At 42.0% G+C, this 55745-nt stretch overlaps 1 protein-coding gene across 3 annotated transcripts; it reads left to right on the top strand.

Annotated features, from left to right (window-relative positions):
- Nucleotides 1–13739: 13739 nt before the first annotated feature.
- CYP3A43 (cytochrome P450 family 3 subfamily A member 43) lies at nucleotides 13740–53746 on the top strand. 3 transcript variants are annotated; one of them, XM_008018609.3, is made up of 13 exons: nucleotides 13740–13913; nucleotides 23040–23133; nucleotides 25378–25430; nucleotides 30531–30630; nucleotides 34221–34334; nucleotides 34905–34993; nucleotides 36285–36433; nucleotides 42706–42833; nucleotides 43975–44041; nucleotides 46966–47126; nucleotides 49062–49288; nucleotides 50989–51151; nucleotides 53352–53746. In XM_008018609.3, exons 1-13 carry the CDS (start codon nucleotides 13843–13845, stop codon nucleotides 53445–53447), a joined length of 1512 nt encoding a protein of 503 aa, XP_008016800.3. In that variant the 5' UTR covers nucleotides 13740–13842; the 3' UTR covers nucleotides 53448–53746. The 3 variants fall into 3 exon arrangements, with proteins under 3 accessions (XP_008016800.3, XP_072868728.1, XP_072868727.1); XM_073012627.1 differs by lacking the exon at nucleotides 50989–51151; XM_073012626.1 differs by lacking the exons at nucleotides 23040–23133; nucleotides 25378–25430 and having other exon boundaries at nucleotides 13843–13913.
- The last annotated feature ends 1999 nt before the right edge of the window (nucleotides 53747–55745 follow it).

Below are 55745 nucleotides of genomic sequence, written 5' to 3'. Positions count from 1 at the left end.
TATTGCTCAGAGATCTTATAGTTACACAGTTGAGACTAAAAAGCAACTAGGTGACAACTGCTATTAAGTTAGGAACAAAACCTCACTTTTCAACATTAACATTTAATGTAAATAGATTAAGTGTTCCACTTAAAATACATAGATTGGTGGAATGGATTAAAACATGATCCAACCATATTCTGCTGGGATGCCTAAACAGAGTGGGCCATTTAAATCAGGTGAGATGTGTCTCCCCTCTCAGCCAGAGTCCCACTCCACACAGGCACAGAGATACCAGGTGGGCCCACAAGTTTGTGGTAAACACATTCACCTGTCCAAACCCAAAGAATGGACTTGGAGACATGAAGAACAGTGGAAGCGAGACTTTTTTTTTTCTTTTTTTTCTTTTTTGAGGCAAAATCTGGCTCTGTTGCTCAGGCTGGAATGTAATGGCGTGATCTCAGCTCACTGTAACCTCTGCCTCCCGGGTTCTCCTGCCTCAGCCTTCCAAGTAGCTGGGACTACAGGTGTGTGCCACCATGCCTGGATAATTTTTGTATTTTTAGTAGAAGCAGGGTTTCTACTATGTTGGCCAGACTGGTCTCGAACTCCTGGCCTCAGCCTCCCAAAGTGCTGGAATTACAGGCATGAGCTACCACACCCAGCTGGAAGTGAGATTTTTAATGGTGGTCTTGCAAGATCAGGTGTCTGGTAGGCAGGTACGCCTGGAGCAGTTACAGCAGGTAATTTATCTCCTAGCACAGAATTCCTTACCCCAGTTCCCCCTGGTCAAGTACTATAGGGTTACTATTTTCCCAGACATCATCTAAGTTTCATTATCCCCCTTATAAGGTTATACCCCGGTTCTCTTCCCTGCTTAAGTTTTGATTTCCCAATAATAAAACTTTCTTCCCTTTTATGGACTGACCCCTCCTCTACATTCTGTTCACTTATTGTGACCTTCTAGGTGCATGAGCCGTGCAGTTTGTTACACCCACAGGCTGGCTGCCAGTGCTTAGATTCACCATGCCTTGAAAATGGATCATTTAAAATGTTTCCTCACACCCACCAAAAATAAAAATTTTAAATTTTAATAAATAAAAATGTAAAAGAGAATTTCCAGAAGATTTCTGAGAACAGTCGTTCTCAACCACTAGCTGTACATTGTGACCACCTGGGAGTTTTAAATATTCACGATGCTTGTGTCATCTCAGAGATTCTAAACTACTTTCCCCACGGTATTGCTCTGAACATCCCCTCCATTGCTTCTCATGTGAAACCAACTTTGAGAATCACTAATTCAAGACATTTCTTCCAGAGTGGAAAATCTCCCACAGGTCAGGGTCATCCCAACTGTTAGAATTCACCTTCCAGGACCCTTCCTGCTGACAAGCCAAGCTAGTTCTCAACCGAGCAATAATTCTATGAATGTTCTTTCCTCTCTCTTCCACATCCTCTTCCCATCCTTCATGTCCTGGTTCAATCCCCAAGCTCCTCCGAAGAGCCTTCCCCATCTAGTCCAGGGCCCATTCAGTCGTCTGCTTTGTTATTCATTACTGCAGCCTGTTATCATCACCTAATTTCATATTTGTCATTAAATCATTCATGTTCATTTACTAAGTTCTCTCTATATCGAAGAATGTCTGCCCTCACTCCCTTAAAAATATCACTTCATTTTATTTCTTTTTTTTTAATTAATTTATTATTATTAAACTTTAAGTTGTAGGGTACATGTGCACAACGTGCAGGTTTGCTACATATGTATACTTGTGCCATGTTGGTGTGCTGCACCCATCAACTCGTCATTTACATCAGGTATAACTCCCAATGCAATCCCTCCCTCCTCCCCCCTCCCCATGATAGGCCCCGGTGTGTGATGTTCCCCTTCCCGAGTCCAAGTGATCTCATTGTTCAGTTATTTCTTTCATAAAATTCAAATAGTACCTTGCCAGGGACATTGTCCATGGTAAGCATTCAGTAAGTGTTCAAGGAGTGATTTGCAGTTAAATTGGGGTTCTTGGCCACCAATTTTAAGGTATTTAATTTTAAATTTTAATCTGGCATTTATGTATGTGTGGGTGTTTGTGGGTGTGTTTGTCTATCTGTCTCTTAGAAAAATATATTCATGTCACTTTAAAATTAAAAATAATGTGGTGTTACCTTTATAGAAAAGTTGGGATCTTTTCCCGGATGAACTCAAAGAACAGCTGTCATTGATTGATGTTAAACAAGACCTTCTAAGTCTTATTTCTAGGACTCATGCATTCAATATGCAACTCCTTCTCTGAAGTACGATTTCTGCATGGGAATGGAGGAGGGTAGAGATGGTTTTCATCCTATCTGTGACTTAACAGAAGCTTTGTAACCATTCTGTACATATGTACAAACAGGGGGCTCAGTGCGGGAGAAAGCAGGCTGGCGGCACATTTGGGAAGGGGAAGATAGTCCCTAGCCCAGCTCCCAGGCATCTACAGGCTGACGTTTCTCAGTCTCTACAGCAATTTGCTTGCCCTCCAGTCAAGTGAGATTGGAAGTTACAGTGTTGCTGACTTGATAGGAGTGAGGCTAAAACTACGGTCAAAATGCTGTGGGACTCGAGAAGCTCCCCATTTGCACTGCTCTTTGTAGCCAAGATGAGATATTAAAAGCAAAAGCATAGGCCAGGCACGGTGGCTCACGCTTATAATCACAGTACTTTGGGAGGCCAAGGCAGGCTGATCACTGAGGTCAGGAGTTCAAGACCAGCCTGGCCAACACGGTGAAACCCTGTCTCTACTAAAAATACAAAACTTAGCTGGACTCGGGGGCACGCACCTGTAATCCCAGCTACCGGGGAGGCTGAGGCAGGAGAATTGCTTCAACTCAGGAGGCGGAGGTTGCGGTGAGCCAAGATCACACCACTGCACTCCAGCTCAGGAGCCACAGAACAAGACTCTAAATAAATAAATAAATAAACAAGCAAACAAACAAATAAATAAATAAATAATGCTTCCTGAAGGCCTCTTCCCATCATTTCACAGGCTGGGTTCAATTAGGAGGGGTTACTGGACTTTTCAGAAGTCAATGGCTGCTTATATAATTAAAATGTATAGTATCTACTCAAGATTACTTTGCAAGTTTTAACATACATTAATTTAATTGCATATGGCTTTTCAAAGATAGTTTACCATACTGCTTGAGAATCTGGATTTAATATTTAAAAGTCATCCTTTTTACTAAGAATTTCTATCAACGTCAGGCTCGGTGATTCATGCCTGTAGTCCCAGTAATTTGGGAGGCTGAGAGAGAAGGATTGCTTGAGCCCAGGACTTTGAGACCAGCCTAGGCATTATAGCAAGACCCCATATCTACAAAATTAAATATGAAGTCTGGACGTGTTGATGCATGCCTGTAGTTCCAGCTACTTGGGAGTCTGGGGCTGGAGGATCACCTGAGCCCAGGAGTTTAGGGCTGTATTTCTGTTGACTTTTAAGAATATTGAGGTTTTACTTGTCACATAATTCATGATTCCTCAGGGCAAAGAGGCACAGAACGTGGGTCAGTGATGATAATGAGCCAATGCCATTTCCCAAGGCTCAGACTTAGAATCTCTTCCAGCAAGCAGGCATAGAGGGGCTCTCAGATGACAGCACTGCTGTTGCAGGTCTCATCCTTAACAGCTCCTGGGGTAAATATTTCACCCTTCAGAAAGCAGAATTTGTCTGTTCTGACCCCTACTACCCCAAAGAAGAAGCTCAAATCATCTTATTGGAGTCCTTGATGTTGTATGTGCTGCTTGTAGTGACATCAGCCACATCCCTGGTGGCTAAGGTGGTTGGAGTCCACCTGGCAATCCAGGCAGTTGTTCTCCTCCTCCTCTCTCTCCTTTCACACCCATTGTTCCCAGACATGCATTATTTCCAGAAAGAGGGGCATTCTTTGGTCAGGAGCTTCTCTAGCTTTCCACCTTCTGCAGAACCATTTGAGGGAGTGCACAGGAAGCAGCACAATATGCTGCTTCTCACTGAAGCCGTCATCTTCATCTTCTCTTTCCCTGTGTCTCCATCACAGGCCCTCTTGACAACAGAATCATGGTGGATCATTCTGAATGTACAGGAATGGCAGCCAAGGCCCAGCCAAAAGCTCTTGCTGCATTCAGGAAAGTGGCTTGGTCTCCAGAGTCCTAGGGAAAGAGTCCCAGGAAAAGTTTTGCAATATGCAGCAATCTAACTGAACGAAACTCAACAAACCTTTCTGGATGCCCACTCTGTGTAAAGGACTCAGCTAGGGCCTACAGACACAGTGGTAAGTAATACCCAAACTGTCCTTAAGAAGGTCATGCTCTGGTAAGGGATCACCACCACTCATGTGTGGAAACCAGCACGGTGCTGGAGAGGAGGAAAGACAATAATAGAACCATGGCGGGGGAAAGAAGTTGCCCAGAGGAGGAAGCAGTCATGTCTGATTCCTAAATCAGAAAAAGCCTCTAATAGAAGAAGTCTGGGCTTGGTGCAGTGGCTCGCCCCTGTAATCCCAGCACTTTGGGAGTCCAAAGCCAGAGGATCACTTCAAGCCAGGAATTTGAGACCAGCCTTGGAAACATAGTGAGACACACAGTCTCTACAGAAAAAAAAAAAGAAAAGAAAAAAAGAAAATTAGCTAGGTGTGCTGAGGCATACCTGTATCCTCAGCTACTCCAGAGACTAAGGCAGGAGGATCACTTGAGCCTGGGAGTTTGAGGTTACAGTGAGTTATGATTGTGCCACTGCACTCTAGCCTGGGCAACAGAGTGAGACTCTGTCTCAAAAAAAAATAATAATAAATTATTATATGGGTGTTGATTTGGTTTGGATTTGTGTCCCCACCTACATCTCATGTCGAATTTTAACCCTCAATGTTGGAAGAGGGGTCTGGTGGGAGGTGATTGGGTGTCATGGGGTCAGACTTATCCCTTGCTGTTCTCATGATAGTGAGTGAGTTCTCATGAGATCTGGTTGTTTAAAAGTGTGTAGCACCTCCCTCTTCTCTCTCTCCCTCCTCCTTCTCTGGTCAATATAAGACGTGCCTTCTTCCTTTTCACCTTGCACCGTGATTGTAAGTTTCCTGAGGCCTCCCCAGTCTTACTTCCTGTGTAGCCTGCAGAATTGTGAGCCAATTAAACCTGTTTTCTTTATAAACTACCCAGACTCAGGTACTTCTTTATAGAAATGCATGAACAGGCTAATATAGATATATTGTGTCAAAGAAAAGAAACATAAATGAATAAAATCTTAAAAAGAAATCTATCTGATCTGGGTTTGAAAGGATGAGTAGGAGTCTTCTAGGGAATATAGAGAAATTATAGGCAGTGGAAATTTCCTGAGTAAAGATGTGTATGTGTGGATTATTTTGATGGGTTTAAAGTATTTTGGGATGAAGGCAGCCATGAAGATAAGGGCCGGTTAGAGATTGAATGCCAATGACGTCACATGAGTTTCTCATAAGAATCTATAATTCTTGGGGCTTGTCAAATACCAATTAGTTTACTGATATCGCACAATATAAAGTCAAAGGAGGTCAAAATAAGGGTGGTCATAATTCTTCTTCAACTGTGAATGTGAGAAGGGCATCCCAATCCCTCCACATGAGGAGGAGCATAGGTGGCTTTTCTACTGGCTGCAGCTGTGGACCCACCTCATTCCCCAGCACATAAATATTCCTGTTAACCTTAATTAAATCACCTCTGGGTAGAGAAAGAAAGCTATACATGCACAGCCCAGCAAAAAGCAGCACACAGCTGAAAGAAAAACTCAGAAGACAGATTTGGAAAAGAACACTGGCAATGGATCTTATTCCAAACTTTGCCATGGAAATGTGGGTTCTCCCAGCTACCAGCCTGGTGCTCCTCTACCTGTGAATAACTGTCCAGGCCATCTGCTCTGTAACTTTAGACTTTTAGTGCTAATCAGGCCTATTTTTCTTATTTGTTTTGAAGATGAAAGACAATAATGGAGGGGAAGTTGCTTAAGCATTGAATGCCACAAACATAAATTATCATTATTGATCTGTTGGGGCTCTTAACAAAACACTTGAAAACAGGGCACTGTGGCAAGCTGAGTACTTTGAACTAAAGGACACTGGAGGATCTCAGAAATGGCCTCAGAACTAAGGTCTCTCTGACCTTCTCCTGCCTCCCCTACTTTCCCTCCAAAAGTACAGAGAGGGGCTTTCTCTGAAGTTCCTTTATCTGACTAAGTAAAGACCAGCCAGAAAGAATCCAGTTGTCTTTAGCACCTCCAAATAATATCATCAAACAGAATATTAACTTACAGGAAAGAAGTAGAAAGCTGATAATACTTATTCTTCGGAGCACTGCTATCTGACACACTTTATCTCCATAATAAAAATAACCTTTTTTCATCTTGCATTTTCTCCCCTTATCCTTCCATAGCTTGTGTCACCAATTCCCCACCAGAAGCCCTTAAATGTTTAGTAAGTCACAATGCTATTTAAGCTTCAACCACCTGGTCCTTATTTTAGTCTATATACTGTGAGTCTCCAGTGTGTATGCATTTCATAAATGTTGTATGCACTTTTTTTTTGAGACAAGAGTCTGGCTCTGTAACCCAGGCTGGAGTGCAGTGATGCAGTCATAGCTCACTGCAGCCTAGAACACCTGGGCTTAAATCATCCTCCCACCTCAGCCTCCCAAGTAACTGAGAGGACAGTTGCTGTTAATCAATCCATTGTCAGGTTCTCAGACTCAAATATTAAGCCTCTAGAGGGGGAACTGAAGTTTTCTCTCCCCACCTCCTACAGTTTTGGTGAGACAACTAGGAAATAAAGTCACTCTGCCCCTTCTGAAGCTACCATTGAGAGACCCTGAGACCTGATGAAGCTGGAGAAAGGTAGGAATTCTTACCCAGTCTGTCTCCTGTATCTCTGCCTGTGGAACCAGGATGAACAAGTGGTAATATCACTACTTGTCTCATGTGTCTTTCCAAACTAGATTAGCAATAGAAAACCTTTTTGTAAACTTGTTCTTGTTATACAACGTCCAGTGTTTTTATTTTTGCTATGAGTGTTCTGCATTTCTGGTCCCTGCCCCTTCAGAGATGGTCTTTGTTCTCCTTTGTCTTTTTGTCATTTGTCAGAAAGAGGAGAATTGTAGGGCAGAACACAGGCGTAAGGTCTTCTTATAAGCCTGTCATTGAAGCCTACCCAACAGACTGGTGACTTCATAATTCTCAGCAGACCAGCATCTGTTTAGACCAACTTTGCAGTGTATCTCTCAGACAAAAATCAAATGAGATCTTTCTTGTGTCTATTTGCATGTCCTGAGAAATCGGCTTTGCTGCCAAGTGAGAACATCTGTCTCTGGTTTCTGTTACCTGGGGGCCTGATTGATGGTTCACATCTGGCAGCTAGTCAAAAAGGCTGGGGCTTAAGACGTAAAGTAGCAAGCAGCATTCTCTGCTTTGTCTGACCATGCCGGCTCACAGGGGAGTTAGTCTTAAGAGGTTCGAGTCCATAAGGGCTTTTGTCATCTCAACCTTCACCAAAATGAGTGACTGAGGCATAACTCTCAGTCACCGAGGATTATTGAGCCAGCTTGAGTGCATGCCCAAGAAAAATGTAAGTTACACATGCATCTGTGGCCGGTTTTCTTTCCAAAGAGGTTCTCAGAGATTTAATATTGATACATTTTCCTTTAAAAATGGGGAGGGGCTGCTAGGAGATGAGTGATTACATACTTGCGAGACTTCAGTTAGTGCCCTGTCATATGATAAGGTGAACATTTAAAGAAAAAGTAATGGAAGAAATAGATCTCTCAGGGAATGGTGAGGGAAGGGTTAATCTCGTCTTATCTTTACTCTGTACCTGGGAGGATAAGCTCATAACTGACAATATTGGTGTGGAATCTTTTGAAGGGGCTGCTTTCTCTTTCGCCTTTAGGAAAGAAAGTCTAATGACAATAAGCAAAGAAGGGAGTATAATGAGGCATGCTGGACCTCCCTTTTCACCATGCCCTGGAATTCAGTTTTTCAGGTTCCTCTGGTGTCCACTTAGCCAACAGGGAGTCTGTTTAGTTGGTTGAGGGGGCTTGGGATTTTTTTTTTTTTTTTTTTTGGTTTACATTCTCCTTTATTTGGGCCAAGATTTTCCAGAGCCAACATCAATGGCAAACTTTTATTTGGTCTCATCATTGCTGTGATGGTGTGGCTGTCTGCCCCAAGTCCACCCTGTCCCTCCACGGCGTCTTATGGCCAAAGGACTTAAAACCAAAAGACTAATCACTGATTTATATGTTCTAGGCCAGACAGGAATAGAGGTGGGAAGGCATTCATCAATCCTTAAAATCTTTTTTAAGTAATAAAAGAGCCAAAAAACAAAAGTCGAAAGACTTGTCATGAAAGGCAAGGTTACAAAATTGACTTATCTGTCAGTTGTATGCATTGAACTACTGTAATCTAGGTTTTAGTTACAGACTTGTAGCAATTAACTGTATAAAACTTGAGCATTTTGTTAAAACCATTTAAGCTAAGAAATTTAGAAACTCTGGTTGTCCTGCAAAGTTTTTTGTGGTCTCTCTAATATTTGTCCTAAAGTGGTCAGTACATTTATTTTTATAGATCTATTTGCATAAATTCTATTACTGAGAACAAGTGTGCAAAGATTATTGATGGCAGTGGCTGCTCCAGACAGCCTGCCACTGCCATCATGCCAGCTGCAACAGGGAGGCAGGCGGGGCTGCACACTCCATGGAGCCCTGCCCCTTCCAAGTTGGGGCAGGAGCTCCCTGGGTGCTGCTGCAGCCACCCAAACCACAGCTGCAGACCAGGCCTCCAGCTCCATGGAGCAGGCAGAAGTCCTCCCCCACCCACCCCTACCACCCACCCCCAACTTTCCTCACCCTCCATCTCCCCTACCCTGAACAGCTGCAGCCACCCACCAGCTGCAGACTCAGGCATCCCTGCACTCTTGGGGGCCGAGGAAGGCCCCCTACCCTCACAGGATCCAAAGTGCCTGCTCCTGCTCCCTGGCTTCTCCCTGCTGTCAGCACCCTCTCAAATCTCAGAGCAAAGTCAGGCTGAGCCCTGGTGCCACAAATGGAAGCAGTAGGCAGACAGATTCCTGGGTAGAAGGAGGTGTGTCCCTGGTGAGGCCCCACCTTCAGGTCAGGGAGAGCCTGAAGGCTGGGGGCTGGGCTGCCAGTCCCACTGACCAGAGTGGGAACTTGTGATTCTTTTTCCAGCCCTCCCATGGCTTCCCAAGGACCAATCAGTGCACACTTCCTCCCCTCTGGGGCCCATAAAAGCCCCAGGCTCAGCTAGAGCTGAACAGACATCAGGAAGAGCAGCTACAGAGATGAACTACTCTCTCTACTGATAGCAGAAGACATTTAGACAACCAGCAGCAGAGAGGGGCTACCCACTCTAGGGCCTCCTCTCTGCTGAGAGCCTCAGAGACCTGCAGAGGCATGCAGACTGGCAGCTACAGAGAGGAGCAATCCACTCCAAAACCTCCTCTCTGCTGAGAGCTGCAGAGATGACAGGATGACCTACCTGCAGAGAGGAACCTTCCAATCCAGGGTCTCTTCTCTGTCAGGAGCTGAACACTCATCGGGACACCCTGACTGTGGAAAGCAGCTACCCTCTGTTGGTCTCCTGTGAGCTGTTCTATTGCTCAATAATGCTCCTCTTCACCTTGCTTACCCTGCACCTGTCTGCATACCTCATTCTTCCTGGTCGAAGGACAAGAACTCAGGACCCACTGAATGGCAGAGGTAAAAGAGCTATAACACAAACAGAGCTGAAACATGCCCCTTGTTCACCATGTTGCAGGCAAAGAGAAGGAGAAAAGAGCTGCAGTCCCTCGGGAGCCCAGACCTGGGAGCTCCCCAAAACAGGGTTGTGACTCTTTGGTATCCTGCAGTGCCTGGTGTCTCCAAGCTTGCAGGCACCACTGCATCCCCCAGTTCCAGCTGGGGAAACTACTTGCTGTGCACCTGGTCCAGCCACAGCCTCACAGAGAGCCAGTGCCCATGCCAGCACCTGCAGTTGCCTGCCACTGCAGCAGCTGTAGTGTCTGCCTGTGCAGTGGCCTGACCCCACATTCGCTCACACACCCCTCTTGGCTCCATTCCTGACTCACCCTTGGCAGGCATGGGATCCAGGCTGGTAGCAAGGGCTGAATGCAGCCTGCCAATCCCAGTAGGTACAACAAGCCCAGTAAGTCCAAGAAAACTTGGGCAGAGGTGCCACTGGCCAGAGGTTTTAGGCCATAAAAGCAACACCCCAAGGATCCGGTAATATTATTGTGATGTCTTCTCCATAATTTTCTTACCTTTTTATGGAAATTTCTTGATTCGATTACTGAATTAAGGATGGAGCTCTCAGATAGGGTGATGATGTGTTTTTTTTTTTTTTTCTTTTTTGAAACAGTCTATTTCTGTCTCCCAGGCTGGAGTGCAGTGGTGTGATATCGGCTCACTGCAACCTCTGCCTCTCAGGCTCAAGTGATCCTCTTGATCACCTCAGCCACCCCAGTAGCTGGGATTACAGGCATGCACCACCACACCCAGCTAATGTTTGTATTTTTAATAGTCATGGGGTTTCATCATGTTGGCCAGGCTGATATTGAACTCCTGGCCTTAAGTTATTCACCTGCTTCAGCCTCCCAAAGTGCTGGGATTACAGGCGTGAGCCTCCTCACCTAGCCAAAGAAAGCATTTTAGTATTTGGCTGTACTATTAATAGTTCTGAAAAAGAAGTCAGTCTATTTTACCTGAGGACCTATCCTTTACAAACACTTTATCTAGGCTTTGATTTTTTTAAAAACTGAAGGTACCCTTTTGAGTGACACCAAAACCAGTAAATCCAGGCCTGTTGATATGTGACACTGGGTAGGTTCTCCTGGGATTGGACTTTCCCAGGACTAACCAAGCCACAAGGGTTAGGAAAGCAAAATACTCATAGGGATGGGGCTTCTTAAGAGAAACTCTCCCGAGAACTGGACATGTGTAGAACAACAGGTGTGCTCTTCAGAAGCACCAGCTGCTCAGTCTGCAGAGCCAGCTCCAACAGGTGGGTTTATAGGGGTTTCAGGCCCATGTTCTACACTCCTGTAGCCCTTTTTATGACAGAACAACACAGAAATACAGGAACAAAGGAAAAGACTATTTCTAGAGGGAAAAGGGATCAAACAATATGAGTATTCATAAGAGAAAGTGCTAGACAGTACCCTAGAGTTGCTGCACCCAGTACTAGTCACACAAATCCTTTTCTTCTGTTTATTAAGATTTTGCAGAGGAGACAAAGAGCAATTCGTAACATCTGCCCAAGTGGATCTCCCAGAATGAAAGGCCAGGAGCCTGACTGGAAAGAAATTCTTCCTTTTCTCAGCCAGACATGGTGACATGTGCCAGCTACTTGGGAGGCTGAGATAGAAGGATCACTTGAGCCCAGGAGGTGGAGATTGCAGTGAGCTGAGATCATACCACTACACTCCAGCCTGGGTAATAAAGTGAGACTCTGTCAAAAAAAAAAAAAAGGAAAAAGAAATTCTTACTTTTCTGCTGACTTACCAGTGCTTGGGCTCCCTTCACTGAGGCTTCTGAAAAAGCAGAATGGCTTTGGTATCCTGTGCACAGGGACAGAACTGCAGAGACCAAGAAAAATGTTTGTCCTTTCTCCTCTGAAGGTTTGCTTTAAAAAATCACCCACAAAGGAGATTAATGGGAGAAATAGCATACATACTCATTCATATGTTCATGGAGGAGAAATACAGAGTGATTCCCCCTTCTTGAGAAACAGTAAGTCTCAAAGAAAGAGACTTTCTTTCACTCCCTTTTATCCAGGAGTGAGAACAACTAGTTGAACAAAACTGACAGCTGTCAATCAAGTGGAAAGTCCAAAACTCATGAGAGACCCATCCAGTTTTCAGTCATCATGGAGGAGTGAGAGGGACTCCATGGCCCCTGCTAGTACCAAGTTGCCAGGTCCCTGCAATGTTCCAGACAAAGACAGTGGTTGTAAAAAGAGAAAAGTGGAGGTAGAACGCAAATGGGGCAGCAGGAAGATATAGGACTCTCCGTTTTAGGGTCTTCGAGTTTTTCAGATTTTCTGAGACATGGGTTAAGTCTTCAGGTTAGTCTCCTATTAAAACATAGCTAAAGTCCCAATTGTGTTTGAAACTTTCAAAAATGCAGATTGAAAGAAAGCCTTTTATTGTCTTTGAGACATCCAGACTCCTCTTGTCCTCATTGCATGCTTCAGAGTTCAATTTAGATGTATCTCTCACATCCATTTCTATTGAGCCTTTATCTTTAAATTTTAAACTTGAAAAACTTCCAGAGTACCTGACAGTGATTGGTCAGAGACAGAGCCACCGGATTACCTGATGGCAGCCCTTAGAGACCATGGCCTTAGAACCTAGTTTATGCATAGCCCTCACCTTAGGAAGGAGTCCCTTCAAGGGCAAATAAGGTGTGATAGTCCTTGCAACACTGAAGCATGGAGTATCCTGTGAAGCATGAGCTTGCTTGATGCAGCATGAATGCACCCTAGGAAACATGAGCATGCCCCTCCAAGTGCAAGTGTACCCCAAAAGTGGGTAGCCATAGAGCCAGAAGGGCAGGTTCCCTGAAAAAAATAAAGACCTCAAGACCTTAGCCTAAATGGGAGATCTTGGATGCGAGAGGATTTACTGATTTTTCCATGAAACAGCCAGGCCAGGAAGATAACTGAGCTTAGAGCACTCTTGCTGGTGCCAATGCATTGATTAGTCCAGATGGCACAAGGGAGAAGATCTTGGGAGCCAATTTTGATCCCTTCCTCATCACCAAGAAATACTAGCAAAGACAGAAGGAGGGCTTCATTTTCTACAAAACACAGTCTGCAGATTGAGGAGATGCAGCCTTGGAGGTGGAGAGCTATAAAGTTAAAAATCACAGGGCAGGGAAGAGGAGTTAAGAACAGAGTCTTGATTGGACAGCCTTTAAGCCCCAAGTCACATGTCTCTTAATTGGCTATTCCAAAGTGGTCAGTTAGTTCTTACCACATGATCTGTTGGTGAGCAGTTGGAAAATTCCCAGGTACAGATTTTTTCAGAAAATGTTATTTGACTTGGCTACAGAAAAATAGGTTTTGCAACACTTACTAAGAACACAGAGAACATGACCATCACCTAAACCTGCCATGGCCTCTTGGGTTTGTTTTTGCTTTTGAGGCACAGGGAGTCCTTCTTGTCTGTTAACCTGGAGGCATAATTTGACAACCTAGATAACAAATAGAGATGGGTTTTCCAAAAATAATTATTTTTATTTGGGAATAAAGCATTGCAATGGGAATATGTGTGCCAGGGTAGACTCTGTGCATATTCAGGTAGGTAAAGTAAGACAAAGTTTAAAAAAGTAATGAGGAGAATTACATCTTTGTTTTGGAACGATTATCCTTGGCTATAAAGATCAATAACAAAGCTGACATCAGTTTGAGGTTCGACAGGCCGTTGCTGGGCAGATGTTCTTGCAGAAGTATTTTTCTTTAGGTTTCTGAGAATCTATAAACTTTGGGCTTACCAATAGCAGCGATTGATTTGTTTACTGATTGATTGTTCACAGAATAGGAAATCAAAGGAGGCCAAAATAAGGACAGCCATAATTATTTGCCAATTATCAGTTTGAAAAGGGTACCCAAATCCCTCCACACGAGGAGTAACATAAGTGGCTTTCCTACTGGCTGCAGCTGTAGACCCACCTCCTTCCCCAGCACATAAATATCCCTGTTAACATTAACTGAATCACCTCTGGGTAGAGAAAGCAAACTGTGTATGCACAGCCCAGCAAAGAGCAGCACACAGCTGAAAGAAAAACTCAGATGACAGAGTTGAAAAAGAAAACTGGTGATGGATCTCATTCCAAACTTTGCCATGGAAACATGGGTTCTCGTGGCTACCAGCTTGGTACTCCTCTATATGTGAGTAACTATGCAGGCATGTCTGCTCTTAACTCTAAGACCTGAAGTGCTAATTGGGCCCATCTTTTTCTTACTTGTTTTGAAAATAAAAGAGATAATGGAGGGGAGGTTACCTAAGTGCCAAATGCTATGAACACATAAAATATTATTAATCTGTTAGAGCTCTTAATACAACATTTGAAAATATAAAACTTAGGCTGGGCGTCATGGCTCACGCCTGAAATGTCAGCACTTGGGAGGCGAAGGCAGGCCAATCATGAGGTCAGGAGTTCAAGACCAGCCTGACCAACATGGTGAAACCCCGTCTCTACTAAAAATACAAAATTTAGCTGAGGTTTCAGTGAGCCGAGATCACACCACTGCACTCCAGCCTGGGCAACAGAGCAAGACTCCTTCTCAAAAAAAAAAAAAAAAAAAAAGAAACTTTGTCATGCTGAGTACTTTGGACTCAAGAAGACTGAAAGATTTCACAAATTCCTGCAGAACTTCTGACTTTCTTCTGTCTACCCATCCCCCATTCTTTCCCTCCTGAAAGTGCAGGGTTGGGCTTGCTCTGAAGTTCTCTTATCTGACTAAGGGAAGATGTTCCAAAAAGAATGCAATTGTCTTGGGCCTCTCCAAATAATCTCATCAATCAGAAGACTAACTCACAGGAAAGGAGAAAAAGTTTGATAATACTTATTCCTTGGCGCACTGCTACCTGAGAGACTTTATCTCCATAATAAAATAAAATGTGTTCATCATGCGTTTTCTCCCCTCACCCTCCCATAACTTGTGTCAGCAACTCCCTATCAGAAGCTGCTCCCCCGTTTTTAGTTCACAATGCTATTTAAGCTTTAATCATTCAGTCCTTATTTTAGTCTCATATATTGTGGGCCCCCAGTGCATATGCATGTAAAATTGTGTGTGGATTTTAATTGTAACCACCCAAGGGTTTCACCTTGCCCCCTGCCTAGACAGAGCCCATTCATCAAGTCAGGGGAATTGCAATAGAGAAAGAGTAATTCATGCTGCCAACAAAAAGAGCCAAACTCTGTACAATACTTGAAGAGATTTATTCTGGGCCAAATATGAGTGGCCATGACCCATGACACAGACTTCAGGAGGTCTTGAGAACGGGTACCCAAGGTGGTCAGGGTGCAGCTTGGTTTTATACTTTTAGGGAGGCTTGAGATATCAAATACATTTAAGAAATACATTGGTTTGGTCCAAAAAGGCAGGAAGGGTTGTGATTTTTGCAGAATTCTTTGTGATAGAGCAGACTCCAGAGAAATTGCCACAACTTAAAGTCTTTCAGATCTGGCCCCAAGGAGCTATAGGAGAGAAAAATCTGTCAGATCAACATTGCCTGCCTCTACTCCAACTGGAGCTGTTTCAAAACCAATATCTAGAAATTGTTTTATCTGGCTGCCCTGTGAACTCAGAAACTAGTCTGCTAAATGATTAACTTTTTGTCCTCTTTTGCTTTGGTAGAACAACCTCTGATTAAGTACCTGTTTAACTGCACCATATACAGACCTAACTTTCATGACAGCACAGCTGCAACACCACCTCCTGAAATGAGGCACAGCTGTTTAACTGGATTGACATTGCTAGGAACGTGAGACTGGTTCAGACTGGTTTAATGTGATCCCTTGCGACTCAGCTACCAATTCAATTGTCATCTCCACTAGCACCAACCCAGCTTTAGTATGTACATTTATGACAGGGGTATATTGGGGCTCCAAAAATGAAACCCCAAAATATGACACTTTGACATGTTGAGGACTTTGAACCAAAGGAGATTGAAAGGTCTCAGAAAGGCTTCAGAAGGTAACTCTTATGTTCTCCTGTCTCCCAACCCTGCTATTTCTCCTAAAATACAGGGAGGGGCTTTCTCTGAAGTTCTCATACCTAAAGGAAGGACCTCCTAAAAAAAAAGCCATGGTCTTGAGCCCCCTCCCTATAATCTCATCAAAAAGAATATTAGCAAGGCCAGGCATGGTGGCTCACACCTGTAATCCCAGCACTTTGGGAGGCTGAGGTGGGTGGGTCACCTGAGGTCAGAAGTTCAAGACCAGCCTGGTCAACATGGTGAAACCCTGTCTCTACTAAATATACAAAAATTAGCTGGGTGTGGTGGTGGGTGCCTGTAATCCCAGCAACTCGGGAGGCTGAGGCAGGAGAATCGCCTGAACCCAGGATGCAGAGGTTGCAATGAGCTGAGATTGTGCCATTGCACTCTAGCCTGGGCAACTTCGTCTCAAACAAACAAAAAAAAAGAATATTAGCTCACAGGAAGGGAGACTAAAGGTTGAGAATACTTGTTCTTTGGAGCACTGATGCCTGACAGACATTATAATAAGATGACTTTTGTTTATCATGCTTTTTCTCCCTTCACTGTCTCATATCTTGTGTTACCCACTTCCCATCAGAAGATGCTACATTTTTGTATTTCAGAATGCTATTTAAGCTTCAATCATCGGACCATTCTTAGAATATCATATCTTTCAAGGCTTCCATGCATATGCATGAGATAGATTTATAAGGATTATCTCCTCTTAAATGATCCACTGTTAGTTCATTTCTCAGACTCAAATACCAAACCTCCATAGAGGAATGTTCTCTTGACCCTACAGATATTACACAGATCCACTGAAGGAGTTATCCACCCCCTCTTCATTATCCACCCCCTCTTCATTCAACTTCCAATTTCTGTTACTGAGAGTGTTTGCTGACATCATTCAATCCTGGGGATGCTTTCTGATTGACTATGATATTTGATCTACCTGGACTAATCAACCAGAATTTACCATGGGCAGATAATGGATTATAAACAACTGGAAATCATGTTCAGTGGGAACCTCACCTACTTCTTTAGCTCCAGGCATTTTGGGGGCAGAAGGGAGACTCTAGGAGGTCTTATCTCGTTACCTTCACCTCTGTATTCTGTGTCTATGGCAAGAGATATGTAGAAAGATTGCCCATTTATGATAGGCATAAATGGTTTCTTCCCCACTCCCACTCACCCCCAGGGCATCATTTACTTAAGGCACCACAGGACACCCCAGATTTCATGGGAGGCTTAAACTCAGCTCTTCTCTCCTTTCTGTTCCCCTGGCCTGGAAATGCCCTCTGTCCTGAAACTCAATTCCTCCACCCTGTAACATGCACAACAATTTACTTCTTCTTTTTTTTTTTTTTTTTTTTCTTTTTGAGATGAAATCTCACTCTGTTGTCCAGGTTAGAGTGCAGCCCCACGATCTCAGCTCACTGCAACCTCTACCTCCTGAGTTCAAGCAATTCTTCTGCCATAGCCTCCTGAGTAGCTGGAATTACAGGCATGCACCACCACACCTGGCTAATTATTGTATTTTTAGTAGAGACGGGGGTTTCATCTTGTTGCCCAGACTGGTCTCAAACTCCTGACCTCAGGTGATCCACCCATCTCAGCCTCCCTAAGTGCTGGAATTACAGGCATGAGCTACCACACCTGGCCACAATTTACTTCTATATGGTGAAATTTTAGAGCAGAGGAGATCTAGAGGAAATCTCAACACTCTCTTCTTTTCTGTCACATTGTCCTTCCAGTCTCTGGGAGCTTAGCGTCAGCATAGAGATTTCTTTCTCCCCTCATATGAAATGTGCTAGCAGCCTGAAAAGGCAGGAGACTTTAAAGCCAATTTGGATTTTAAATATTTGCTGCCCTTTAAGTTCAAGTACCAGAGGATACATCCTTCATTGGTGATGAGATTCCTGGCCTCATGGAGCAGGTAGAGCGGTGTCCTTATTTTTCTTTTTTCTTTGAGACAGAGTCTCACTCTATCACCCAGTCTGGAGTGCAGTGGTGCAATCTCAGCTCACTGCAACCTCTGCCACCCAGGTTCAAGTGATTCTCCTGCCTCAGCCTGCTGATTAGCTGGGACTACAGGCGCGTGCCACCATGCCTGGCTAATTTTTGTATTTTTAGTTGAGATGGGTTTCACCATCTTGGCCAGGCTGGTCTTGAACTCCTGACCTTGTGATCCACCTGTCTTGGCCTGGGATTACAGGTGTGAGCCACAGCGCCAACCCAAGGGGCTATTTTTGATGTGTGAGTAGGAAAAGATCCCCACAGAGGGAATCAAGCTAACAGCTGGGCCTGGCCAAGGTGCCACTGTGGGGTCCTTCAAATACATTCTCTTCATGCAGTTTTTCAGCTTTATCACATTTTATAAGATTTATTTATTTGTACCGAATAGGATCTAAGAAAAGCTAACCTATAAAGAAGAGAAATCAAGTTTCTAATTCAACTGTCTGGAATATTTTATGGTTACTTATGCTATGTAGCACAGTGAATCTTTTCTATCAACAGAAATGTTTCTGAATTTTGGAAGGCCTCTCTTTCAGCTGAAAGCACATATGGGACATTTAAAACTATTTATGCACGCCATAGTTTTCAGCCACACTTTCCTAATTTAACTTTATAGGGTCTACTTTGTGGCACCAGCAGCTGCATGGTTAAATTGGTGGGATGCAGCCTCTCTTTTTCCTCCGTTCTTCCATCCCTCAGTAACACCAGAGTGGGAAGTTCTGCAAGGATCCAGAACCTGAAATTGATGGAGTTCACACATAACCCATCAAAGATGAGTTGCAGGCAGGCCTGCCATAAGGAGCACCAGACTTAATGAGTTTTCCTGCAGAGGTAGTTGATGTACAGAAGCAGTAAACTGACTGCTGTGTGACTGATCATTTTGAGAAAAAAAAAAAGTGAGCACGACTGGCATTGTGTTTATCAAGTAAGGATCACCAGTTGGAGGGCCAGATTGCACAAGAGGAGGAACAGCCTTGAAATTTATTCTTTAGTCATTGGTTCCTCTGCATAGTGCCATTCAGAGAACAGACAGGTCAATCACACTTGCTGTAGTTTATACAAATCAAATCATCTGACCACAGAGATTTGCATGTAGCTGGAAGGTGCTCACATTTCTATGAAACCAATGGAAGCCTTGAACATGGTTGCCATTCTGTAGAAATAAGAACACTATGATTCTTCCAAAGCTTCTCTGTGGAGGAACATTTAAGAATGGCCAGATCCTAAAACAAGGTCAGAGTTTAGAGGGAAGAAAAAGCATAAACAGCTCTGAGAAAACAAGAAAGACAGTGTCACCAAAGGGTCTCAGTGACCCTCTGTAATTCAATGGATGTAGTGATGCACAAATGCATTATCAGTTCAAAAGATGGGGGAAAAAAAAAAAAATCTCACCTTTTTTGCCTAGTGATATGGTTCGGCTCTGTGTCCCCAGTCAAATCTCATCTTGAATTGTAATCCCCATGTGTCAAGGAAGGGACCTGATGGGAGGGATTGGATCGTGGGGGTGGTTTCGCCCATGCTGTTCTCATGATAGTGAATGAGTTCTCACAAGATCTGATGGTTTTAAAAGTGTGGCACCTCCTCTCTCTCTCTCTCTCTCTCTCTCTGTCTTTCTCTCTCTCCTGCCTCCATGTAATACATGCCTTGCTTCCCCTTCACCTTCCACCATGTTTGTAAGTTTCCGGAGGCCTCCCCAGCCATGGAGAACTGTGAGTCAATTAAACCTCTTTTCTTTATAAATTACCCAGTATCAGGTAGTTCTTTATAGCAGTGTGAAAATGGACTAATACACCTAGAAAGAGAATTTCCAAATCAGGAAAGAATCAATTAACTAAATAGATATGCATGAATGAAATGCCCTGGAAGAATTCCAGCCTGAACCTTTTAAGAACACTCAAATTTGGGAACATTTATTAAGCATTCACTCTAGCACTGGGATCATGCAGACTTTAGCTGCTTTTAGTTAATCATTGTGACTTTTTGGGGTCTCACAGAGGAGGCAGCAAAAAAGATGAAGATTGAAATGTAATGGGATTTTAAGGAATCAGAGAGATCGATGGGGTTCAGGAGGATATTTATTAATTATTTAGGTGCACCAGCCCAGTCGGATTAAACTCCAGAGGACTGAGCCCTGAACAAAGAATTAAGTTACCTTTTAAGCATTTCGTGGGAGAGAGGAGATCTGTGCAGAGGGAAGCATGCTATAGAAGCGAGAAACAAACACAGTTATTCAACTGAGACATGCATTACATCATTTCTTACTTTTCAAGGAATCACATGTTTTGCAACTTGAGTTTATCTGTCTAGTGACCTTTCAGTTGCACAGCTAGGGAAACAGCGTCTTCACAATGCCTGGGAAGGGAGGAGAGATAAGGCTCACTAGACTCAGAAAAAGAGGCAGTTAGTTTTTAAAAGACTCCAGCTCTTTCTGTTTTTCAGGGGAAGTTGGGTTTTTTACATACAACTGAGTTTCTTCTTACACGCTCTTTAATTTCTTTTAATTCCTGTTCCATTCCCCCCTTTGGTGCTTTTTATAACAGAGGTGTTAATAGAAAGCACCACTATTTACCACCTCATCACGGAGCTGAGCTTTTTCTTCTACCGGCAGCAGCTGATATCTGGTTAAGCCACAACTGCGCGGTAGTGTGTTGGGCTACTATTGCCTCTATAGTTGACTGAATACTCCTAATAAACAGGGGTAAAAGGCAAGAGAGGACGAGGCAAATGCCAAAAATAAGTAAGAACCCACTAATGAGTGTTCTGAATTCTCCAAAGACTGACAACCATCCTCCAAATAAGGAATCTGGGGGCCACCCTGACCAAGTCTGAACTGGAGCACGTGCCATCTCACGCATTCTAGCTGTGATTTTCATGACAGCTTGACCATTATCATCAACTTCTAAGCAACATTTGGTTAAATTAAATTTTTCACATACTCTTCCTTCTGAGGCTAAAAGGTCATCTAAAGCCAGCCCATTTTGATATATAGCATTTCTCATTTGTGTTGCTTGTATTGCCAATAAATCTAGTGCCCTTGATGTTTTATTGGTTATGATTTCAAGGACTGCCTGCAACCGTATGATACAGTTGAGCATATAGATGGGGTACGGTACCCTCATGACTTGTCTTGCACCTAGGTAGCTGGCCTGTAGTATTTAATGATGCTTTCAGGAGACCATTTATTATCTTTCCAGTCTCCTATGTCCACATCTTTTTTGATATTTGTGTTTATTTTTGTGATTATGCCTTTTCTAGTTCTTCTTTCATTTTCATCATAAACGGGATATCCTAAGAGTTCCCCTTGCTTTAGAGGAATTAGAAAGAAGGATGGCTTGATTGTTTCTAACACACAAGCCTCTGTCCATTTAGCCAGCAGTTGCCGATACGCCCATGCTCCACAGGTCCAATATAGGCCAGAGGGTGCTTTCTAAGCATTTGGAGCCTCTAGCTGATGCCAAGTGTGGCTTAGAGTAGAGAATCAAGAGAAAGGGTTTCAATCTGGTAAGTAGGAGTCGTTCTGGGCATTTCTTCAATAGAGTTTTGTTTTTAGTCTCATCATAATACTGTTGCCCTAGGCAGGTCATTTCTCCTATTGCCTCTGTGAAAGCCTTTCCTCATTGGGTAATAAAGTACTTTCCAATTATGGAGGTTTTTAACAACCAAACACTGGCTGAGGCTGTTGGTTCACTGGTAGGGTAAGTGAAGTGAAGTTATCTTGTGGCATTAATTCCTTTGCCTCCCATGGCCACTGGTCCCCCATATTAGTTCCTCCACATACACAGCATGAGGAAATACCTAAGCTGCCAACCATGTTTTCAGCTAGTCGAGCAAATAAGTTTTTGGTTGATGGGTGAAGCTCAGGCACTAGCTGATCAAAATGCTTATAGAATGACTTATGGACCCGGAATTGCAGGGTTGGACACATTTGAGTTCTTCTAGTCTTTTTGACAATCAGTAGTGGAACTTTAAGGCCTGCTCCTTGTCTATCAACTCATAATAGTGCTGTCTGTCCTGTAGACCAAAAAGGTAGCTCTGGCTTTAAGATAGTAAAATTTAAAGGATTGCTTGTCCTTGTCTCACAATCTGGTTTGGCTGACATACTACTTAGCAGAGCAGTCTTTCCTGAATATAGGTGTTGGAGCTGTGTTAGTGTAGACCACTGAATGTTACAGTCTGGGCATCCAATTTGTGGTTCTCCATATAGATGTTTAGGACTGCTGTTGCTAAGCCTCTCTTGTGTCAAACCATTGCAGACTACTTCTGGTTTTTTAGGATTATGAGCATACGTGGCGTGGTAGGCATCAAAATACAGGGAAATAGGTCTTTTATACAAGGGAAGGTCTTCTTTAGTTTGAGTTATAAGCTCTCCTTCTTTTTCTCAATCTGATTTAATATGTATCTCAAACCAGAATTCATAGGGTAAGAGCGTAGGGTCAGAACATACCTATAGCTGATTACTTCCTGGGTCACAGACTGAATAGGTGGTCTGGTCGTATGTGCAGGTTCCTAACTTGGTTCCTGAACATTCATAGTAGGTATGGTACAGTAGAGTTTTAACTATGGTATTCCTTACCCAGGTAGTGTGTACACAGTGTGAGCATCCTTCTAGAGATTTCTCCCTTTTAGCATAGGCAGAAATGGTAACAACATTAGTGTATGTAATAGAAACGTGCTTACTCTACACATGAGCATGGCAAACCTTCCTCTGGGCATAGACATTTGCAGCATTTGCAGTAATACCATAACAACAGAACAATCAGTATTGACAGAATGATAACCAGGCTTATAAATTGTATCCACATTTACTTACCCGGAGATGGTCCTCTTAGTTTCGGCTGTGCATAGACTAGTCAGCTTCTGGGATGTGACTAGAGTAGAGCTTGCAGGAATCCCTGAAGCCTCAGCCAAAATCAGTTTTTCAGGCCCCACCTGAGGAATGTCCATCCCTGTATGTGCCAGTCTACCCGTCTTTGGCCAAAATAAGGCAGGAGGCAGAGTCAGGAGCACCTGGAGACTCGGGCTTGGAAGAAAGTAAGGCTCAGTCCTTTGGATGTTAATCCGACTGGGCCGGTGTACCTAAATAATTAATAAACATCCTCCTGAACCCCATCGATCTCTCTGATTCCTTAAAATCCTGCTACAAAATGTAATTGTTGCTGTTAGAGTTTCTGTTATTTATCGCCTCCATGTTACCCCCCTCCCTTGAACATTCCAGTTCCCGAGGTAATGTCTGGCCAGCCCCATATCTATAAAGTTACAGTTTCTGTAACCTGGCTTTCTCTTTTATTTTATAGTTATGGGACTCATTCACATACACTTTTTAAGAAGCTGGGAATTCCTGGGCCAACCCCTCTGCCTTTCCTGGGAACTATTTTGTTCTACCTTAGGGTAAGTGTTATTTGAGCTCCCTCTTTTGCTTCATATCAATGCAAACCCAAGCTTAGTCCTATCAGTAAAAATGTTCCTCCTCAGGAGGAAGTGCCAGTGTTTTACACTTTCAGAAATGGTGTGTAGGCCCTACCCAGAGCATGGCCAGGTGTACACCAGGACTTCCATGTTAATGGTCAGGGGGCTTGGATTTGCCTCAGTTGAACGGCACAGATATCTGGGAGATCAGCACTCGAATTTCAGGACTTGATGTTCAGACTTTGCGAACCGTAAAGAGGACTTTCCTTTTGCCCTGTGCAGATTTCTGAGAAGGTACAGTTGTCCTTAGTATTAAGAGAAAAACAGAAATGGGGAAATGGGAGCCCCAGTATCAGCTTGTTAGTGTCATGTACCAGACTCAAACTTTCCTGTTTGTAGCAAGAGCTCTGGTAGCCTTTTGTTTCCTTCCTCCTGGACAGCTTTGAAAATTCAGTTCATTAGGCAGCTATTCACCACTGGATAATTTGCACATACTTGAATTCTGTCAAGAACTGTTAAATTCCTTGCAGGTAGTTCCATAGTTGTGCTCCAGCTTCTTCTCCCCATGATGTATTTTACAGATGTGAGAGGAAGAACAAGAAGGTTCTGCTTTCCTGCTGCTTTTCTTCAAAGGCAGCACCCTGTGAGTGAGCCTGAGCAGGGAGTGCTTATACTGAAGACAATATGGTGGTTGTCCATCAACTTCAGATATTTAACCACAAAATGAGCTCTGTTTTTTTTTTTTTTTTTTTAAAGAAAGGCAAAATTACTTAACAAAATAACTAGAAAGGGAATAATTTGACAAACGTATTTAAAATTTAATTATCTAAACAGGAGGTAATACATGTCTCATGGGCTATGAATTTTGACTAAGCCTTGTGGTTACCTTGGTCTGTTGCTCCACCAAGGGCCTGGGGCCAAAATGGAAAGTCACAAGTGTATGTCCACAAGGCCAGTAAGAAAGCCTATGTATAGGTTGCTCTCTGACTCAAGTTTTCTGTCTTACAGACCTGAGGCCTGTTTCTCAGATTCTAATTCTCCCAACTGAGGCCTTCATTGCCAAATTACCACTTAAGAATTTCATCCTTTTTTACCCTCTGAAAAAGCAATAATTTTCTCTCATATTTCCCAGGTCAATCCTTTAGTAAATCCACATTTCCTGAGTCATATGTTGCCTAGTGAGAACATCAAAACTGAAACAAGGAAGCAGGAAGGTTTGTTTTTAAGTGTCAGAAGTGACAACTCTGAGTGAATACTGTAATGTGCTGTCTGACATCTAGAGGTGGCATTTCCCACACTTATTATGTGTTAAGCTGGAAAACTGGAATGTGAGTCCATTCTGTCATTTGCCCACTCACTCATTTTCTCACTCAACAAAATGCCTTGGACTTTTATTTAAATCTGCTAGACTAAAAGTGGTCCCTGATGTTTTTGACTTTCTAATTCAGCTAGAATTCTAGGAAGAACACAAGAGATAGATGAAAAGGATGCTGAACGAGGAGATAAAAGATAGCACATTCCCTTGAGACACTCACTCACTTTCCCTCAGCCTCAGTTTCTTCATGTTCCCATGGTGGTGATAATTCAGGGGTTTATGAGATTGCAGAGACAACATATGCAGAAATGAAAGCACATCAGAAAGACAATGGGTTGCTTAGTGTTCATAGACAAAAGTAAGTCATTCAATATCTACGCTAGTTAGAGAAAATTTAAAAGTGACTTTAAATTCTCCACTTCAAATATCTTCTCTATTTTCTCTCCTTTTCCTTAAGAGGTCTCTGAATAAGATTCCTGGCTGGGCGTGGTGATTCATGCCTGTAATCCCAGCACTTTGGGAGGCCAAGGCAGGAGGATCACCTAAGGTCAGGAGTTCAAGACCAGCTTTGCCAACATGGTGAAACCCTGTTTCTACTAAATATATGAAAAATAGTCGGGTGTGGTGGTGGGTCCCTCTAATCCCAGCTACTTGGGAAGCTGAGGCAGGAGAAGAGCTTGAACCCAGAAGGCGGAGGCTGCAATGAGCCAAGATCACACTGTTGCACTCTAGCCTGGGTAGCAGAGCGAGACACCATCTCAAAAAAAAAAAAAACAAAAACAAAAAACCTCTAACTGCCAGTAAATGGTAGCAAGCCTAACGTCATTGTATTTGACTTTTTTGCCCCAGTTAAATGTAGGGTTCAGTACATTTGAAATAATAATTGAATTGTATTTTGTTTCTTCTGCCAGGGTCTTTGGAAATTTGACAGAGAATGTAATGAAAAATATGGAGAAATGTGGGGGTGAGTATTCTGGAAACTTGCATTAGATAGAGCTGTTGCTATGTTGAGTGATTTTACTGCAGAGAGAACAATCTCAGCCCAGAGTCTGTTTGGATAAACTTCTTGTCAACCTAAGTAACAAACAGAGAGAGGCTATCTAAAAGAAAAAGATGATCTGGGAATTGAGCATTGCAAGGGGAATATACATGTCATAGGAAACTCCATGCATATTTGGGATGTGAACAAAAATAAAATCTTTCGGACTCTAAACTCACTATGCTGAAGGGAAAGTTGAGCTTGAGAATTAAGTCATACATTACTGTCTTCCTTTTTACCCCAGACAGATAGCTGTAATTTCATCACCCTGAGCAATAGCTTCATACATAAGCCACACTTCCACAACAATAGTAAAGTGGCATCATTTGTCTGGGGTAATACCTGAGGTTTGTTGTCCCACGCCAAGGAAATTAAGGATGCGGACACACAAGGAGTAAGGTTAAGAGCAGAGGCTGGATAGGTGAAAGAGAAAAGCTCTCTCCCACAGAGAAAGGGGGTCCTCAGTGGGTCTTCCGATCTGTAGTAAAGTGCAGGAGGTTTTATAGACGAGCTTAAGGAGGCAGTGTCTGATTTACATAGGGCATGAAAGATTGGTTGGACCAGGTGTGCCATTTGCATAGCACATAAAAAACTGGTTAGGACTAGGTATGCTGTTTGCATAACATGTGAAGAAGTTGGCTGCCCCACCCTAATATTTTATTATGCAGATAGGTTCTCTACCTGGCTGGCACCATGTTGCCTGCTTTTTTACTGTACATAAGGTGACAAAGATAAGGGAAGACGGAGCCTCCATGTTGAACATACCTGGCTTCCAAGGTAGCCCTTTTCTATTGGCACAGTTGCCTGCATTTACCCATGCAAGCTTCCAGCTTGCGTATTGATGTCTGCAGCTTGATTTTTTTCAGGCTGCTCTTTGTTAGAAAAGAAATGATTTGGGGGGCAGCTTTGTATTAAAAGGGAATCCTTGCTGAGGACCCCTTTGCCTTCACTATCTGCCTAAATAGTTTTTTTTCTAGCTCCTATATCAATAGAAGGCTACATATCTTTCTGGATGGTTTCCCTCACAAGTTGCTCATATGGAAATTCCTCATAAGCCCCTAAATGCTTCATGATACACATCTGCCCTATAAACCAGCCCTATCATTGAGTTCTGTTGACTCACACCCTGATCATGTAAATTACCAGCTTATCACAAGTACAGAACAAGGACAAGACCAGAAATCATCCTTCCACCTACCTTGAGATGAATATGTAACTGACTTTTCCTCTACTCTCTCTTTTCATGTGTATATCTTATGTAAAATGTAGATTTTCTGAGTACAACATGAATGCATAATTGATTTTTTCCTCTACTCTGTCTTTTCACATGTAAAATGCAGATTTAATGAGAGCTAATTGGTGCCTTACAGAAATGTAATCATTTGCACACTGCCTACTCTTTCCCCCTTTTTTCCTTCCTGCTGGCTCCTTCCTCTTTAAATTCAGAAGTTCCCAAAACCATCTTTGGAAAAACACAGGTCACAGCTACCCCTGTGGCTCATGTGTTTCCAGATGTACCCTCAAGCTTTGACTCAATAAACCTCTATCAATCAAGACACCTGCCTCAGTCACTTTTTGGTTAACACCTTGGTGACCACAATGGGATTCACTGAGTGGAGTCTGGCCCTCAACCTGCAGAAATTTTCACATCAGTGTGCTAGAACCAGCTAGAGCTTTTTATCACTCTAACCAATTGTCTCATGTGTTGAGGTCTGGGAGTATCTTCTTCTAGAGATCCTTGATCTCCCACAAACTGTTGCTTGAGACCTGAATTTTCTTCTGCCATAGAGCACCTTTCTGGGAGTTTTTACTTACTTCCAACAGGGAAGGTGAGTTTCCTGCTTCCATAATGATGGAGAACAGTTTTTAGCTTGAGCTCCACCTCCACGTAAGGAGCTGATGTAGGGCTTCATTTTGGAATTTGGTAGCTGAGGATCAAGGTTTATTGTCAGCTAGCTATAACTTCCCCTTATGCTTGGAGATCTTGACCCTCTGTAAATTGTGTGATAACATTCTGTTTTGGGTTTCAATCTACCTTCCACTAGGTTTTACCAACTCTTGGCCCCCCCCCAAATGTTTACTGGAATTCCCACAGCTACAAAATGTCAATTTTCCCATCTAGAAACCCCAGCCAGTTAAGAAAAATCAATATGCAACCGAAAATATATTTCTTTGACACGTTTCTCTTTTGAGATGGAGTCTTGCTCTTGTCACCCAGGCTGGAGTGTAATGGGGTGATCTTGGCTTACTAAAACCTCCGCCTCCCGGGATCAAGCAATTCTCCTGCCTCAGCCTCCTGAGTAGCCAAGATTATAGGCACCCACTACCATGCCCAGCTAATTTTTGTATTTTTAGTAGAGACAGGGTTTCACCATGTTGGCCAGGCTGGTCTCGAATTCCTGACCTCAGGTGATCTGCTCACCTTGGCCTCCCAAAGTGCTGGCATTACAGGTGTGAGCCACCATGCCCAGCCTACAAGTTTTTCTTTTTTTGAGACGGAGTCTCACTCTGTCACCCAGGCTGGAGTGCAGTGGTGTGATCTCGGCTCACTGCAAGCTCCGCCTCCCGGGTTCACACCATTCTCCTGCCTCAGCCTCCCGAGTAGCTGGGAGGCACCGCCACGCCCAGCTAATTTTTTGTATTTTTAGCAGAGACAGGGTTTCACCATGTTAGCCAGGATGATCTCGATCTCCTGACCTCGTGATCCACCTGCCTCGGCTTCCCAAAGTGCTGGGATTACAGGCGTGAACCACTGCGCCCTACACATTTTTGTTAATTGAGATGGAGTCTCACTCTGTTACTCAGGTTGGTGCAGTGGCGCCATCTGGGCTCACTGTAGCCTCTGCCTCCTGAGTTCCAGTGATCCTCCCGCCTCAGCCTCCCAACTTTGACACATTTTAATGTGCCTTACCAGAACTTCTCTTGTCTGAATCTAGGGAAGAGTAGAAAAGGATCTGACACTTTCTCTGAGGGCTATTACCTACGAGGTTTTCTTTGCATAACAAGGCCACCTTCCCAGCCTCTCTCTCTCTCTATGTGCTATTAGAATAAGTACTTCATTAGAAATTCTAATTGTCAATGACAAAAATTGTGGGAGCCTTTGAATTAAGACTTCTAAATTTAAAATTTTGGTGACCTTTTATTCTAAACAATTAATTAAAAGATCAAATGTTTTAAAGGACCCATAAAATGGTCATGTCTATCCTGAAAAGTTATCTTGACTAAATTAATAGCAAAAATATGACCAAACTCACTATGCCAAAATGAAAAGTTATGGTTGGAAACTGAGTCACGCAATACTGCCTTCAAATCATATAGCCGTAATTTCACAATGCCGTGTCATAACCTCATACAAAAGCCAGATTCCCAAAATGATATCTCCCCAGATGGCCTCCCTCATAAGTTTCTCACAAGGACATTCCTTACGAGTCCTGAAATATTTTAGGATACATATCCTCCTTCCCCACCATGAACCAGCCCTTAAAACCAAGTTCTGTTGAATCTCACTTACCCTGACAATGTCAATTTCCGGTTTATCTCGGCAGGCACAGGACAAGGACAAGACCAGGAAATTATCCCTCCACCTAATCAGAGTTAAATGCGTAATTGACTTTGCCTCTATTCTCTCTTTTCACATGTTTGCATTATCTTACGTAAAATGAAGATTTCTTTGTCACAATACAAATAAATAACTGACTTTTTCCTCTATGCCCTCTTTTCACAAGCAAAATGCAGATTTGCTGAGAGCACTTCTCAGAGCCTTGCAAGAATGTGACCATTTGCCTCACTATCTACACACTCTCCCTCTTCTCTCTCCTGCTTGCTCTTTCTCCTTTAAATTCTGAAGTTCCCAAAACCCTCTTTAGAAAAAGCACAGGTCACAGAGACTCCTGTGGCTGGTGTTCTTCCCAGATGTATTCTCAAACTTTGGCTAAAGGAAACTATTAATCAAGACTCCTGTCTCTGTCACTTTTTGGCTAACAAGAAGATAAAAGAAGACAGTATTTTTAAAAATAATAATGAAAAGGATTACATTACTGTTTGCTTTATTTTATTTTATTTTATTTTTTTATTTTACTTTTTTTTTTGAGATGGAGTCTCGCTGTGTCACCCAGGCTGGAGTGCAGTGGCCGGATCTCAACTCACTGCAAGCTCCGCCCCCCAGGTTTACGCCATTCTCCTGCCTCAGCCTCCCGAGTAGCTGGGACTACAGGCGCCCACCACCTCGCCTGGCTAGTTTTTTGTATTATTTTAGTAGAGATGGGGTTTCACCGTGTTCGCCAGGATGGTCTCGATCTCCTGACCTCGTGATCCACCCGTCTCAGCCTCACAAAGTGCTGGGATTAGCTTTATTTTATTTTATTTTGAGATGGAGTCTCACTGTGTTGGCCAGGCTGGAGTGCAGTGGTGCAATCTTGGCTCACTGTAACCTCCACCTCCCAGGTTCAAGTGATTCTCCTGCCCCGGCTTCCCAAGTAGCTGAGATTACAGGCATGAGCCACCATGCCCAGTTTATTTCTGTATTTTTAGTAGAGATGGGGTTTCACCATGTTGGCCGGGCTTGTCTCGAACTCCTGACCTCAAGTGATCCACCCACCTCAGCCTCCCCAAAGTGCTGGAATTACAAGTGTGAGCCACTGCACCCAGCCTATAATGAAATACTTTAAACACACAAGAGATTATGGAGAATGCTATAGGGAATGTCCAAGTATACACCACCTGGACGTAACAAATGCTTCTGTTATTTCTAACCATGATCTCTTGGAAGAGCTCTTTTGTCTTTCAATGTCTCTTTCCTGTTTGAGCCGCATCACCCTTCAATGTATGAAGGCTTAAGTGGCTTCTGTGGTGAGAATCTTACTCTGTGTCATACCCTGATTGACCGTGGAGCTAGCTCTGCTCTGTATTGCACAACTACAAGTATGGATGATGGAATGTCAGGATCAAAATCTGGATTTCTTGGTGTGGTTCCAGCTGCAGAATCAGACATGCGAGGTTTAGTCAGCTCTGTTTTCCCCCACACAGGCTGTATGAGGGGCAACAGCCCATGCTGGTCATCATGGATCCCGACATGATCAAAACAGTGCTAGTGAAAGAATGTTACTCTGTCTTCACAAACCGGATGGTAGGCCTATATTTTCAGATGTATTAATCAAATTTTTTATTTTTTAATAATTATATATTCATGGAAACTTGCCCAAAAAATGTACAGGAAAGTGCTTTGTGCTTCCTCCTGTTTCCCCCAATGGTGATGTCTTATTTAACTATAGATACAGTGTATTTCTGTCACTCTAGTAATAGAAAATTGACATTGACACAATCCACAGAACTTGTTCAGAGTTCCTGCTTTACGTGCCCTCATTTGTGTGGGTGTATGTGTGTGTGTGTGTAGCATTATGCGAATGTACCCATGTGTATAATTGCATGACTATCAGCACAATATATACAGATCTGTTCTATCACCAGGAGGCTCCCTGCTGGTATTCTCCTGTTGTTACAATGTGTAGCTTGTTTTTTCCTCTTTGCAGGGTCTATAGTAGAGAAAACTTTTTTTTTTATTTCGAGGAGGCCAATTTATCCATTTTTTTTTAATAGATTGTGCTTTTATTGTAAATTATTCTCCTAGTACACTTTGTCGCTGGTGTCTTTTCTAAAAGTTATGTGGTTCAAGGCAGGGCACGGTAGCTCATGCCTGTAATCCCAGCACTTTGGGAGGCCGAAGTGGGCAGATCACGAGGTCAGGAGATCAAGACCATCCTGGCCAACATAGTGAAAACTCATCTCCGCTAATAATACAAAAATTAGCCAGGCATGGTGGTGGGCACTTGTAGTTCCAGCTACTTGGGAGGCTGAGGCAGCAGAATCACTTGAACCCAGGATGCAGAGGTTGCAGTGAGCCAAGATTGCACCACTTTACTCCAGCCTGGCAACAGAGCAAGACTCAGTCTCAAAAAAAAAAAAAAAAGTGATATGGTTTAATGCTTTACATTTAAGTTTATGATACATTTCGTGTTAATCTTTGCATAAGATATAAAGTTTAGGTCATAGTTCACTTTCTGTGGCCTGTGGCTGTGCAATTTTTCCAACACCATTTTTGGAAAGGTTACTTGCCTTCTTTGGGGTAACTTTTTCACAATTGTCAAAAATCAGTTGAGTATATTTCTATGCATCTCTTTTTTTTCTTTTTTTCTTTTTTTTTTTATTGAGACAGAGTCTCACTCTGTCACCCAGACTGAAGTGCAGCGGTGCAATCTCAGCTCACTGTAACCTCTGCCTCCTGGGTTCAAGTGATTCTTGTGCCTCAGTCTCCCAAGTAGCTGGGATCACAGCCAGGCACCATCATGCCTGGCTAATTTTTGTATTTTAGTAGAGATGCGGTTTTGCCATGTTGGCCAGGCGGGTCTCAAACTCCTGGCCTCAAGTGATTCGCCCACCTGGGCCTCCCAAAGTGCTGGGATTACAGATGTGAGCCACCGCACCTAACCTAAGCATCTATTTCTCATTCACTATTTTGTCCCATTGATCACTGTGTTTATTCCTCCACTGGTACCACATTGTGGTGACAATAGTAGCTCTATAGTAACCTTTTTTTTTTTTTTTTTTTGAGATGGAGTCTCGCTCAGTCGCCCAGGCTGGAGTGCAGTGGGCGATCTCGGCTCACTGCAAGCTCCGCCTCCCGGGTTCACGCCATTCTCCTGCCTCAGCCTCCCGAGTAGCTGGGACTACAGGCGCCCACCGCCACGCCCGGCTAATTTTTTGCATTTTTAGTAGAGATGGGGTTTCACTGTGTTAGCCAGGATGGTCTGGATCTCCTGATCTCGTGATCCACCCGCCTCGGCCTCCCAAAGTGCTGGGATTACAGGCATGAGCCACGGCACCCGGCCTGTACAGTAACTCTTAACATCACGTAGAGGGATTCCTCACATTTTATCTATTGTTTCAGAATTGTTTTAGTTCTTCTTTTTCTTTTTTCTTTTCTTTCTTTTTTTTTTTTTTTTTTTTTTAAGACAAGGTCTTCCTCTGTCACCCAGGCTGGAGAGCAGTGGGGCGATCTTGGCTCACTATAGCCTCTGCCTCCCAGGTTCAAGCGATTCTCCTGCCTCAGTCTCCCAAGTAGTTGGGATTACAGGCGTGTGGCACCACGCCCAGCTAATTTTGGGTATTTTTAGTAGAGATGGGGTTTCGCCATGTTGGCCAGGCTGGTCTCAAACTCCTGACCGCAGGTGATCCGCCTGCCTCGGCCTCCCAAAGTGCGGGGACTACAGACATGAGCCACCACGCCTGGCCCCTTTTCCTTTCCATGCAAATTCAGAACAAGCTTGTCAATGTCTACAAACAAACCTGCTGAGATTTTGATAAGTATTGAATTAAACCTACAGGTCGGTTTAGGGAAAATCTGTATCTTTACTACGCTGAGTCTTTCAAAACGTGAACATAGTATCCCTCTCCATTTCTTTAGGTTTTCTTTTATTCCTTTCATCAACATTTTGTAATTTCTAGCATAGAGATTCTGTACATGTTTTGTTAGATTCACACCTGAAGTATTTCATTTTCACTGACATGTAAGCAATTTTTTTACTGTATTTTCAGATAGTCATTGTTATTGCGTAGAAATAACAATGCATGAAAAAAACAATTGCGTGATTGATTTTTGCATGTTGAGCTTGTGTTCTACACCCTTGCTGAACTCACCTTTTAGCTCTAGAAGTCTTTTTGCATATTCCTAGAGAGGTTCTACATTGACCTTTATGTCACCTGAAAATAGAGGCCCTTCTATTTCTTCCTATCCAATCAGTATGCCTTTAATTTTTTTCTTGTCTATTGCACTGAGACATCCAATATGATGTTGAATAAGAATGGCGAGAGTGGATATTTTGTATTGTTTCTGATCTTGGAGAAAAGCATTCATTTTTTCACCATTAAGTGTGATTTAGCTGAAGGGTTTTTTGTATATTTTTTTTTCTTGTTTTCCAGAATATCAAATTGAGGGTATTTCTCTTTCTTCCTAGTTTGCCAAGTTTTATCATAAATAAGCATTGAAATTCTCCATTTTAAAATACAGTTTGGGAAGATGGAAGAATATTTCAAGTTATTGGACTGATAGGCCTGTCCCAAGTTGGAAAATAGCATTATTTTCCTTATTTTTCCTCTAATCCTGGGAGGGGAAATAAAAGAAAGGGACTTTTCATGTAATTGCATGGTTTCTTCAAAGTGCATTCTTAGTCTTTTACTTATTACTAATTTTTTTTCAAAAGTCACTAAATCAAACCACTCCTCTGTCAAGTTTCTCATGCTATAGATGTATTAAAGACAGAGCTGCTCTGAGGCAACATGCAGTCTGCCAACCTGCCTCTCTGTCACCAATCCCTTTCTGCTTTGCACAACCCTGGAGGAGATGCTAGGTCTTGTTCCCATCTATTCTACTGGAAGAACTGGTTCTCTTCCATGTGGAAACTATGCATTTAAAAGGAGACTGGGATATAGTGACTAGAAACCACACCACTTTGCCTCAATTCCACCATCCCCCTTCCATATGCTTACAGGAGGCTACGCATTCAAGATAAATCTTTATTGAGCATCTAGTATAGGGCCTGCCACCCAGTAGACAGTTACTAAGTATTTGTTAAATTCATGATGTCTGTTTAACACATTTTCTACAACCATGGAGATCTCTAAAACTTATGTAGGACAAAATGCTTCTGCTTTGAACTCTAGCCTTTAGGTCCAATGGGATTTATGAAAAGTGCCTTAAGTTTTGCTGAAGATGAAGAATGGAAGAGAATACGAACATTGCTATCTCCAGCTTTCACCAGTGTAAAATTCAAGGAAGTAAGAAAATAAGGTGACTTATAATTAGAAACTTAAAGGATGAATCTGGAGACAGGTAGTAAGTATCATCATAGTTCCTTTCTAATGGGTAGTCCACGGAGTTTGAGTTTTCTAAAAAGGGTCTTTTCAGCTGGGCACGGTGGCTCACGCCTGTAATCCCAGCACTTTGGGAGGCTGAGGTGGGTGGATCACCTGAGGTCAGGAGATTGAGACCAGCCTGGCCAACATGGTGAAACCCCATCTCTACTAAAAATACAAAAATTAGCCAGGCGTGGTGGTGGATGCCTGTAATCCTAGCTGCTCAGGAGGCTAAGGCAGAAGAATTGCTTGAACCTGGAGGCGGAGGTTGCAGTGAGCCAAGATCGCGCCATTGCACTCCAGCCTGGGCAACAAGAGCAAAACTCTGTCTCAAAAAAAAAAGGAGGGCGGGGGGTGGTCTTTTCTATTTATGTCCTAGAGGACGTGGTCAGTCATATTACAAAATATCATTGACTGTTCCATGCTGGGCAAAGCCATGTCCTTCTGAGATTCGAGTCTGCATAGTTAACTCTGGGTGGTGTTGTGTTTTAGATGGTCCCCATCATTTCCCAGTGTGGAGATATGTTGGTGAGAAGCCTGAGGCGGGAAGCAGAGAACAGCAAGCCCACCAACTTGAAAGAGTAAGTAGCACAGTCTTGAGCTTCTGAGCTGTCATGAGCCCCTCCAGCTGCCTGCAGTGGAGCTGATATTCTCACTGTTGGGTTACTCCAGCGGCCGGACAAAAGCAGGGCTGTGGTGTTGCAGCTCCAATAGGCCACCCAAGATGGTGTTGCTCAGAAAAGAAAGCTAGGAAGCTGAGAGAAAAGGATCTTCCCCCCCTGTGCACAGGAGCCAGGAATAACTTACCTGTTACATTGTCCCCTTGGATGTTCCAAAAGAATAATACATTGTGTAGTAGAAAGAAAAAATAAAAACCTGATTGTACTGAAGTTTTGAGCATAGAGGTTATGGAGTGGTGGGAGGGGTACGTGTTTGAGAGCTGTTGGCTGGCAGTGACTGGGGCAGGAAAGTTACAATGAAGAAATTGGAATAACTTCAATCCCTTCATTATTTTGCTGAGGATACCACCAAAATATGAACTGTTAAACCTTCCCACTACTTCTAATTTCTCCAATCTTAAATTTTAAAAGACTCTGTAATGGCTATAGGTAGGGCAATGCTATTTTTGTTTATTGTCTGAACTGGAACATAATTTAAATTATGCTGGAACAACACTTGTAAACTCAGCCTGGGCAGACTGAGGACACGTGGCCACTCGGCTATGGGATACCCCGATCAACTTTGGAGTGATCTATTATTCCTTTAATCAGTATCACTGTTAGTTCTTTCTTTTACAAAAAACAATCTGCCCTCAGAGCAACCTCAGATCCCAGGAGCCGGGGAAGAGTAGGTGTTTCAGGAGCCTTATCAGAGAGTGTAGCGGAGACATGATGTTCATTGCAAGTCTGAACAGGGTGTGGCTGTTCTGTAAAGTGCTGAAGAGACATCAGCTCTGGGCGTAGACTCTGGGGTCTGCCAATGTCAAATGTATTGATTGGCTGAGAAAGAGTTAATGATTTTATTCTTGTCCTGCAGAAGCACAGTGTTGACGCACCTTTTACCATCCACACTCAACACAGACGACTGTAATTGTCTGATTATTGGGTCTGTGTCTCCCTAGGACTGAGGTCCTTGAGCTCAGAGGTGGGTCTAACTCACCTTAGTGTCTCCATCACTCCCAGGACAGGGCCAGCTGCATCACTGGTACCCAATAAATGCCTCCTGAGGTGATGGGAGATGATGCAGCAGGTTGCTGTGAATGTGTGTGGGTTTTCACCTGTCTTGCTCTGACATAGCACTTCTTGCTGTGTGTATAGCAGAAGGAAGGTAAAGAGGTGCTGGTTTTAACTTTCCATGTCTTACTCTACTCAGTTTCTTTGGGGCCTACACCATGGATGTAATCACTGGCACATTGTTTGGAGTGAACTTGGATTCCCTCAACAACCCACAAGATCCCTTTCTGAAAAATATGAAGAAGCTTTTAAAATTGGATTTTTTGGATCCCTTTTTACTCTCGATATGTACGTGGACTTTTATGTTACTTCTCTCTCTCTCTCTCATCTAATTTTTAAAATCAGCTTTATTGAAAACAAAATTCACATACCATATAATTCACCTACTTAAAATGCATAATTCAATGGTTTTTGATACATTTAAAGATATGCACAACCATCACCGTTGTTAACTTCTGAACATTTTTGTAAACTTCTGAACATTTTTTGTAAACTCAGAAGCTACACACCATTTAACCATCATCCCCTTCCAATCTTCCTCACCTTGTCCTTTTTTTTTTTCCAGACAGAGTCTCGCTCTGTCACCAGGCTGAAATGCAGTGGTGCGATCTGGGCTCACTGAAACCTCCACCTCCCGGGTCCAAGTGATTCTCCTGCCTCAGCCTCCTGAGTAGCTGGGATTACAGGTGCACGCCACCACGCCCAGCTAATTTTCACATTTTTAGTAGAGACAGGGTTTTGTCATGCTGGTCAGGCTGGTCTCGAACTCCTAACCTCGTGATCTGCCCGCCTCAGCCTCCCAAAGTACTGGGATTACAGGTGTGAGCCACCGCGCCTGGCCTTTTTTTTTTTTTTTTTAACAGAGTCTCGCTCTGTCGCCAGGCTGGAGTTCAGTGGCATGATCTTGGCTCGCTGCAACCTCCGCCTTCCAGGTTCAAGCAATTTTTGTGCCTCAGCCTCCCAAGCAGCTGGGATTACAGGCATGTGCCACCACACCCAATTAATTTTTGTATTTTTAGTACAGACGGGGTTTCTCCATGTTGGCCAGGATGGTCTCGATCTCTTGACCTCGTGATCTGCCTGCTTCAGCCTCCCAAAGTGCTGGAATTACAGGCGTGAGCCACCGTGCCCTGCCTTCCTCACCTTTTTTATGTTGCCCAGGCCAGTCTTGAACTCCTGACCTCAAGCCATCTTGCTGCCTTGGCTTCCCAAAGTTCTGGGATTACAGGAGTGAGCAACTGCACACAGCCCCAAAACCCCCCTCAGCTTTAAGCAACCACTAATCTACTTTCTGTCTCTAGATTTCTGTCCTAATCTAGGGCATATCATATAAATTGAATCATATAATATGTGGTCTTTTGTGACTGGCTCCTTTCATTTAGCATTACATTTTCAAAGTTAATTCATGTTGAAACATGGATCAGCGCTTCATTTCTATTAATGACCAAGTAATATTCCATTGTATAGATATGCTGCATTTTGCTTTTCCATTCATAGTTGGTGGACATTTGCGTTGTTTCTACCTTTCAACTATTGTGCATAGTGCTGCTGTGAATAATTGTTTACAAATTTATGTTTGAATACTTGATTTTTCTTCTTTTAGGTATATATTCAGCAGTGGAATTGGTGGGTTTTATAGTAGTAACTCTATGTTTCACTTGTTAAGGAGTTTCTAAACTGTTTCCCACAACAGCTGCTCCATTTTACCAGGAATGCATAAGCATTCTAATTTCTCTACATTCTTACCAACACTTGGTTTTCTCATTTTTTAAAATTATAGACACCCTACTACATGTGAACTGGTCTCATTGTGATTTTGATTTACTTTTCTCTAATGGCTAATGAAATTGAGCAACATTGGCCATCTTTATATCTTCTTTAGATAAATGTCTGTTGAAGTCTTTTGCCCATATACAGCTGAATTCTTTTTGTTAATTTGTAAGAGCTCTTTACATATTCTATATACAACTTCCTTCTCAGGGATATGATTTGCAAAATTGTTCTCCCATTCTATACGTGTCTTTTTACTTTACTTTCTTGATATTGTTCTTTGAACTTTATCTTCTTTGAACTGTGTCTTTTTTTTTTTTTTTTTTTTTTTTTTTGAGATGGAGTCTCGCTCTGTCGCCCAGGCTGGAGTGCAGTGGCCGGATCTCAGCTCACTGCAAGCTCCGCCTCCCGGGTTTACCCCATTCTCCTGTCTCAGCTACAGGCGCCTGCCACCTCCCCAGCTAGTTTTTTGTATTTTTTAGTAGAGACGGGGTTTCACCGGGTTAGCCAGGATGGTCTCGATTTCCTGACCTCGTGATCCGCCTGCCTCGGCCTCCCAAAGTGCTGGGATTACAGGCTTGAGCCATCGCGCCCAGCCTGAACTGTGTCTTCTTTGAACTTCTTTGAACTTTAATTTTGATGATGCACGATTTGTGTATTTTTCTTTTATTGCTTTTCCTGTAGGTATCAAATCTAAGAATCTATTGCCAATTGTGAGGTCATGGAAGACTTGCCCCCTTGGTTTTCTTTTAAGGGTGGTATAGTTTTAGCTCTTCTGTCTAGGTCTTCGATGCATCTTGAGTTTCATTTTATATGCAGTGTGAGGTAAGGGCCCAGCTTTGTTCTTACACTTGGCTATCCTGTTGTCCCAGCACCATTTGTTGAAAAGACGATTTTGTCCCCATTCAATGATCATGACACCTTCCTCAAAATTCAGTGGACCAGAGACGTGTGGATTTATTTTGGACTGTAAATTCTATTCTGTTGAACTATACTTCTATCTTTATGCCAATATCACATCGTCCTGATTATTAGAGCTTTGTGGTAAGTTTTGAAATTGGGAAGTATGAGTCCTGCAACTTGATTCTTTTTCAACATTGTTCTGGCTACTCTGCATCCCTTGCAATTCCAAATCAATTTTAAAATCAACTTGTCAATTTCTACACAGAATCTAGCTAGGATTCTGATAATACATTAAATCTGCAGATCCATTTGAGAAGTATTGCCATTTTGAACTTTTAAGTTTTCTAATCTGTGAACATGGGGTGGTGGTTCCTTTTATTCAGATACTCTTTCATTTATTTATTTATTTTTTTAATTTTTTTTTTTTTTTGAGAAGGAATCTCACTCTGTCACCCAGGCTGGAGTACAGTGGCGTGATCTCGGCTCACTGCAAGCTCTGCCTCCCGGGTTCACGCCATTCTCCTGCCTCAGCCTCGTGAGTAGCTGGGACTACAGGTGCCCGCCACCACGGCCAGCTAATTTTTTGTATTTTTAATACAGACAGGGTTTCACCATATTAGCCAGGATGGTCTCGATCTCCTGACCTCATGATCCACCCGCCTCGGCCTCCCAAAGTGCTGGGATTACAGGCATGAGCCACCACACCCGGCCTCTTTCATTTATTTCAACAGTGTTTTGTATTTTTCAGAGTCTAGGTTTTGCACTTTTGTTAATGTTATTCCTAATAAGTGTATCACTAATATTTTGATGCTATGGTAAATACAATTTTTTAATTCCACTTTTGGATTGTATGTTGTAATGTACAGAAATACAGTTTATTTCTGTATACTGACCTTGTATCTTCAAATATTTCTGAACACATTTATTAGTTTTAATAGGTAAATGGAAGTGCTGAGAGAGGGTCTCATTCATGATCTTAGGGGGAAAGGTATTAAGTATGGTTAGCTATGGGTTTTATAGATGCCCTTTATCAGGTGGAAGAATTCTCTTCTGTGTTTAGTTGTTGAGTGTTTTTATCACAAAAGGCTTTTGGATTTTTGTCAAATGCTTTTACTGTACATACTGAGACAACTGTGTGTTTTCATTGAATTGACAAGGTATATTACACAATCTTGTTTCCCTGGGGTAAACCCCTCTTGGTTATGGTATATAATTATTTTTATATGTTGCTAGATTGATCCAGTTTGCTAGTATTTTGTTAAGGATTTGTGCATTTATATTTACAAGATCTGTTAGTCTGTAGTTTCTTTATCCTGTGATATATTTGTCCAGTTTTAATATGATGGTAATACTGGCCTTACAGAATGAATTTGGAAATGCTTGCTCATTTCCTAGTTTTTGAAAGTGTTTGTAGAATGGGTATTAATTCTCCTTTAAATATTAGGTAGAATTCATTATTGGAGCTATCTGGCCTGGCCTTTTCTTTGTGGGTAGTTTTGATTACTGATTCAATCCCTTTACATGTTATAGATCTATTCAGATTGTCTGTTTCTTTCCAATTCAGTTTCTGTAGTGTGTGTCTTTCGAAGAATTTGTCCATTTTACCTGTTATCTAATTTATGCAATTGTTCTAATAATAGAATTGTTAAGAGAATATCTTTATACTACTTTTTATTTTTCTTAAATGTCAGTAGTAATTATTTCCCCTCTTTTACTTCTGAGACTAGTAAACTGAGTCATCTCTTTTTATTTCTTCATCAGCTAAAGATTTGCCAATTCTGATGATATTTTCTCTTTTGTGGTAACATTTGAGCTTTTTTTTGAGATGGAGTTTTGCTCTTGTTGCTCAGGCTGGAGTGCAATGGCACAATCTTGGCTCACTGCAACCTCCACCTCCTGGGGTCAAGCGATTCTCCTGCCTCAGCCTCCCGAGTAACTGGGACTACAGGCATGCACTACCACGCCTGGCTAATTTTTGTGTTTTTAGTAAAGACAGGGTTTTTACTGTTGGTCAAGCTGGTCTCGAATTCCTGACCTCAGGTGATCCAACTGCCTCAGCCTCCCAAAGTGCTGGGATTATAGGCATGAGCCACCACGCCCGGCCTTGAGCTTTATTTTTGAAGCTAATTTTTTATTCTTAACCTTTGTGGATACATAGTTGGTGTATATATTTATGGGGTACATGAGATGGTTTCGATACAGACATGAAATGTGAAATAAGAGCATTATGAAGAATGGGGAATCCATCGTCTCAAGCATTTATCCATTGAGTTGCAAACATTCCAATTGCACTCTAAGTGATTTTAAAATGTACAGTTATTATTGACTATAGTCACTCTGTTGTGCTATCGAATCATAGGTCTTATTAATTTTTTCTAACTATTTTTTGTAGCCTTTTATTATCCTTACCTCCCCCACCCCTACTACCCTTCCCAGACTCTGGTCACCATCCTTCTACTCTCTATGTCCATGAGTTTTGAGTTTTGATTTTTTTTTTTTTTTGAGACGGAGTCTCAAAAAAGTTGCATGATCTAGGCTCATTGCAACCTCTGCCTCTCAGGTTTAAGCAATCCTCCTGCCTCACCCTCCTGAGTAGCTGGGATTATGGGTGTCCACCACCTCGCCCAGCTAATTTTTGCATTTTTAGTAGGGACGGAGTTTCACCATGTTGGCCAGGCTGGTCTAACTCCTCACCTCAGGTGATCCGCCTGCCTCGGCCTCCCGAAGTGCTAGGATTACAGGCTTGAGCCACCGTGCCCGGCTGATGATTCATGGAACCAATTTTTGGTTTCATTGCTTTTCTTTATTGCTTTTAAATCTCTATTTCATTAGGTTACACTTCAGTTTTTATTAATTTCCCCCTTTCTGCTGACTTTAGTTTTAGTTTACTCTTCATTTTTCAGTGTGCTATGGTATACATTTAGGTTATTGATTTGAGATTATACATTTAGGTTATTGATTTGAGATTATCTGACATTCACAGCTATAAATTTCCCTCTGAACATTGCTTTGGCTACATCCCATACACTTTGGCATATCATGGCTTCATTTTTCTTCATCGCAAAACAATTTCTAATTGTCCTTTTGCTTTCTACTTCAGCTCATGGTTACTTAAAAGTATATTGTTTAACTTCCACATATGTGTGAGTTTTCCAATTCTCTTTTCTCTCTCTCTTTTTTTTTTTTTTTTTTGTCATTTTTTTTTGAGAGAGACAGTTTCATTCTGTCACTGAGGCTGGAGTACAGTGGTGCAATCTCAGCTCACTGCAACTTCCACCTCCCCAGTTCAAGCGATTCTCATGCCTGAGTCCCGAGTACCTGGGACTACAGGCACATGCCACCACACCCGGCTAATTTTTGTATCATTAGTAAAGATGGGGTTTCGCCATGTTGGTCACGCTGGTCTTGAACTCCTGACCTCAAGCAATCTGTCTGCCTCAGCCTCCCAAAGGGCAATTCTCTTTCTCTTGTTGATTTCTAGTTTCATTCCATGGTAGTTGAAGGACATTTGCCATATTGTTTCTATCCTGACTACTATTTAATGGAAAAACATGATTAATTAAAGCAGCAGGCTATGATCTGGGCTATCCAAAGAGACTCTAGTCCAGTAGATAAAGGCTAAGAAGTCAGGGAATTTAATTCTGTTCCTTTGGTCACTCTGAAGATGCAGAAGGGACCACTGATCTCAGTGCTATAGTGGAGGCCGCCATGTGTGGATCTGCTCTTGCTCAGCCATTGGCCTGGAAGAGGGGCAAAGGTCATACAGGAAATGGATCCTGGTTGAGAACCCTGAGGTCTATAGGTAGAGAAAATTGTAACTGCTGTAGGTAAATTTCACATTTTTCACAATGATTTCTTTTTTCTTTTTCTTTTTAATTTTCCTATAGCACTCTTTCCATTTCTTACCCCAGTTTTTGAAGTCCTAAATATCGGTTTGTTTCCAAAAGATGTTACCCGTTTTTTAAAAAATTCCATTGAAAGGATGAAAGAAAGTCGTCTCAAAGATAAACAAAAGGTAAAATCTGGTGGTGGTGACATGAGAATGTTCACTTTTTTATTATGTTTTTGGGCTGTTTACGTATGATCTGTGCACTTATCTGTGTTTTTTAAAGGCTGATAGAGAACTTTAGAGCAAGAGGGTTTTTACATTTTGCTGGAAATAAAGAAGGTGAAGCTTGGGGAAGAAAGAGAATGAGTGAAACAGCATTTGGAATTTAATAGTAGGCAAGACTTTAGTATATTATGGCATAAATAATGTAGAGATAGAAGCTTTACCGCTTCTCTTCCTTTCAGTAAATTGTCAATAAATTTGACTGTATAAAATTGTCAATAAATTTGACTGTATAAAATTGCCAATAAATCTGACTGGATAAAAATGACTGCATAAAATTATTTTATGGGTATTACAGTTTCCTCAGTTCTTAGATTAGTAAGGAATCATTTCAAGTCCAAGTCTGCTGTTTTTACACTTTCTTTAGCAGAAGTTCCTACCAGGCTACCTGCTGAAGTAAGTGTATGTTAAATTTCAGTCCTGTCATAGCCTGGACTGGGCAGGTGTCTTCTCTGGGCATTGTGGGTGCAAGTTGACTGACCCAACTTTGCCTTCATGAGCCCTGGAGACCAGCCCGATGATGATGCCTCAAAGTCAGGAATACAGGACTGGGTCCCCTAGGTGACAGTGAACATTGTATAGAGTTCTAGGAGTGGGGAGTACTTGAAGATGCATTCAAAACAGCTCCCCTTGGATTATCCTGAGATTAATCTATTTGTCCATTGGTTAAGAATAAAGGCAGGAGAACAAATAGGATTGAAATACAGGACTTCTTCCTGTTCAAGAAGTTATGACTAGAGAATGAGCTGACAACTCTTTGGCCAGGAAGCTGTGTCCAAAGGTCAGAGAAGCTGGGGATCAAGGAGAGCAAAGACAAAAAAGTAGACAGACATGACAAATGGATTTCTCTCAAGGAAACATCCTGCTGTCCAAGGTTTTAGATGCATGATTTTATTCTAAACATTGGTGACTCAGGCAACACCCATTACACTTCTGAACTTAAAGGCAGCATATTCTCAGGAGGGGTGCTTAGGACTGGACTCCTGATTCACTTCTGACATCACAAGTGACTTTCTGTCATTAAAATTTCTCTTTTTGCTTCCAGCACCGAGTGGATTTCTTTCAACAGATGATTGACTCCCAGAATTCCAAAGAAACAAAGTCCCATAAAGGTAACCAAGGACTGTATCCAGGGGCTATTGATGGGGACAGTTGGAGAGAAGGCCCTGTTCTGAAAATATGCAGAAAGTTTTCCAGGAAAATGAGAATTTCTTCGACATTCCAGAAAGGCACACATTTGGATGTTATAAACAATAGCTGGAGGCACTTTCTAGAAGCACACAGGCATAGCCACATCCCAGGCTTGAAGGGCAACCCTGAACAAGTGTGGCATGCCTGGAGGTCCGTCCGTGATCTGTGGATCACCCGCATCAGATCAAATGCCAGTTCTCAGCCTCCTCCAGATCCACTTACTCAGAACCTCTGCTTGGAAACATACATCTAACATCCAATCAGGAGACACACTGTCCAAATAAGGGTGATTTTAACTGGAAACACTTGGTGAAAGTGTGTTCACCAGGCTAATCTACTGACGGGTTTTATTTTTCCCCTATGTAATGAAAAGTAACTGTGGGAAAACCTCTAAGACTGTGTAGTGCCCTTTTACTCTTCAATTTTTCACCTACTAGTTTCACCACCCATGGGCGGTTTTGACTGAAACCATCATTACTATGATGGTTGCAAAATAATGACCATGATCGATTTCAAGCCACCAAGGTTTGACAACCATATGACATAATTGTGAATATTAACAATTAATTCTAAAGAGCAAGAAATGGAGGCGGGGCACGGTGGCTCACATCTGTAATCTCAGCACTTTGGGAGGCCAAGGCAGGTGGATCACCTGAGGGTCAGGAGTTCGAGACCAGCCTGGCCAACAAGGCGAAACTCTATCTCTACTAAAAATACAAAAACTAACCGGGTGTGGTGGCACACACCTGTAATCCCAGCTACTTGGGAGGCTGAGGTGGGAGAATCGCTTGAAGCAGGGAGGCAGAGGTTGCAGTGAGCCAAGATCACACCACTGCACTCCAGCCTGGGCAACAGAGTGAGACTCTGTCTCAAAAATAATACTAAATAAATAAAATAAGTAAAAATAAAGAGCAGGAAATAGTTAACTCAAACACACCATTGTAAATATATCTATGTCTTCATCTACTTGTCTATCTATGTGTCGTGTATCATCTGTCCATCTGTCCCAATATAACTTTGTGTGAAAAGGGAAATAGTCTATCGTTTCGTTGCTCAATACAGACACCACTAGATACATGTGGCTATTGAGTACTGAACATGTAGCTGCTGCCACTGAAGAACAATTTTTAAATATATCTAATTTTAATTAATTAAATTTAAGTAGCCACCTGAGGCTAGTTCCTATCCTACTGGGTAGCAGATCTACACTTTGAGATTATGATTTCATTTCAATTCCGTGTCCTGGGGTTCATGCCAACTGAAGAAGATAATTGGAAAGTTGAATTTACCCACAACATCATCACGAAAATTATCACCAGTAAATCACAACTCTGTAGACCTTTCTCACACTCATCTTGTATTGTTTTCAGTTATGAAATACATGGTTGGAGTGGGCACCGTATTTATTTTAGTACCCTAGGTCTCTAAAGGTCTTAATCCGGTCCTGATCAAACAGACCAATGACTGACTGTGCTAAGCTTTTCTCAAAAGAAATATCAAGAGGGAGGCCAACCTGTGGTCATAAACGCTGTTCAGTGAACATCAAGTGGAGCAAAGAGAATCGGGCCAGGATGGAATAGGCACTATGAATTCCACTCCTGGAACCCTACTGTTTTTATATTCATGTTGGTCAATGCCCATCTATAAATGCATTCTTCCTGCTGTATTAGTAGTAGTAGTAGTAGTAGTAGTAGTAGTAGTAGTAGTAGTAGTATTTGAGATGGAGTCTCACTTTGTGGCCCAGGCTGGAGTGAAGTGGCCTGATCTTGGCTCACTGCAACCTCTGCCTCCCAAGTTCAAGCAATTCTCCTGCCTCAGCCTCCCGGGTAGCTGGGACTACAGGCACCCACCACCACACCCAGTTGTGGATTTTTTTGTATTTTTAGTAGAGGTAGGGTTTCACCATGTTGGCCAGGTCTCAAACTCCTGACCTCAAATGATCCTCCTGTCTCAGCCTCCCAAAGTGCTGGGATTAAAGGCTTGCGCCACTGTGCCAAGCCTCCTGCTGTTTTATTAAAACCATTCACTGGACTACAGTCAATCACCTCACTTCTAGATTTTTGTCTTTGTAGCTTTGGTATATCCAGAGATCATCCATTTTGAAGACTAGTGCCCTAGGAACTCTATTACTTGATGTCACTCAAAGGTGTAATCCATGCTTCTCAAGCCATGCTGGGCACAAAAATTACCACACCTCATGAAAGTTCAGATTTTGATTCTGCAGTTTGAGGGTAGGGTTTGAGATTTTGCATTTCTAATAAGCTCCCTGATGCTGCTGGTGCTGCTGGTCCATGGACCACTTTGAGTGGCAAGAGGTGATCTGTAGCCCAATCTTCTTCCCTTGGGTTCCCTCAAACATGCTTAGAGAAAAGATCCTTTATATTTCCCTAAAATTAAACCTTAGCATTGCAAACTCTCTCATTGTTTGTCAAGCTATATTGTAGCTAGAGTACTTTAAACCTTCCCTGGGGAGAATGTTACCCCATGTTTACTTACAGATAAAGTACTTTTATGATTATCCAAGGGATATCCCCATAACACTGAGTATGTTAGACAGAAATGCTCTTTCTGAAAGTTACCCAGCTGTGCAACTGGTGGCGATGATATGATGAGGAGTGAATGGCCCACAATCGTGCAGACCCTGGAAAAAAACTGGATTAAAATAATTTTGCCTTGTTCTAGCTCTGTAGGATACACATCAGAGTGAAACCACCCCCAGTGTGACTGAATTGCTTTTCTATTGTTGCCCCTAGGGATTTGGGAGCTTCACTGGGATTTCGCTTCCTCTAAACTGTGATGATCTACATTGGCTGCTTTTCCTAAAATATCTTTCCTCTCCTTTCAGCTCTGTCTGATCTGGAGCTTGTGGCCCAGTCAATTATCATTATTTTTGCTGCCTATGACACAACTAGCACCACTCTCCCCTTCATTATGTATGAACTGGCCACTCACCCTGATGTCCAGCAGAAACTGCAGGAGGAGATTGACGCAGTTTTCCCCATTAAGGTGAGTGGACGATCCCTGGAGAAGGAGGGAAGAAGTGAAGCCTCAGCAAAATCCCTCCTCACCATTTGCCAGGAGAATTTTTTCAAAAAGTGTAAGCATCAGTTCTTTCATATACACTACACATAAAGGCTCTAACGAGGAAAAACAAAGGGTAAAACGTAGGTAGTGGATGTTTCTTGCAGAAGATCTTTGTAAAACGGTGCTGATCCTGCTGCATCCATTATCTGTTACCAACATAACACCAAGTAAAAAATATCCAGAAACCTCAATGGCATCTAAAAACAACCATTCATTGCTCACAAGTCTGGATAGTGAGTTCTGCTGATACTGGCCGGACTCACTCTGTTCTGGCTGTTGGTCTGATGGAGCCTGGCACTGGGTGCGCTGAGCAGGCTGACTCAGCTCTGCCTCACACCTCTCTCATGCTCCAGTCCAGTAGCTAGTGGTGAAGAAGCCAAGCTAGGAACCAGGGTGCCTGACACCTGGGCCGAACACTTACCCTCTACAATATTACCTTCCAAATATAACACCAAATGCTAGTCACGTATTACCCACACTGTTTTCAGAATTCTGCCAGAATTGGAATTCTTTGTGGTGTAATGAGACCTGGCCTTGGGGCTGGCCCTGGTTTGGCAGTGAGGTGAACACAAAGGAATGTTCATCTAAGCTCCTAGTCCAGGCCTAAAGGAACAAGTGGGAGACTGTTCGAGAAAGAGAGGATGGGGCTGCATGGAGGATTCCTATCCTGTTTATAACTCTCAATAGCACTGAAATTGTGTGCCCTCTCCAGTTATAAAGTTCTTTTGTCGGCCGGGCACGGTGATTCACGCCTGTAATCCCAGCACTTTGGGAGGCCAAGGCGGGCAGGTCACAAGGTCAGGAGATCAAGACCATCCTGGCTAACACAGTGAAACCCCGTCTCTACTAAAAAAGACAAAAAAATTAGCCAGGTGTGGTGGCGGGCGCCTGTAATCCCAGCTACATGGGAGGCTGAGGCAGGAGAATGGTGTGAACCCAGGAGGCGGAGCTTGCAGTGAGCCGAAATCACACCACTGTACTCCAGCTTGAGCAACAGAGCAAGACTCCGTCTCAAAAAAAAAAAAAAAAAAAGTTCTTTTGTCATATTTGGGTGACAAAGGAACTAGTTTATTCCCAACCTATTTATAAAGTTTTTATATAACACAGTGTTACTCTCCACATTTTTTTTGGGGGGGGGAGGGAGTCTTGCTTCGTCACCCAGGGTGTAGAGCAGTATGGTGATCTCGGCTCACTGCAACCTTCGCCTCCAGGGTTCAAGTGATTCTCGTGCCTCAGCCACCCAAGTAACTGGGATTACAGGCGTGTGCTACTATGCCTGGCTAATTTTTATATTTTTAGTAGACACAGGGTTTCACCATGTTGGCCAGGCTGGTCTCAAACTCCTGACCTCAAGTGATCCACCCACCTCGGCCTCCCAAAGTGTTGGAATTACAGGTATGAGTCACTATACCCAGTCTAAACAGGACTTTTCAATTTTAAATGCTTGTATGAAATAGAGGATTTGCTTTTTTACATTTTCTCTTTCCTTGGTACAGATGCATAGCCTCTCTTTGGAAAGGTGACACTGGCTTTGGTATATTTTAGGTGATTCAAATGGCCATTGTCTAATAGTCATGCTTGTTCACCCAAGAAGGAAAACACATGAAATGGTAACATCAAGGATTTCAGTCTCTGTGTAGGGGATTGTGCCAAATTCATAACTCCTCCACACATCTCAATGGGCCATTGAGCACATTGCTGCGTATGGACAGTTATTAAAATAGTTTATAAATGCAACAATCTTTTACCAGTATGAGTTATCCTCTGGAGCTCCTAACACTTCAATAGTACTGCATGAATTAAGTTGAAAGTTAATTCCAAATCTCAATTTATCCAAATCTGTTTCTTTCTTCCCAGGCACCTGTCACCTACGATGCCCTGGTACAGATGGAGTACCTTGACATAGTGGTGAATGAAACGCTCAGATTATTCCCAGTTGTTAGTAGAGTTACAAGAGTCTGCAAAAAAGATATTGAAATCAATGGGGTGTTCATTCCCAAAGGGTTAGCAGTCATGGTTCCAATCCACGCTCTTCACCATGACCCAAAGTACTGGACAGAGCCTGAGAAGTTCTGCCCTGAAAGGTACAAGGCCCCTGGGAAGGGAGGCCTCCCTCAACTAGCCTGGTGCAAGTATATTCTGCCTCTCTCAATGCACATAGCAATCATTTGAATATGTGCTTTTTTATTTTGGAAGTTTTTTATTACAAAATGATAACTGTCAAACTTTACAAACCATAGATTCGGAAACACCTTATAACAACCCTCATTAACTATGTAATGCATGTCTTATAGGCATTTTTCTATGCATACAGACATTTTTAAAAACTAGTACACTATCACATTTTATTTGAGTTTGAACTGCTACTTACTTCATTTCAAAGTAAACCATAACCTATCTACTATCTTATGTTACTACATATTTATGTATGCATAAGCTGTAATTCATTTCACCATAACATTATTTTGAGTATATAAGCTTGTTACTCATTTCAGTTTTCTTTGCTGTGCCCTTTTGCTCTCTGAATTTAGCACCATGTTTAGGACATGTTTCCACATCCCTTTTTTTTTCAACATTGCTTGCAGTTTTCCGTAATGTAATTGTGAAAGTGCAGGCTGAGGTCCTGAGACATCCTCATCCCTGATGGTTTAAGCCACTTCACTGAGGACAGAGGGAAGCAGAGGTTCTCCTGGTCCTGTCTGTGTCTGCAGTCCTGTGCCAGCTCCCTTATACTCTCAATTGTTGGTGACTCTTCCAAAGCAAAGTCACCTGCTTTCTAGACTTCTCAGAAGTTCCTCCTTGGAAGTGTTGGGCATGATCTTCTGGGAATTCAGAGTCAAGGTCAGGCTTTGGGCACAGTTTGAGCTCTGGAAATAGTTGATATTTTCCCATTTTGGAAAGAAAAATTTGGAATGAACTTTGTAGGGTACTGGTTGGTGAGGCCTGGGATCTAGACTTTTATTGGCCCCTAACTATAAACTTCCCAATGGCGGGGACCTTGTCTTGTTAGGCATGCTGTCCCTACTGCTGGCACAGACTCTGTACATAACACTTGTTGAAAGAGCAAATCAGAATTGACCAAGTTCTCTGTTTTCTGGAGTAGAGGACTTCTGTGTTTCCTCCATCTCGGCACTTCCGCCTCCTGTGGCTGCACCAACACAAAAATCAGAGAACTCTCACTGCACTTCTCTTTGCATCATTCAGTCACTAAACAGATAGTAAGTGGTTACCGTGTGTCAGGAACTGGACCAGGCAGTGAGAAATCCATATACTAAAAAGAAGTCTGTTGTGAAGAATGTTTGACATACACATAACTATATTCTATAGACACCAAGCTATAGAATAGTATTAATGCATCCCCGTGTGTCCACCACCTGTCTCAACAGTCAATACTGCATGTCAGCTGCCCTGTCCACACATGATCACAATCCTCTCCATGACTGCAATGTTATCTTGAAGCAATAACCTGTAAATGTTTCAGAATTTTCTCTAAAATATAAGTACTCTTTTAAAAACACATAACCACAAGGGCACTATCACTTTCCTCCATCAGAATTTTTTCTCAATATAATCAAATATTGAGGAATCAAATTTGAATAAACATGGGTTTAACCTTCAAAAAATGTATAGCCGGCCAGGTGTGGTGGCTAACACCTGTAATACCAGCACTTTGGGAGGCTGAGGTGGGGCTCACCTCCCAAAAGCCACCATGCCCGGCCTAACATGTAGTTTTAATAGTTTTTATGTTTCATTAACTTGTTTTTATCTACTTCTGTGAAACTAGGTTCAGTAAGAAGAACAAGGACAGCATAGATCCTTACAGATACATACCTTTTGGAGCTGGACCCCGAAACTGCATTGGCATGAGGTTTGCTCTCACAAACATAAAACTAGCTGTCATTAAAGCACTGCAGAACTTCTCCTTCGAACCTTGTGAAGAAACTCAGGTCAGTAAACTTTCTTATAAATAATGTTTATTGGGAGTTTTTTAAACTGAAAAGTCTATATATTTTTTTAAATTATTGTTCATCTTTCAATAATTTGCTCTGTGGGACAAAGAATCTAATTGGAGCTATCTATAATCCTTAAAGATGAATCTCTTCTGGAGTTCAAAATCTGTGACTTTATAAAGACAGAACTATAAAGATCATCTAATGTCAATATAGATTAGCATGGTATAATTGTGTTCAGTCTCTGTGAACTTGAGCAAATTTTAAATTCAGTTTCATGTCAACTGTAAAGATGAGGAAGTGTTTTGCACAATCATGAAGTGCAATGATTACTTTGTCAGGACTTTTGAATGGTGCTTTCCTCCACTAGAACTTGCAGAAGCCTTCTCATGACAGTGTTTCTCAACCACTAACTATACATTGGAATCACTGGGGAGCTTCAAAAATTCGTGTTGCCTGGATCATCTCACAAATTCTAAATTAATTTGCCCAGAGTTGTGGCTTTAAAAGCTCTCCCATTGGTTCTCACGTGAAGCCAATGTTGAGAATCACTAATTTAAGGCATTTCTGCCAGATAGAAAAGATGCTCATAGTCCAAGGCCATCCTGACCATTTGACCTTATCTTCCAGGAGTGCTGCTTCCCTGCTTCATACAAGCTGTGCATCTTTTCACCCCAATAATAGCTCTATTAATGTTCTTCTTTTCCTTCTCATTATGTTCTTATCCTACAAGTCCTACATCAATTCCCCAAGCCACTCTAAGAAACCTTCCCCATCGAGTACAGGGCCAATTATTCTTCTGCTTTGTTACAGTTTATTTCAGATTGTTATAACCTAATTTTATACTTTTCATTACACCAGTCAGTTTTATTCTGTAAGTCTTTTCTCTATTCTAAGAATTTCTCCTCTCTGCCCCATTTATGTTGTTTTGTTTTAATTCTTTCATAAAAGTCCAATAGCATCTTGCAGGGGACATTATCCATTGCGGGCATTCTATACATGTTTAAGGAGTGATTTGCAGTTGATTTGGAGTTCTTGGATACAAGTTTTAAGCTATTTAATTTTTAAATTTAACGTGACATTTGTATATTTGAGTGTGTGTGTCTATCTGCAGGAAAAACATATTCATGCCATTTGAAATGTAAAAATAATGAGTCATATTAATAGAAAGATATGGAATCCTTTCTCTGAAAAACTTAATGAATATTTGTCATTGATTTATATCAAGCAAGGCCCTAGAAGTCTTATTTCTAAGACTTGTGCATTTACTATGCAACTCCTATTCTAAAGTGGGCTTTGTGCATGGGAAAGAAGAAGAATAGATAGTGTTTCAATCTTATTTGTGGGTTTAGGGAAGCTGTGTATCCATCCTCTAAGTGTGTACAGACAGAGGCTCAGCTCTGAATAAAAGCAGGTCTCTGCACACGTGGGATGGGGTGATACTCCCTGGCAAGTTCCCAAGCATTTACTAGCTGGCACTTTTCAATTTCCATGACAATTTCCCTGCCCTTCACTTAACTGAGGTCAGAACATTTCTCTGCTGGCTGCTCCCCTGACACTGAAGAAGTGACTTGGTGAGAATGAGGGCTCAAAGTATTAGTCAAAACACTATAGGCCTTGAGAAGCTTCCCATTTGCATTTCCTTTGGAAATCAAGAGAAGATGTAAAAAACAAAAGCATAATGCTTCTTGAAGTTCTCTTCCCATCATTACACTGGATGGGTTCAGTTGGAAGAAGTTAATGAATTCTTTATAAGTTGAAGACTGTCCATTTAATTGAAATATATAACACCTACTGAGGATTATCTTGCAAGTTTCATCATACACAAAATTAACTTTATATGACTTTTCTAAAATAGTTTAACATAATGCCTAATAATCTGGATTTGGTTTTTTAAAATATCTCTTTGCTTAAAATTTAAATAAAAAGGAACAGAAGCCTGCATGAACAATCTCAAGCCTGGCACAGAATAGATACTCAATAAACATTTTGTTAAATGATGAATGGTAAATGCTTTCACTATCCAGTCTTCACAGGGCTCACTGAACAAGTACAAAGAAATCAACATGTATGGTGCTGAAAGTAGTTTTTTAAAATCATTGCAAAGCATTACCCTTGATGTCATCTTTTTTACTTTGCTTCTATCTTTTCTTCGTTTGCTTCATTGTTTCCCAATATTCTTGTTTAACTTTTGCAGATCCCACTGAAATTAAACAATCTACCAATTCTTCAACCAGAAAAACCTATTGTTTTAAAAGTGCACTTAAGAGATGGGATTACAAGTAGACCCTGACTTTCCCTAAGGACTTCCACTTTCTTCAAGAAAGCTGTATCCCAGAACACCAAACACTTCAAATTGCTTTGTGAATAAAACTCAGAAATGAAGATGAGCTTAACCTAGTGTACTGGGTGAATAATTAGAAATTATCTACATTCATTGAGCTCTCATTGTCTGTGTAGAGTATTATACATTGCATACTGTGAAGGAGGTGACAAATCAGTGCCAAATAAGTACAGTCATCTTCTCTATTTCTCATAAGACTATGTCCTCGCCACCTACAGTTAGTACCCTCAGGTCCTCCTGAGCTCTGATCAGAGAATAAACTTTTCTCTACAATTTTACCAATAATTTTTCATGAAAAGGAAAATTATAGTTATGATTCTTATAGTGACATTTATATTACATGCTCTATTTGTGATATTCTATAGTAAGTATTGAGGAAGTCAATAAACACCTCTTTACAAAACTGTTATCTGATGTCTTCCTGCATATTAAGGATGAATCTACAGAATTAGATCAATGAGATCAACAACTAAATATTTTTGGTCATTACAATTGCTAGTTCTATGGGGCCTTTTACAGAACTCTAACTTGATTATTAATCTAGGTGTGAGTTAAACCACTGTGGCTTTGCCTATTGTTTAAAAAACATATTTGTAGTTTCATTTGGCCTCTTTTGAAGCACACAATTTGGTAACATTCAACTTAGGAACTTATTTTTACCTTATTAGTTTTGATTTAATGTTATATATCATCTCAACTGATAGTACTGGAAGGCAGGGAACACGTTTTCCTATACTTGTTCTATTTCACCTTTTACTCTCAAATGTTTTAACATAATGAACACTGAATAAGATGTGGTTTATTAGTCAGTTGATTGGGCAGCAAAGCTAAAGGCATTCATCAGTTTCAGCCGGTATCAGAGGCTGCACAGAATTCTTCCTTTTCCTTTTCTGCTTCATCCCAAAGAAATAGGGCTATATATTCCCAAATTTTCAAAATAATGTTGATATTTTGACCTCTTCCCACGGCTCATGAATGCTCTCAATGGCATCTAGAGTAGTAAATCCTTTCCAGAAGGCTTTCAATTGACTTTGCCCAGATCCATCAGAGGAATCACTATCTATGGTGGCTATAGCCTTATGAAATGTATTTCTTAAATAATTAGACTTGAAAGTTAAAATTACTCTTTTATCCACAGCTGTAGAATGGATGTTTTGTTAGTAGGCATTAAAGCAACAATAATCTTTTTGTCATCTTCATCAGAGCTCTTAAGTGACTAAAAGTATTATCAATGAGCAGTGATATTTTGTTTTGTTTGTTTCTATTTTATTTTATTTTATTTTAGGTTTCAGGATACATGTGCAGAACATGCAGGTTTGTTACATAGGTAAAGGGGTGTCATGGTTTGCTGCACCTATCAACCTACCACCTAGATATTAAGCCCCAAATGCATTAGCTGTTGGTCCTGATGCTCTACCTCCCCCGCCCCCGCCCAACAGGCCCCAGTGTGTGTTGTTCCCTGTGTTCATGTGTTCTCATTGTTCAGCTCACACTAATGAGTGAGAACTTGTGGTGTTTGGTGTTCTGTTCCTGTGTTAGTTTGCTAAGGATAACAGCTTCCAGCTTCATCCATATCCCTGCAAAGGACATGATCTCATTCCTTTTTATGGCTGCATAGTATTCCATTGTGTATATGTACCACATTTTCTTTATTCAGTCTATCATTGGCAGGCATTTCGGCTGATTCCAAATCTTTGCTATTGCAAATAGTGCTGCAATAAACAGGCTAAGTCTACCTGAAGTCAATTATTGTCTAATTTTATCTGTGTTGCAGACATTTTTAAAATCATCTCAAGAGGCTAGACCAGCACTATTTGCTTGGGAGTTGTACTTATGTAAGGAAATTTAACTGGTAACAGATACAAGGTTTAAAAAGAAAAAACAAAGTGAAATTAATAGTAATATGATAACTCTAGTTTGCATAATGCTTATGTGCCATGAACCTAGGCTTAAAGGCAAGTAATTAAATAAACCAAATGACCATAGGGAATTAGTTGAGACAGGTTGTAACCACATGGCCAGTTTTTCTTGTTTTGTGTATATGGGTCTCCACTTTCCCAGAGTGAGGACTAAGCCTTGATTTTTTCATCTTGCCCAAATTCCTATCTAAGGGGTCTAGGGAGTCATGCCCTACAAACCATAAATTCTCATCAGATGGGTTTTATTTAACCCTATATATCGTGACTTACTTTCCAACCTGACTTTGGCATAACATTACGTGACAAAGAAGAAACTCAAAATATTTTA

This window comes from Chlorocebus sabaeus, chromosome 28 (genome assembly GCF_047675955.1).
Source record: "Chlorocebus sabaeus isolate Y175 chromosome 28, mChlSab1.0.hap1, whole genome shotgun sequence".
Lineage (NCBI taxonomy): Eukaryota > Metazoa > Chordata > Mammalia > Primates > Cercopithecidae > Chlorocebus > Chlorocebus sabaeus.
Note: the sequence above shows the minus strand (reverse complement) of the source record. Positions and strands in the feature narration are given on the sequence as shown.

Coding starts and splice junctions, on each gene's coding strand:
- CYP3A43 (XM_008018609.3), top strand. CDS start 13,843: ATGGATCTCATTCCAAACTTTGCCATGGAAACATGGGTTCTCGTGGCT. Junction 36,434..42,705: donor TCCCTTTTTACTCTCGATAT/GTACGTGGACTT, acceptor ATTTTCCTATAG/CACTCTTTCCATTTCTTACC. Junction 51,152..53,351: donor AACCTTGTGAAGAAACTCAG/GTCAGTAAACTT, acceptor TAACTTTTGCAG/ATCCCACTGAAATTAAACAA.